Below are 72089 nucleotides of genomic sequence, written 5' to 3' on the forward strand. Positions count from 1 at the left end.
TGAAAACCATAAGACCCGTTTGGGAGGGCTGAGCTGAAGAGTCAGCTAATCTGGTTCAGCTATTTTCTAGTGCTCGGAAAAAGGGTATATCAATTAGCCAATTGGTAAAATCTCTAGTTGGTTATAGTGGAGATCTGCGATCAAATCTCATACGTCTTTGCCCAGATTGGGGTGCGATAGTCTCAAGGGCTATCCTTTGTTTTCTAACCCTTTTATCAAAAATACTGCAGATAAGTCGTTCAAAGAGACTAAAGCATAGACCTTCAATTAATGACTGATTAATAATTGATTTGGGCTCTATGGATTTTTCACCAAATGAAATTGGTGTGGGGCCAACCTCGAAAAGCCAGAACCCATGAAGCTTCAGCCCTCCCAAACGACACTAAATCAAACCCAACCTGATTTTCAAGTCATTTAACACTTAACACAAAGTCAAGTGTGATTTGTGATTTATTTCTTGTGCTTTCCAAGATGACATTGAACAATTGGATTTTGATGTAGCGTAGGAGGTGACATGGCTTCCGGTAGACGATGGATTCGGTTGATTTGTAAAAAGTGAATCAGAGAACCTAGGAATACAAGAGAGCAAGAGATTAGAGATTACGCGTACTTTGCACCCCGGGGGGTGAAGCCTTTATATAATGGAGTCCTCGCGGGCTTCGCAGAGTGGTTCCGAAATTCTTGACTCGATGAGGTCCGTTTCCACGATAATTGGGGATAATACTGCCAACTGATAAGATTCATCACTTCCGCCCGAATCAGATGGGGGAGATAATAGCTGTTACAAGGTGTGATCCTGTGAGGCGCAAAATCTGGTGGCGAGATCTTCAGGGTTGCCAAGCAGTGGTCGGTCAGTATTACCCGAGCTAGTGCCCTTTGGATCCAACCTGATATGAATGCTGAAGTGCCTTAGGACCGAGGTGGTCCTGATGCGATCGTGCAACGAGGTGAATTTGTCCCGAGGTGGACTTGCCCCGGGGTAGTTTGGTTATTCGAGCTCGATCCGTTGCAGACTTGGTGCGTCGGACTGAGCTGTCATCCAGCTAGTTAGGTCGTGTCCATGTGTCCCTCTATTACTAGGTCGGGCCAAACCATCCTACATCAGATTTGGTGCAATGGGTCTCCATGATTAAATGATAATTGGGTTTGGAATTACTTTATGCAGTTGTATAACAAGTCCAAAGTAGCCAGGTGGCTAATTTTGATTAGCTAATCCCTTAATTAAGAGGAATCTTTCAATTGAGAGTAGGAATATCTTACTTACCATATTACTACTACCAAATCCTCTCCTCCTAGCTAGAAGCGTCAGGTTTTTCTTTGTTATCTCAAACATTATATTGGACAGTGCTTATGTCACAGCATGCATTAAGAATGAATAATCTAACAGCATAATGGTTACTTACAATACACAGGTGTAAAGGGTCCCGGAACTGATTAATCTTAAATTAGTTTATCCATTGATGAGCTAACTGATCTAGTTGTCAAAGGAAATGAGGTCATATGAGGGAGAGATGTTGGTGAAAGAAGGAAAAGGGAGGGAACAAAGAGTGGGGGAGTGAGACAAATTGGACGGTGATGAATTAAAGGACCAAAGAAGATTAGTTGGCATTGCGATAATAATAATCAGATATTGACATTGGCACTAAGTAGAGGTGGTGAATGGGGAAGGGAATAGATAAAACTCGTAAGAAGAAGTGATTTGTTACAAATTGAAAGGATTAAATGGGTGAGGAATAGACTAAAATGGACATCGGTGAAATAATAAAAAATGATTTAAGCTTTATAATTTTACAATTGATATGATGTTGAACAGAATATAATGGTGAAACGGTATTCATGTAGTTGACCCCATATATTTGAGATAAGGCTTGGATGATGATGATGGTGATATAAGGATAAAACTCCCACTCCCAGGCTTTCATTATTCTTATTCTTAGGCCCCAAACGATTAAAAGTTATCTCCCCCAATCTTATGTTTTATTATTCTTACTATTACAGTGGAAACATGAGAAACCCGTAACCTTAAACCTTGGAAACATTATCAAAGCAAAACATTTCTTTATTGTCTAATTTAGAAAATAAACAACTTCACTATATATTTTTTTAAAGGTCAGAGATGGGTTTCATTTAGATCTCACAAAGAAAGAAGACTATTGAAGTATAATGTTTACATGTTATGATTCTCTCCTTTTGTTATTAGATGCCCTTATTTTCTATTATATATGGAATAGTATTGTCGGGACTTAATTATTCATGTTTTTCTTTTTCTTTTTTTTTTTAAATTGGTCATGTTAAGAGAATTTTATTAAAATGATTAAAAAGTAATATAGATCAAGAAATAGGAGCACTCATTTATTTTAATAAAAGCCATAGATCCAAGTACTGTTTGGACTCATTGCATTAGAGATGTGGTGGTTAGAATTATGGTGTGGTGTTGTCAATGTAGAACCAAATGTTTGAACCTCATCAAGTTAGTCAAATTTAGTACATTTTTGCTTGGATTTGGACCACTACGCTTCAATCAATGAGCTGGGCAGGTGGCTTTTTCTCTAATCTAAGGTGATTTGAATTGGAATTGGGAGGTAAAAATTGAATCCATGCCATTGGAATGAAAAAGGGTCAAAAGCACAATTTTTTGATTTTTATCATGGTTTTGGCAAGTGTTAAGACTTGTTTTACCTTGTTTTCTTTTTTATTATTATATCAAAGGAGGAATTGAAATCCACAACTTTGTGCATGCATTAACCTCATCTACCCACAATGGCCCATATTTTTCTTTGATCTGCAGCCGTATCAGATGGGGCAGAGCTCTAGAAAAAGTGCACCAATTAGTCACCCCCACCCCCCGCCCCTTAAACCATCTAATCAAGTAGGTAAGTCCTTTGGTTTTTAATTCAAATAAGATGGTTTGATCAGTTGTGATCTCTACTTGGGATCTGTAATCTGTCCTAACCCAACATGACCCCATCACATACCTTTCATTTTCTTTCTTAATTATATCAAACCCTAATTCACCTGAATCAACCTACCCGGATAAAGCCAATGGGTTGCTAAACAAAATCATCTTTCTATCAGTTTCGAGTGATTCAGACGATTTGAGAGAAAACAAAAGCAGTGGGCACCTAAAACTAGATTGGGTTTGGGTCATGACTCATTATGCATCCAAACAGAGTCATGTTTACTGGATATCTGTGACTGTGTTGTTCTCTACCTTTTGACCAATCAGAAGCTTCCATTTGTTTGTTGCCTAGTGAAATGTGCTTTGAGGGTCAATCCCCCGTGCCTCCACTATCAAGTATGGAATCACGGGCTTCCATTCTCCATTCAGAGTCATGGCCAGAAAAATAAAAAGTAGGATAGGGAACGAGACTAATTGGTGGTTGCTTTGGTATTTTCGAAAAAGATGGGGGCAAATTTGGCATCTGAGTTCATGATCTGTAGCACCTCCGTAAAATCTGGGAAAATTTTCTGTTTAGCTTCGTGGGGGACAGCCATCCCAGACCCAGTTATTGCTGGCGACGTGTCCGATATGATTGCAGTGAAACTACTTAAATATCCTCATGGATTTTTGGAATGACGGAGAGAGATGATCGAAGTGTCAAACCAGGCAACAGCCGGTAGGTATACTGTCCACAGATGCCCCTTGCCAGTTTTTTTATACTACTTCTCTCATTGGGCACACATGCACATGCACGATCGCACATGGGAGTTCTAAATGACGAGATTGCCCTTCGTCTTCTTTCAAGATGACCGAATTACCCTTGTATTGATATTCTCATGCATGGGCACCGGGCAGTGTTAGTGTACCGCGTACGTAGGGCCCATGGAATTGAAAGGTAAATCAAATCAAGGCTTTATTTCGAGGAAACAACTGATACAGTGTTTCACTAGGATACATTAGCAGTTTATCACACTGGTCCGTTGCTACTGATTGGGCTCCTTCACTGCATCAAACAGAAAAGCATCTCGTGGGCCCATGTTGACATTAACATCTTGGAAGATGGCCAATGGGGGCCCATCAGTCTAGTCCATTCAATCTGTGGGGCATATCCCTGATGCGAAGAAAGCCCAAATTAATGCCCCCTTAGACATCTAACCACCGAAAGGCCTACACCCCTTTTTCCTCCGACTGAATAAACCATCCTTCGTTTTCTTCCTTTTCTCACCAAATGGTCAGGACACGTACGGTTACATCATAAAAACAATGTGATCATCTGGTCACACGGTCCAGAATCAACATGGATTCCCATAACTCCAATTGATGAAATCATCTCTGATGATCAACCTATAGTCTTGTGCCATCTGTCCCCAATTTCACTGAACAAATTGTATATATTTTACGGGTAATAGAAAATTAGGTACGATGCTGATGTTAATAAAAAGGGCTTGAAGGACATTAAGGGAATTTTGATATATTGAAAGGGAGGGTATTTTTGACATTTTACTTATATAATTATTATTTATGACATCCATAAAAGAAAATTATAAATCACCAAAATAAATAACGGGTTGTACCGGAAATTGGGTGCTTCCGCCCTTCCCCTGGTGAATACGTCTCGTCTCTCTCTGTTTTTTTTTTTTATTATTTTATTATTTTGAAGAAATAGATTAATAAATAAATAAAAAAGAGAGAACCGGTCGACCAAAGCCAAGCAGTTATGAGTTCTGGCGGGACCCACCAATACGAGTATTGACTAGGTAAAGCTTTACATTTTCGAAATTTAAGAGAAAAAAAAACCTGAAATCTTTTTTTATTCTTTTCTTCAAGCAATTTTATATGTTACGAGGGCTACAAAAGTTTATACAGTCGAGCATCATTGACCGCACATATTTTCTCTGCACCATCAATCACTGCCGTTCCTTTTACGGAGCAGATATTCTTGACTGTTGTCCTGCCAGAAAGTAAAAAAAAAAAGTGAAAGTAGGAAGAAATTAATCACTGGGACACGTGTACGTTAGCGATGTAGAGCAGTATTACAGTGTATACGTTTCCATCTTATTAGAAATTAAGAAATCATTTAAAAAAATCAAATTTCTTTTTCTAAAGGTTCTTGTGCTTCTAGCTTTCCTCTCTTCTTCTTTTTTTTTTTCTAATTTTAATTTAGAGTTAGATTTTTGCAAGAAAAAAAAAATCCACTGATAGTTATTTTATGAGCTACATCCCCGCCATAGTCATCAACATCATAGGGTAATGGACGGTTAACTAGAGAAAATAAAAGCTCTTCTTGTTTGTTTCTTCTTTTTCTATTGTTCTTACTTCTTTGGCTCTTGCTCTTTTTTTATTTTTTGATCTCTCGTTTTTCTTTTTCTATCTAAATGGGTTATGGGTGGTGTTGTTTTGATTTTGGGTTGTAAAAATTAAAGCAGAAAAGTCCAGAGTCAACAGGATATATGTAATAATATTCCTCTACCCTTACTCCATTATAAAATTAAATTCATTTTTTTTATATAAAAAGGAGTAGCAAGTTTTTCAATAACATCAAAATAAAGCAATGAAAGCTGAACATTTACTCTTCTATATACAATAGGAACAACAACAAGAAGTCATAGAAACACCTTCCATTTTACCTTCGTTTCTCCACCTTTATTTTGATTCCTTCAAGGGTTCTTTATCTTCCATTGGATTGTACAGATTCCGGGCTAAAATCCCATTTCAGCCTCCCTGTATTTGGTTGATTCTGCTATTTTCTCTTTTTTTTTTTTTTTGAGACTATAAGGAAGAACCTGTTGTGTTTGTTGGGTTTTTGGTTTCCTTCTGAAAACTCTACCTGGGTTTTAGCAGAACAGACATCCACACCCAGTAAATTGATTAAACGGGGTTGAAGAGAACAAACGAAAATTATTCCATTTTTTTTCTTGAATTTTCATCAAGAAGATCAGTGGGCTTCTTTTTCTCTTATTTTTCCCTTTCTTTTCTTTATTTTGAATCTTTGTTTGGTAATTAAGGAGCGAGAAAAGCATGGGCAAGCAAGGGCCTTGCTATCACTGTGGAGTTACAAGTGAGTTTTTATTCGTTTTCCATGGTTTTCTGCTTTGTTGGTGCTGAATATTCAAGAAAAAATTGGCTTCTGTTTTCTTTTTTTTCCTCATTTATGTAAATGGGGATTCTTTATTTAAATCAATTTCTTCTGTCGAGAGAGATGTCCAGACAATAGTGTATTTCAATGATGAAGAGATTACTTGAACAAGGAAAATGAATAAGAATATGTTGTGATGTGTAATTCTTTTTCTCCTCTCTGTCTCGTTTGTGAATTTATTGAATGATACAAGACTACAAAGTGTCCGCCTTTTCTCTTTGAACATTTGTCCTTATATGAATTTTTGTGTATTGAAATAATTTTTCTCTTCTTTTCTTCTTCCATTTTTTGGTTATACATTCGTGTTCATATTCCTTTAAGTATATAACCATTCATTTCCTTGGCGTTTTAACTTCGCAGGCGACACTGAACTGGGTTCTTAGAGAATCTGTGTTTTGGTTATTTTAATACCTTCCTGCCATTTTAGGCAGTTTCTTTATGAAAAAAAGAAGAAAAGGAAATTTTTTATTGAGTCATGCCTCGTTCTAATTCTTTTCCATCTATAATTCTCTATGTTTTGAAGGGCATCTTTTATGGATCGATTAGGATTAATGTACTTGTGCTAAACTCAATGTTTGAAGTCCTTTGCTTCTCATATTTTGATTGTTTTTGTTTTATATGAATAGGTTACTAATAAACATCTACTCTCAGGTTCATCCTAATTGATGTTCTGTTGGTAGTACTGTTTCTGAAACTGTTCCATCTAATTCCTGAAGGGATACTTTTAAATCTCAATAAGTTCTTAAATGTTTCTGAAATCTACTACATTACACCAATGCTTTTCTACACCTAATAAATACTTTTCTTCTGTAGTTTTAGAGCTGAGCATCGGGTGCATTTTGTAGCAGAAAAACTATTTGAGTTTCTCCTTGGAAAAGAATCTTTATTTCTTTACATTGCTGAGGCTTGATGCAAATGTTAAAACTTAAATTTGATTCTCTATTTTAATCAGAATTATGGGAGTGCATACACTAGTGGTAGTTGTTGCATTCTATTCTTGCTTCCTAATTGTTTGATATTAGAAAGGGGACAAGTTTCAAAACTACTGAAATGAGTTTGAAAAGGAGATAGCATGGTTCAGAATTTTCACATTTTTCCATTTATATAGACACTGGGAAACATTGCCCCTGAAAGGAATTGCACCAAAATCATTGAGACAAATGGGAGACTGATATTTATTATGAAAGCTCATTTAGGTTGGGCTCAGCTCGGTTACATATATTCTTCTGCCTCTGTTGAGGTCATTGGCTTGGTATTGCATTTTCCAAGTCATTGGTTAAAAGTTAACATTTCTCTAGTGTCTCCTAGCCCAAACTAAGGATTCTATCACTACCTGCTTCCCAACTTTCTGTTTGTTCATTTTCTTGTAAACTTGCTCTTTGGCTTTTCTTCTCATTTAGTGGATTGTTGTTGCTTGAACTCTATCCCTGAGTCTGTTTGCCTCACTTATATCCTTCATCCACTCCTACATTCTTGTCAACCACACTGCTTTGCATCCGATGTTGCACAGGACAAAACCTACATTAGGGAAGACTTAGAAAATAAATGAATAAAGAATTCATTGATTTTATATATTAAACTTAACCAGAACCTCACAACAATAACAGGAGAGGGGGAAAACAGGACTGCATAAAAGTTAGTAAAGAACAGTTGCATCCAACCTGAGCTGTTGAAATTCTACAGACGTATGTCAGTAGTTGGTGATTCACCAAATAACCAAGGGCACCTACATAATTTCATATTATCCTGGTTAAATCAGCATTTTAAGTTCTTTCCAAGTTCTATCATCTCCATTTAAGGGCCTCTTGCAGTAAGACATCTCAACTTCATTAAATAGGTGGGGTAAGGGAATCTATCTGCTATTTACCTCAATCCTGGATTTACCATGTAGGATGGAATTGGTTCTGCTGGTTAACCTTCCAAAATTTAAACTTGTTATTGACTTTTTGTAACCTAGGGGATATTTGTTACCTTATTCTGAGATTCAGTTTGTTGGTACATGTTTGTACATGGTTACAATAGCCTCAAATCACATATTGATTTGTGTCCTGAATTAATACAACTCCATGTAACAACCATTGCAAGTTGGGCAGAGTTGCAATCATAAATATGATGTTCATGATCACTTTTATAATAGCCTGTGCTATGGCCTGGCTACAACATTGCAAAGGAGTGTATTTTCTGTCTTGTTTGCTATTTATCGTGGTGTACTTGCACATATAACACTGGGATCTTAATTATTCACTGATAACCAATTGACATTCAGAATATTTTCTATGTAGAGAAATGCTTAAGAATCATAGTGCTAATGGTTCTGCTATAGAAGTTTAATAAGTCTTTTAGGCTTTTCATTACAAAAGAGACTTACATGGTCTTGCATTGTAAAAAAATGGCTACATACATGTAGATGGCCGTGTAATCATAAATAAAGATTTTTTTGCATATGGTACTATATGCATGATTAATAGCCTAATAACCTTTATTCATGTCAACTTTTCGTAGAATAACAGGAAACATCAGTTGTATTATTTTGAATTGACCATGGTTGTCAAGATGATGCCCAGGTGTCAACCTAGGCAATAAGTGTGTTTTTGGAGGTTGCCTTGTTCTTTGCCTTGGTGTTTCTACATGGGAGTGTGCCAAACTTATCCACCTAGGTGTATGAAGTATGAACATCATATTTTTGGAAGTTTCCTTCTGCTTGATCATGCATATTGTGCTACATCATATCATTATGTATAAATAAGGACAAAAGTGGTAAAATGGCATTATAAAAGTTAAGTTTTTTTTTTAGTTAAAAGAACCAAAATATGTTTTAACCACAATTGGACTTTAACTAGTAGCGTTCACCATGATATTCCAATCAACATTCACACAAGCATGCATTCTCCAACCTTCTTCCCTTTATTCCTATCATATTCAGCATAACAAGTGCTTTGTAGTTTGTCCCTTTATTTGCCTGCTTTTCTTTCTGATCCTCTAATTGCACATTCTCTTTGTCTCCTCCTTAGGCATTAGTTAATAGATGATTCACCCCCTTGTTCACTTTGACTAGGGAAACAAGCTAACACATAAAAGAAACTAGGAAAATAAGCTAAACTAAGTTCATTTTAATTAAAAACCATTGCCTCGCATGTTTGCTTTATCACCTTCACAACTGTAGATTGTTGCTAACAATTTATATGAGCATGCTCAACTCCTCTTCATTTTCTGTATCTAAAGTTCAATCCATGGTGCGTTTTCAAGTTGTTCTTGCTTATTGATTTGTTTATACATTGGCTGCTGACAAATAAATGATGCTATAGCTAACACATAAAAGAAACTAGGAAAATAAGCTAAACTAAGTTCATTTTAATTAAAAACCATTGCCTCGCATGTTTGCTTTATCACCTTCACAACTGTAGATTGTTGCTAACAATTTATATGAGCATGCTCAACTCCTCTTCATTTTCTGTATCTAAAGTTCAATCCATGGTGCGTTTTCAAGTTGTTCTTGCTTATTGATTTGTTTATACATTGGCTGCTGACAAATAAATGATGCTATAGCTAACACATAAAAGAAACTAGGAAAATAAGCTAAACTAAGTTCATTTTAATTAAAAACCATTGCCTCGCATGTTTGCTTTATCACCTTCACAACTGTAGATTGTTGCTAACAATTTATATGAGCATGCTCAACTCTTCATTTTCTGTATCTAAAGTTCAATCCATGGTGCGTTTTCAAGTTGTTCTTGCTTATTGATTTGTTTATACATTGGCTGCTGGCAAATAAATGATGCTATAGGTACCCCTCTTTGGCGTAATGGGCCACCAGAAAAGCCAATTCTCTGTAACGCATGTGGGTCTCGATGGCGAACCAAGGGAACACTTGCAAACTATACTCCACTACATGCCAGGGTAGAGCCTGATGATTATGACGATTATAGAGCTCCAAAAGTGAAGAGCATACCCATTAAGGCCAAAGATGCAAAATTTCACAAAAGAAGACAAAGTCACGATAATATGGTAGCTGAAAGGGAAGCCCCTGAATGTGACCAAAACTTCCGGAAGGCTATTGAAGAAGATACAAGTAACAGATCAAGTTCAGGATCAGCCATATCTTACTCGGAGAGTTGTGCACAATTTGGTGGCACAGAAGCAAGTGATTTGACAGGTTGAATCAATATCCTTATTTCTTCATGTCTGCGTTTTATATGGATAAAGCACAGGCCATATGAGGGTTGAAATAGTAGTGTGTATGTATTCATTCATACTTTGCATTTTACTTTTTGTAAAGCCTAAAAATAGCACTGGAGTGTAGAATTGAATAGTGGTTCCAAGTTCCAATTTCCATGTCTTGAATAAAATAACAAAATTGGCATGTTATATCTAGATGTTAATACACAGTTAAAATATATGAAATTCTGTTTATTTGTTGTAGCTCCTGTCAAGCAGAACTGTGTTTCTGATTCAGAGTTTACCAAATGTGTTGCCTGCTATTTGGCATCACTTTATTTTCTTTGGTAGTACGTTTTTACCTAATAAGGGAATAACTATCCAAATCATTACTGGAATAATAGGCTGACATGTGTAAAAGATTATTAACAGGTGAAATTGAAGTTTTCATGATCCATTTTCATCGATGTAGTAGCTTGCTATTGTGCTTGATGTGCTCAAGTTCATAAATCCAGTTTATGACATTTTCAGGTCCACCCCAATCCACAGTGTGGGATACACTTGTGCCATCAAGGAAGAGGACTTGTGTCAGTCGCCCAAAGCCATCTTCTGTTGAGAAGCTTACAAAAGATTTATGCTCGATTTTACATGAACAACAGTCATCTTCTTATTTCTCGGGATCTTCAGAAGAGGACTTGCTTTTCGAAAGTGAGACCCCAATGGTCTCTGTTGAGATAGGACATGGAAGTATTCTCATCAAGCACCCGAGTGCAGTTGCTCGAGAGGAAGAATCTGAAGCCAGCTCTCTTTCAGTAGATAACAAATCATGCCTAGTACATGAGGGATACTCGGGTTCTGCATCTGTTCTTGTACATAATGGTAACAAGGGTGTATATTTTCCGAGTCTTGGCAAGGAGAAATTGAAGAAGTCTACAGGACAAGACACACAACGAGATCCGACTAAAAGGTGAGTCACTTGTTTTGAATTCTATTGGGAACTAGTTGTAGTTTCTGTTATCACTTCCTAAGCATGGTTTAGAGAACAGTGGAGAACCCATTACAGGTCTTGGTCCTGCATCCCAGTGTATACCTGGTATGCATGGGCAGAACAAAATTTTACTCAGCACAATAACTCAATCTCTTTCTGTGGGTTAAGCTTCCTATTCTTGATGTCACAGGGATAAGGAGCTCATTGAAAAATCACAAATTCTGCGGCATCACAATTCACTGCTTAGATCCATAAGTCTGGAAGTAAGATTGCACTTCTAACACTTTTTATTTGATTTTACTTGTAAGTTATTCTTCGAATCTTGATTCTGCATCTGAGTTTCAATTATCAGGCTCTCAGTGTGACCCAGTTTTCATAGTTAGGTGGTTAATATTCTGTTTTCCTTAGATTGTTGTGTAGCTTACATGATTGCAGTCCATGTTTGGAGTAGGATGTCATTGACTTCGAGGAGTTTGTGAATCATTTGACACATGAAGACCAGAAGCAATTGATGAAATTTCTACCTTCTATAGATACTGCCAGACTTCCTGACAGGTTAGTATCCTTATTACTCATTTTTCAATGATAACAAGGTTGCAAAAGCATAGATTGGAGAATTGTATAATGTGCACATAGAATTTGTAAACCAGCGGTCATAGTTTTCAAGGTGCCAAGGCGAGGCTAGGCGACAGGGGGGCACCTTGTCGCCTAGTCCCCTAGGCGGGCGCCTAGGCATCACCTAGGCAATGGATTTTTTTAAGTAAAAATCATATATCCTAGGGTAGTTCCCTAGGATATGGTTACAATTTTTTTAAGTAAAATTTAGGGGCTGAACCCCTATTTTGTTATAGGAAAAGAAGAAAAGAAAAGGTGGAAGAAGAAATGTTTGATTAGACAAAATTTAAGTTCTTCCCTTAGTTATTGTTCAGATTTTGAAGTCATTGAGGGTTCAATACAGAAGTTAGCAATGTTTGTGTTGATTAAACCCTTACAAATAAGAAAATAATAAAAAGAAATTAGTTTATAAACACAAAAAATGAATATTTTTCTTTAATAATGTCTATTTTATAATTATAATCTCAAGAAACAAAAAAACAATATAAAAGTATTTTATTACACTATGCAAAACTGCTTGGCGACTAGGCAAGGCGAGCCTCCAAGGGCACCTTGTCGCGTAGGCATCACCTTGACAACTATGCTAGTTGTGCAACCTGTCCTCTTTCTTCCACTTGAAGAGATAATTTTGCCTATTAGCCATGTGTTCAATCTCTGCATTCCATTTCAGCCCTACACCCCACCTTTAATTGGTGATTCCCCAAATCATATTATCTATCAGAAACATAATTTTTTGTTGAAAGTTGTTCATAAAATGCCTTGTTGCAAGCACAACACAGATTTTAGGCTGAAATTGGCCCCATGTATGGAGGACGGCTAGAGGGACACTAACCCTGTTTCCTCTTGGTAGATTCCTAGATTGTTTAGACTAATCTAAAGAATCCAGTTGGAAGATATTAGAGGGGGAAGGCTAAGCTATTCCTGTTGCCATTTCATTTTGTTTATATATATATATATTTATTTATTTCTTTATTTATTTATTTTATTTGCACGTATACCCTGTATGTGTAATGCAGAAGATGATTTCGGGTTTTTGGGTTTCTAATCCATGACAGTGATGCAATATCTTTTTGTCGTATGTGCAGCCTTAAGAGCATGTTTGATAGCCCTCAGTTCAAAGAGAACTTGTCTTCCTTTCAGCAACTTCTTGCGGAAGGAGTCTTTGATCTCTCTTTCCCTGGAGGGACCACTGAAGACTGTAAGACTCTGAAGCGGCTTGTGTTGGTCAATTTGACAAAGTCCAAATGGGTAGAACACTATAATCTGCTTAAGGTAAGAACTAATAACCTAAATTTGGATGTCATAACAATCAAAAACTTGAGTTGATTGGATTTACTGGAAATTAAAAATAGAATTGTATCCAACCTTCTTCTTGGGTAAGTATAACAGTACATGCTCTTGGGAATATAGACACCTTATGAGGGAGGTAAAACAATTGGTTTTACAGAGTTGAAGTTGAGAACAACTTCTTAACTGGACCCTAAGATCGTTTAACGGAATAGCTGATGCTTTGGTAAGGCAAATAATGAGCAGAAATCAACTGTATTGCTGTGTTGATCCCAAGATGGGAATATGTAATAAGCAAAAAGTTGAAATCAGAGGTGAGGGTAGCAGGGAATATAGCCCAAAATAGAGATACTTGGTATATTTCTGATTGTACATCATTCTTCAACTTAAATATCAATAAAGCTTTGATTAGTTATATTGATAAAAAGAAGCAATTTCTTCAACTCTCTGTTTGTATCATGGTTTAAAGTATGGATACACCTCTGTCTATTGGTACTTTCAACAATACTCCCTCCCATTATTTTTTAGTGTTTTTTTGTTTCAAATTTCAGTTTTAAATATAGTTACATATATATAATTTAAAAAATGGGTTCCTGAAAACACCTGTAAACTGGTGCATCAGGAATCAGAAGATATGTTACGATATACCCGATATGGGGCGTATTATTTCGAAAATTTGATCCTTGGTTTGTGTGTTTCAATTAATTTTTTGTTCTCTGTTTCCATGGCTCTAGGATGTGAAACGTAAAAAGGTTACAGAAGGGAAGGGGGCTGCAATAGGAACTGGTGTCCTTGGGTCAAGTGAATTATCAACTGTCAAGAGATCATGTGGTGGACAAAATCAAAACTTTCCAGGTCAGCTGTTTTCTAATGCACCACCATAAAGTGAGTGCTGTTATTGTTACTTTACATTTGTAGAACTCTTAATCATGACATTGGTCACAAAAAAGGCTTTTTGAGCAGAATAAAAAAAGTCCAGTGTTTTTTTCACCTCCTTAGTTTGTATTCTGTAAATAAAAAAGAATTGCTTACCTTTGTTCAAATGTATTTGGGATCCAAACCTCATGGATTCTTTTTCCATTTCAGAGCCTAAGAATATAATAAGTCCCAAAAGAGTCATGAAGGCCAGCTATTTCACAAAGGATTACATTGAAAGTGATGGGTCTTGCTTCAGTCCAAGTAGCTTATTTGCTTTCCCTCCAGATGGGAGTTCCTTCATGTTTGACTCTTTCCAGTTTACTGATGATAGTTCCGACCAAGATCTACTGCTGGATGTGCCGTCCAATGGATCCTTCCCTCAGGCAGAACTACTACCCCCATCTTCAAGTTTTGTCGTGCAACAGGCCAGCACTAGTAGTAGCACAGTATTCCCCCATCTTATTCATCCCTGAGTTTGTCCATACAGAATGGTTTTATCCCTGAGTGGTTATATGGGCATCACTCTTGGAAAGAAGGGAGTCTGCAGTATTTATGGTTTTACATTCTGCAATGCAAAAGAACTGTGTAAATGAGGTTTGGTGTTTTTTTTAATCACTTTTTTTCCGTCTTTCTTTTTCCCTTCCCTTTGCCATATTCAAATAATGCTGACATGTTTGAATATTGGAATATTAAGGGATGGATGTGGATGGCTTTTTTGTATAGGCTGAGTCTGACAAATGATTGTAATATATAGCTCAAACTGCAGAGGAGGTGGCCTTGTCTAGAGCTTTATGGAGAGTTTTGCATGTACTTATTCTAGTTGCTGCTTGCCAAATAAGCTTTGAAATAGCTTATAGTCATCGAGTATACCTTTGGTGCCGCATGTGTTGGCACCTTTGCTTTTGTTAAAATGACTTTGGATGAAGGTCTTTGTGTGCTGAGGAGGTTAATTGAGAAAGGGAATGCAAGTAATGCCTACTTAAAGTCTCCATGACTGATTTTTAGTGACCAATAGCTAAGGAATGTGACAAATTTTGCATGTTAGTTTTCTATTCTCTATAGCCATGTTTGATGCTACTAATGATGCATATTCCTTGGTTTTTCTTAATGTTATTTGTCAGCATGGTCGGAACTTGGTTTTCTTAACCATTTCAAACTGTTGCAAAAGTCATATTCAATCATTACAAAGTAATATTAATTCTTACAAACCCATAAAAGGTGACCAATTTCAAATTTGGGTGGATGGGTCTCTGACAAAGCCAATGGTTTTGGACTGACTACTGGATTTGGGGTTTAGTCCGTTCTGCAACTGTGACTTATCATCAGTTTGAATGGTTGGACCGATTGGGCTAACGATAGGTCAAAGACATTGGAAATAGCCTAATAAGTGTTTAAAAGAATAAAATTCAAAACCAAACCGGAGGCTGAACAAAGGAAAAATGTCGTGTTCTGGTTCGGAAGCATTGGCTAAAACTTGAAGGTTTCAAGACAAGAGCTTCTTGGAATACTTTGCACCATGGATGGATCTTAATGGTGCACGATATGGTGCTCCCTACTGTCCGATGCCGAACTAAGCCGAACTAAGTAGGTCGCCTTGTTGAGCTACAAGAAGGAAGATACCAAAGTGATTGGGTTGCTTTACCTGGGGTGAGCATTCTGATGCTTAAGTCAAAGAATTAATAATGTGATTGCAAGGGTGTAAGAGCTAGAGTGTATGGGAGCTAAATTGTGCGTACCTTTCCTGTGAATGGGGATGCCTTTATATATGTTAGCTTCTGTGAGACTCACAAAGCGTGTCTGAGATCTCCACTTCATCTAGTTTAGAGGTGGTTTCATGCTCAAAGATGAACTTTACGTAAGCAGGTAATGTCTATCCAGTTGCCTCCAAAACGAGTGGGATGATAACCAGCTTCTTCCAACGTGGCGCCATGATCTCAGGGAAGTTAGAAACAACAATTCGGCAATAGATGTCGCTTAGTACGACAAGCAGATCGATAGCTGAACTTGGGTTAGGTCGGCGGAAGAAGGTCGTCTCTTACACAGACTTGACGTTTTCCTGGGCTGGTCACACTTCGGTTTGTCAAGGTGGTGCCGAGGTCGTCAGGGCAGCTGCTAGGTGTTCGAGGCGCTTCCAAAGTTTACTTACGTGGTGTTGAGGTGTCAACTGATTGTTTTGAGGTGCTATGTGTTATCACGTCACTAGAGGGCCAAACCAGCCCTCATCAATTGCCCTCACTCCCAAATCGATGCCGGTTCAGTGAAGGTAGTAGCTCGTACCTAGTCTTTGACTTGTGGTGATTCGCTCGGTTAGTTCACAAATCGTTCGTCTTGTTTGCCCAACTCGGCTCAAGGGCAGGTTAACGCGAAAAATTTGAATTTCAAATTTCAAATTAGGCATGTAAATTTTTAAAATTCAAATTCTCCTGCGAGTGTGAACCCTTCTAGACTGTCGATCTGTCATCATGTCGCCTTGTCCGTCAATTTTCCATGTCCAAGGCTATAAAATAGGGGCGGTCCCATTTGCATTGTTTTGAGATTTCCAGCGAGAGAGTGGGGCAAACAATTGGAGGAGAATTCTACTAAGACTGTTCACAGTTCAGTGGGCAAAATCTTGCTGGGGCCTCACATTGGGGCCCACAGCACGAGATCGGTGAGATTCCCACATTGGGTCAACTTCTTGGCAAGAGTCAGAGGCCAGCTCCCAGTTTGTTCCTAGCAAGCTAAGCAAAGACGAAATTGTTGGTTTAGCGTCTGCATTATACATCCCAAGTGAATTCAACTATGTTCAGCCTGGCTTGAACCAGTTCCCTTGGAGTCATGGCTGAGGCAAAGTTTGTGTCTTCGACGAAGTGTTGGTCGCTGGCATCTGATTTCCTCTTCACCCATTCATTGTTGAGGTGCTTTCTCTCTACAATATTTCTTTGGGGAAACTTCACTCGAATGCCATTCGAACCCTCGTGGGGACAATTTTTACTCAAGATATAGATGTCTTCTCGGAGATGTGTAGTATAAAGAAGGTTCCAAATGAGCCCTACTATTTTTACTTGTCTTTTCGCCGAGGTTATAAGCTTTAGGAGGTTTTCCCATGAAAGTTAGGGATTGGAAGAGTAGGTACTTCTTCATTTCATGGGAGGTCAGTTGGCCTATAGACATCGTCTGGCGACGTAGGGCAAGAAAGATCTCTGAGGTCGAGTTCGATGAAGAGTTGAGTGTTGAAGACCAACACCTCGTATGTTAGTGGTTACTAATAGATAAGTTCTTAGCGGATCCTATGCTCGTTCAGGCCTACCTAAGTCCCATAGGTAGGTCGGCCGAATCGTCTTTTGTTTTTATATTGGAGGTTACCCTCTAGCTCGACTAACTTACTTTTCTTTTGTATGTCTTCTCAGGCTGGCATGTACTAGTTCTCTCCTAGCAATGGCTAAGAGGCCCTCAAAGAAGAAGAGGAGGGCGGCTTCACTCATCAACGGAGGGTTCATCGGCCGATGCCGAGGAGAGGCCTTCCACATGCATGCCAAGGGCGCCAACCTTGAAGGGGGTAGTGACCACATGTCCGTAGAGCCCACTTAGATTGCCACAGATCTGGTCATCCCATCCCCTCAGGTCACTCCAGAAGAATGCGCTATTGGCCCCTATCACTCCAACATACCCCATTTCATCCCTAACATCGACATTTCGATCATTGACCATCTCATTGATCCTCTAGTTGCTCTACAAATGGGAAGAGGAATCCTTCTCGATGAGGACTTACAATTCTACAATGGGCTTGATCCTTCTGATGTTGGCACAAGGATGATTCGGTTTATCCTTCAAGTATGACCTCTATTTCTGATATTTGCTTTTCTTTCCTTCTAGACCTTATTTGTTTATTTTTTCTTTCTTGCAAATGAACATGATGGGCCAGGTCTTGCTAAATCAAATCACCTTGTCCAAGCATGAAAATTGTGAAATGCAGGCGAACATAGAGGCCCTGTAGGCCCAACTAGAAGGAGCTCACCTGAGTGTTGAGGCGGCTCACCGTAGTGTAGAGGAGGACCACCAACGCTTCCTCAAGCTTAGTACCGGCATGCAACACGGGTTGGAGCAGACCAAAGGAATCATTGCTGCCCTGACCGCTGAAGTGCAGACTAAGGGTCGTTAGCTGGAAGAGCGACAAACTAAATATACTAAGGATATTTGTCGTGTCAAGGTCACAGCGGTCAAGCACTTATGCATGTCGCTAGATTATGAGCATGAAAAGGTCAATAACGCCCTTCCTTATATGAAGAGGGGATTCAAGCTACATCGTCGCTTCCTTAAGTCCCTACATCCCAACTTTGATTTTGGTAACCTGTTTATTAGGTTGATACCAGATGAACTAGCCATGTTGGTCAACCAAGAGCCTCTAAGTCTGAACGAGGAAGATGGCGAGGTCAACAATGTGGTAAAGGACGAGGGCATGAATGAGGTTGACGACGATCTACAAGGTGATGAGGATGAGTGATTTCCGGTGGGGAGTTTTTGTTTACTTTCTTCAAGGAATTGTTGTACCTAGAACCCGCATGCTCCTTAATGCTTCTTTTTAAAACCTGTGTGCTCTTAATTGTTTCTTTTTAGAGTCTATGTGCTCTTAGCTTTCTTTGTTTGGCTATATGTCATTCCCCTTTGTTTTTGAATGAAACGATCTTTCCTGTACACTTTGTGCCTTCTTTCTCACTCTTTATTTTTCACTGCTAGAAAATAGATTAAGTATGAAAACACGATCTGGGATTGTCAAAGTGCGCCTATGTCGGGGTCTTGAAACAACTGGACTTGCAATTTTGGCTAAGTCGAAATGTTATCGAGCTATATGTCTGAGTTACCGAGCTACTGACATTTTCCAAGTTCGACATAAGGGGCCTTAGGGATGAAAGCGACTTGACTTCCTCTTGTGTATAGCTTAGCTAAAGTGCTCATAGCGTAGATCGTCTAGACCAGGTTGCCAGGGCGGGCAGTCTCATTTTTATACTTAGTGAAATTTGTAGTCTTTGCGGACGTCGCTCGAAACTTTCAAACTCTTCATACATAATGTCTCCTTAAGTTCTCAATGTTCCATGCATGGGGGTACTTGTCTCCCATCCAATGTTTTGAGCTCATACGTACCCTCACTAATCACCTTGATAACTCTATAAGGGCCTTCCCAATTCGGACCTAACTTTACCACGCCTCGCTTAGGTACCATAACTTTCCTGAGTACCAGGTCGCCAACTCAAAATTGGCACCTCTTAACTCAGATGTTATAATACCAAGCTACTCATTTTTGGTATGCCACAATACGGCCGAATATAGGCTAAGTCATGGAATTCTTCCATCAGGTCGAGGTTCGTTTGCAACTCGTCATTGCTAGCCTCCTCATTGTACATCTCAGACTATAAGGTTGGCACTTCAATCTCAATTAGGATGATAACCTCCATCCCGTACGTTAGGTTAAAAGGAGTCTCGTTAGTTGCCATCTTGATAGTAGTTCGGTAAGCCCAAAGGACACTAGGCAACTCGCCCACCCACAAACCCTTATCGGGAGAGCCAAGCTTTGAGTTCATGGAGTATTGTCTTGTTTGTCATTTCGGCTTGACCATTTGCCTGAAGGTGAGCCAACGTAGTAAAATTTTGATGGATTTCCATCTCGACACACCAATCCTGAAATATTATGTCTTCAAACAATTTCCCCATGTTTGATATCAACACCTTGGGGAGTCCGAATCTATAGACGATAAGGTACCTAGTGGCTCAGCTTCCACCAACTTCATAAAGTAGTCAATTGCAATGACTAAGAACCTCCTTTGTCCGGTCGCAGGTGGAAAGGGACCAAGGATATCTATCCCCCACTATGCAAATGGCCATGGGCTGATAAGGTACCTCAGGTTGACAACAGACTAGTATGGTACGTTAGCATTCTGTTGGCACTTGTCGACTTCTAAACTAATTCCAATGCATTTGCCTTCATCATGGGCCAATAGTAGCCTTGCCGTAGCATTTTTTGGGCAAGTGCCCTACCCCCAAGTGTCCTCCTAGAGACATTCAGGGATCTCGCGTAACACCTAGCTCACTTCAGTTGGGCGCAAACAACGCATGTAGGGGAGTGTGAATGCCAATAATAGCCTTGTCGTAGCGTTCTCTGAGCTGCATTGCACTCTGTAGGTAGGGTCCCAAGGTGCAGATAGTTGACGAGCAGATCCATCTCTCTGTAGGTAGGGTCCCAAGGTGCAGATAGTTGACGAGCAGATCCATCCAACTCGGCTTTGCTGCCAAAATAGGAGCAACCTCTTCTACCACTCTTTCTATGCTAGGTCATGGCAGGTCTTCAATATAGATTGTTTTCTTCGTAGCATCCATCACACCAGCTAGTTTTGAGAGCACATCGGCTTCGGTGTTCTTGGACATCGACACTTGCTACATGTACCAAGAGTGGGAGTTGGGTAGGAGCTCTCTAACCTTGGCCAGGTAGGCCAACATGGAGGGCTCTTGAGTCTCATATTGCCCATTCACTTGGTTCACCATTAGTTGTGAGCCGTTGCACACCATGAGATGTTTCACGCTGACCTCCTTCACCAACGATATCCCGACTATCAGCACCTCATACTTAGCTTAATTTTTCAACGCTCAAATTATGAACCGGAGAACATACTCTAGCTTCACTTTGCTAGGTCCATAGAGTATCATCCTAGCTCTGCTTTCATGCTGGTTGGACAAGCCATCCACATTGAGGATCTAGGGCTCCCCATCCCAAGTCGGGCTGGATTCTGGATTGTTTGATGCCTCTGAAGTGGTCACGAGTTCGGAAAATTCAGGGGTCGGTGCTGAATGTGCACTCGATGACGAAGTTAGCCAGGACCTGTGCTTTGATCGCTCGATGTTGCTCAAACCGGATGTCATAGTCACTGAGCTCAATTGCCCATTTTGTCAGCCTACCCGAGACCTCAGATTTTTGGAGGGCTTGCCTTAGGGGTCAATCGATTAAGACCATGACGGTATGGGCCTGAAAGTAAGGACACAACTTATAAGCTACTAGCACTAGCGAGAATGCCAACTTCTCGATGTTTGGGTACATGGTCTCTACGGCATATAAGACTTTACTCACGTAGTAGAATGGTCGTTGCACTCTGTCCACCTCACGAATTAGAGCCGAGATGACTACCTCATCATTCATAGAGAGGTAGAGTTTGAGTTTGTCCTCGGGTTCCGACCTAGTTAACAAAGGTGGCAAATTGAGGTACCTCTTGAGCTCGTCAAACGCGAGCTGGCACTCTTCAGTCCACTCAAAGTCTTGGTTAATTTTTATGGCCTTGAAGAATGGAAGGCACCGCCCAACCGACTTAAACATAAACTGGTTCAGGGTGGCTATCCAATTTGTTAACCTTTGAACTTCTCTAATTGACCTAGGGGGTCTCATATCTAGGACGACCTCGGTTCACTATGTACTCGAGGAACTTGCCCAATGTGGCTCCAAAGACACACTTGTTAGGGTTGAGCTTCATGTTATATTTTCTTAGAATGCTAAAAATGTTGTTTAGGTCAGAAATCAGAGAGTACGAAAATCGAGTTTTGACAACCATATCATCAACGTAAACTTCAATTTTATTGCCAATTTACTTAAAAACTATTTTATTTACAAGACGCTGGTAGGTCACCCAAGCATTTTTCAATTGCAAATGGCATCACTTTATTGCCAATTAATTCAAGCCAAAGGGCATCACTTTATAACAACAGAAGCTTGTTTCAGTTACAAATGTCATCTTCTCCTAGTTGGTTGGATCCATTTGGATTTGGTTCTAATCGGAATAGACGTCCATAAAGCTTAACAGCTTTAACCTCGAGGTCGCATCTACTAGGCAGTCAATCCTAGGGAGTGGTAAAATCCTTTAGGCAGGCTCAGTTGAGGTTGGTGTAGTCGATGCGCATGCACCACTTGCCCTTGGCTTTCTTCATGAGCACTATGTTGGCTTTCTTCTCATGTCCCCATCTACAAGTTTATCTCGTGGATGTACTACATCAATTCGTTGAAGTAGTGCACATCAATCCCGACAAGAACTTCTGAGGACTCGATTGGCAAGAGAGGCGTGTTCATGTTGGGTAGAGGAAAGTTGGGATTCTGCATGACAGGGACACTTAGTAAGGTCAGGGGCATGGTAAACTACCCAATAGTCACAGAGGGGATCTCAGGGTGCATAGCGGGTTGATCTTGCCCCCCTGTGACCAAGTTGTTGTTAACATGATTGTTGACGAGAGTGTTGCTGGAAGATGCCAATGAAGACGTACTTGGAATGGAAGTGTGAGAGTATGGCTTTTGGGTATAATTTCCCACAGACAACATCAATTGATGGTGCGCGATTTGGTTCTCCCCATTGGCGGAAAGCTCGAGTGCCAAACTGAGTAAGCCGCTTTGCCGAGCTGCAAGAAGGTAGATATCAAAGTGTCCGGGTTGCTTTACCTAGGGTGGACACTCTGATTCTTAAGTCAACAAACTAATAATGTGATTGCAAGAACGCAGGAGCTAGAGTGTATGAGAGCTAAATCGCACATACCTTTTATGTGAATGGGGATGCCTTCATATAGGCTAGCTAGCTGCCGTGAGACACGATGCGCGTCCAAGATCTCCAACCCATTTGGTTCGAAGGCGATTTCACGCCTAAAGATGAACTCTGTGTAAGCAGGTAATGTTTATCCAGTTGCATCCGAAACGGGCGGGGTGATAACCGGCTTCTTCCAACATGGTGTTGTGATCTCGGGGAAGTCAGAAACGACACTCTACCCGTGGAGGAGGTCACTCAGCACGTTAAGTAGGTTGATAGTTGAACTTGAATCAGGTCGGTACGCCGACTTGATGTTTTGCCAATCCAATGGCAGTTTGATCTGCCAAGGTGGTGCCGAGGTGACCAAGGTGGCTGCAAGGTGTCCGAGGTGCTGAGGTGTGAATTGACTGTTATGAGGTGCTACGTGTTATCACGTAAGATGAGGGCAAAATCGCCCCTCAAAAAAACCCTCAAAAAAAGAAAAGAACATTCTTTTTATTTTTCTCTTTACTTGGAGACTAATCCATCTTGTTTCAAGTATTAAGATTATTTAAGACGAGGAGAGGTGGTGGTGGCATGGCCGTTGACATCGCCCAATGGATAGTTATGCGACTATCTTTATTGCTGGTGCCATGGCGGGGGCAGTGATAGTCAAGCTTGAGCAGGTCAAGGAATTCATAGCTCAAAAACGCAGAAAATTTGCAGGCCCAATTAGCCCAGAAGCTGCCGCAGTGCGAACCATCAGAAACTTGCGTAGTTTCTGGTTATTTTATGCTCTCACTGTCTGGGCCATGATCTTTCTGAGCCTCTTGAGAAGACCTTTGGTGTTTGGGACCTTATTGACGGTGGTGGCAATTTCGATACTGGATCAAATCTGGTTCCCTCCGGTGATACAAATTACAAGCTTGACTGATTTTCTGTTGCTTCCTGTCACTACCTCGTTGGTTGCCATCACTGGTTTAATTGAACGCTTAGTGCTTGGCATTGGAATCTTGGTCATAGTGACCATTGTTGAGCTCATCCGCACATATGCTGTGATTCACCTTCTGTTGTCACTTGGCATCGGATTACCTCTAGTTATTTTTCATGCAGTCTTCGGAGTTAGAGATGATGATGAGGATTTCCAGAGTAAAGCTAAATGAATTCAGTCTCAGATTTTCAATTTATGGATATAGGATGATCTAGTGTGCCACTAAGGCCCTCCAACAATGTCATAGTCATCTAATAATCTGTTGGTTTTAAATTTTATTCATGTTGGTTTCCTTTATTGTTAATTATTTACTTTGCACCAGTGCAAATGGATTGAATGCAAATTTTGCACTAACCAATAGATGAATGCAGAAGTTACATCAACTGAGCACAAAAATGCATATTAATTGAACCGGTTTGGATTTACAGTACAAAGAAACAAAACCTTTGCGAGAGTGAAGGACTTTTTTTTCTTAATTTTCAAGGCAAGCAACTTAAAATTATGCTCCTAAAAGCAGCAGATTATCTCAAAGGAAAAGGCAAATAGATGCGAGGGGATTCTCTGCAAGTAAAAACTTTGTACATGCTGTGAAAGCATAGGAATTTTACATGTATAGAAGATATTCTCAATGCGCAGCTGGATACTTTGTGAGCATCAAGGATCAAAATTTTGTCACGTATTCGTCGATATATATCGCATCAGAGCCTTTCCGATATACCCCTACAGGGGGTATTTCAGGTCGGCAAATGGTTCAGAGGGTAGACTGGCTCCTCTGAACCAATTTCAAAAAAAAAAAAAAGCTTTAAAAACAGTATCGATACAGGCCGATAAGCCTTACCAACATATCACCCTATATCGATATTTCGAACCTTGGTGAATTTTGTTTGTAGGAGATTCAGGTTCCAAATCGAATCATGTTTAACTTTACCGGTGGGCTTCTTCCAAAAGCATATTGTAGGAACTTTACTGATGCAAAGTTGAACTGGAATGCATTAATGCACTGCTCCGGCATTTGTATCTCTTCCAAACGCAGCCATAATTACACATTTGGAACATCTCTTGTCATTCATGGGAGGAATCCAGATCTCCTACCAAAAAAAATCCCTCACAATATGTTTCAAAATGATATGTGTTTATACATTATGTGTGGGACCCACCACAAGACTGGAACCCACCATACATGTGATCACATATGAACACATATCATGTTGGAATATGTTGAGAGGGAATTTTGGTGGCTGAAGATCCTGACTCCATACATTTAAAGTTTTAGGAGTACAACTTGGATTGGACCAAATGAGCATTTTACACTGCTTTGGGCTGGGGCCCATGGGCCGGACCCATTCAAATAAAACAGAGTCGCTTTTTCATCTGATTGTGGATTAGTGGTCAACTGTATAGGTCAAATGGGTCAAATGATATTATTAATTAAACAAAAATATAAGAAATACAAAAATTATATAACTTGCAAGTTTCTCGTATAAGTGTAACAAATGAGAAGTATTAATATCAGTGATAGAAACGATTAAAAATACACAAAAAGGGAAAAAAAAAGAATAAACGTCTGAACCATGATCAATTGATCAGATCAAACAGTTCAATGGTTCAACTGGATGGGTCACCGGGTCATTGACGAGATGGAATGGTTCGACCAGAGTCCTGTTTAAAGAACTTAGTTACTACAAAATTGGCATAAAGTCATAAAGAAAAGAAATACCTTTGAGTTAACCATCCCAACACAGGAAAACAGAATAAAGAAATCCAAATACTTTCTTCTCCAACTCATCTTTTGTAAAAGAATCACCTTTCAACGTAGCGCCCCCCTCCTTGCTGCTTAGAATATTGGAATAGTAATATTGGATTCCCTCTCTATCTTTATCTTGTTCCAGCAATAAAAATTCAAAGCCTTCAATATTAAGTTCACTCAACAACAGTACTTGACAGTGTGAGCATTCGATCGAGAATCACGTCATTTGTTAATTGTTCGTGCTTGGTCGACTTAAAGATTGCTAGTAGTTATGGGACAGTCTCAGTCGTCTCAGCTGCAGGGTCTGTAATGGGGGCAGCCATTGGAGTCTGGATCTGCTCCTCACAAAGTATGTCTCACACCGATCTCACAGTGTGTCCTGGCTGCACATCAGGACATCTTCCATACTTGTATTTATAATTCATGAAAGATGTTCCTAATACAGGGTGGGATATGTGGCTGTGAGGAGCAAATTCCAATTCCAGTCATTGTCCGTGCACATATCTAAGTCAGTAGTACGCCTCTCGTGGCCAGAGAATTTGTAGTCCCAACTAGCCCAAAAACCACAGTAGTTCGAATAATCACAAACTTGCATAGTTTCTGGTCAGAATACATTCTCTTCGTCTGGTCTATACTATTTCTGAGCCTCTTGCCAAGACCTTCAGGCCTGTTCTTTTTCTTAGGACCGAATTGGTCCTATCGGTTTTTTGAAAAACAGTAATCGAAACCAGTCAATTAACTGGTTGACCGGTTCGGTTAGTTGGTTTTTTAATTTTTATAATATATTATAAAATATATAATAAAAAGTTATAAATGTATATAAAATATTATATTTTAATTAATAAATAATATATCATATATTATAAATATGTATTTATATATAATGCATATTTATTCATTTATAAAATATATATTATATATATAATACACATAAATATATATAAAATATATAGAATATATGTATACCGGTCAGTTCGGTTAATTGCCGGTTTTAGATTGGTTAACCGTAATCGAAATGGTATCTTTGGTTTTTTAAAAATACTGAACCGACCGATTCAGTTAACCGATTTTTCAATTCGGTTTCGATCGGTTTTTTTGGTCAGTTCGATTTTTCGGTTTTTTTGCTCACCCTTAATTTTGAGAGGGGGGAAAGTTTATTAATAGGATTTTGGTTCCCATTGACCAAGATACCCATGTTGTTTTTTCCTATTATCCATCTCCTAGGTGAATAATTAACTTTCCCACAAAGAGCCAAAAAAAACAAAACTTTCCTACATAAGGAAAAAATACCAATACTAAGACGAGACAAAATTGCCCCTTTTAATAATAGATTTTTATAGATAAAATAATCATTATCTTATTTATCTGAAAGATAAAAGAGCTTGATAAAATACATTTATCTGAATAACCACTTGATAGGGATGACGGTGGTGGCATGTCTCAGGCTGCACCTTGTGGGTCATGTCTCTCCCGGTGGCCACAGTGTTCTCTGAAGCTGCTGCCACTACTGATGAATTGATAGACCAGCTGCTGTTCGCATGACCAGACATGGCATCCTCACCTGTCTCACTGCCTCTTTAGTCATGGTGACTCTGATTGAGCTCATCCTCACACATGTCGCGATTCTTATTATGTTATTTTATTTTTTAGGTAAATAAGAAAATGATCATTTTAATCATAAAAAGCTATTATTAAATTTTGTCTCACCCAAATAAGGTTTTTAAAATCGAACTGGTCAGGGGTCTGGTTCCTGGGTTGAATGGTCCGGCCATTCGAACCGAATGGACAGCCCATTCTAACAACAAAAATAAAAAATTGAAAAAAATAAAAAAATAAAAAATATTCAAACTGTTGGACAGTTCGAATGGTTTGAATAGTTCGACCACCCGGGTCAGCGGTTTACTGACCAGATCAACGGTTTTTGGCAAAATAACAGTTATGGGGTAAAACGGAACCGGTCACCTGACCGGTTCCCGGTTTTTCCAGTCTGACCGTCCAGTCCGGTCTGATTTTAAAAACCATGCATCCAAGTATTGATAACTTCCCACCTATGAGATGATTACCACTTGGATAATTAAATTTTACATGAACCACACATAAATCTGATAAAAGAACATAAATATTTCTCATTGATCAAACTTCTCCCTATAAAAAAAAACCGTTAATAATAAGGTATATGCCTTATATATTGTCATGTTCATACAAACACTCACACTCTATTTTGTGCTTTGCGGACCCCAATCTTCAGCGGTTGAACCGGTCACCTGGACAGTTAATTGGGTTCATGGTTTTAACCTGATTAATTGGACCGACTGCCTTGTTGAACCGGAAATTTTGGCACCCAGCTGATTTTTCATTTTTAGGGTCAATAAATGGTCCGGGGCCTCCAGGCTTTAAATTAAAACATTGTAAGATGACAAGAAAGCCGCCGGATGGAAATTGGAATCCCTACGTGATGTTCAACTTTCAACTTGCCACATTACCGAGAGCTACAAATGGATCGGATCAAATCAGAAAATACCCAGATTCCAACGTGAACCCTTGATTTTTGGATTTAGATCGAATCATATCCATTACATTTAAATAATGTTGAATCTATATCACCAAAAAATTAAAATAATTAAAAATCATTAAAATAGCGTTTGTTATTAATAAAATAATCTACACTTAACTTTCATATTTTATCTTATTAATAACAACTACTTGAGCATCCCCTATGCTATATATCTCTGCTTATTTCTCCCTTCACGTTATAGAGAGGAGTCTAGATAGTCCTGTTTAAAATGCAAGGTTCGAAACTTTGATATGATACATTTGATACGGGGTGTATCGTATCGTATCGAAAGTTAAATGATATGTTTCTATAGGGATCGTATCGGGGTGTGATTTAGTTCAGGGGTAGATCAGCCTTAGACTGATCCCTCTGAACTAGTTTCAATGAAAAAAAAAATAAAGGTGGATGAGCTTTGATATAGGCCAATATGTCGATAGGAGCGTATCGGCTTTTATCAATCAAGGTTCAAAATATTGATAGCCCGATACACCGGTAGGGACGTATCGGGTGTTTCAATACTTATTTTTTTTACTTTCTTAAATATTTTTTTTTCAATACTGGTTCAGGGGAGCCGGTCTTGGACCCCTCCATCCCCTGAACCGGTCAGACCCCCGATACACCCAATGTAGGGGCATATCGGAAGGGTCCTGGAATGATACGTATTACATCTGGTTCAGTTTTGCATTCCATTTATTTGTATTGTAACTATGATATGTACTCTTAAATTTGTATTTTTTTATTTGTATTTACTGATAAATCCAAAAAACTAATACAAAATTTGCACCACCTTCTTGCATCAATTCTCATTGAAATGGGGGCCACATTAATACTAGTGTACAAAACACTAGCATGCTCACTCATGATTTGTTATTTAGCCAAGTTTGATGCTTGTATTTACATCAAATTTGGGCTCCCACAAGATGCTACAGCCACACATTGGAACATCTCCTCATGAATAAGGGCATACAAGTACGAGAGGTGTTCCTAATGCAACGTTGTAGTATCTCATAGGTACTGCAGGTAGCAGATCCAAACTCCCCAGTTAAGAATTGTGTTGGTAAGGTGATTTACAAGTAGGGGTGAATGCGAACTGAGCTTTTCACAAGCTATTCGAGTTTGGCTCATGGAAAACTTAATTCGAATTGGTCTAAACCAAGCTTCAAGTTAAGCTTGAGCCAAAAATACAGGCACATTAGCTAATCAATCCAAGTTCAAGCCTAGTGAAGCTTAATTCGTGAAGTTCATTAGTCTAATTGAACTTATAATTATAATTATATATATTTTATTTTATAAGAAGTTTGGTTCACTATCAAGCTTGAATCAATCTCAAGCCCAAACTCGAACTTCATATTTTTATGTCGAGCTAAACTTGAATATATAGCTAGATATTCAGCCCAACTCGACTCAAATCCACTCACATTGGCAAGTAAATATACATGAACATAACAGACTAGAAGATGGTCATACCAATGTAGGGGGACCTGATATCTGATAGCATATTTGACACATGTGGGAGCTACAGTGCACAAAAGATGTCACAAACACCGGGAAACTTGCTTATAAGAGAACTTATATGAATTAAACACCACCTTTATCTCAAAAGGTTAAGCTTAATATTAATTTGGATTGTAAATCAATCCTTGCACACAAGTCCTTTGCTTGCCTTATTTCTATCTAACTTGAAATTCTCACAAGTGCTTCCCAACACATTTTTTATCTTTAAGAGTTGGATACTTAGGCCTCCATGTCAAGGTTCAAAGTATCGGAAATGCAAGTTGTATCAGAAAGGTAATTTTAAGAGACATATCGAGATATGCTTTGGAAACGTATAGATATAGACAGAAAATCAAGATATGCATGGATACACTAGAAAATAAAAAATAAATCCTTAAAAATATGTACAATAATAAAAATGAGTTTTATGTGAGTATACCTAATTTATTTAAACATAAAAACCATTCTTTAATGATTTATATAAAGTATTGGGATATAATTAGTAACCATTGAAAAATAATAGAAGAACTGAAATGTGTGTATATATACTAATATTTATTAGTTAATATTTTTTTTGAAATCATTTATTAGTTAATATTTATTATATATAGATTTAGATAATATTTATTATGTATACAAGTTAATATATACCTTAATTTTTAATAAATAAATATAACTTGTATTCATCTTATTATTATATAAATATTAATAATCAAATTTATAGCATTTGTTGAGAAACATCCACCAAGGCAAGAAAGATTACCTTAAGTATAAAAAAATATGTCAATTAAGGTTGGCATAATGGTTAATTAATTATTATTATTATAAGCAAATGACTTGGGTTCGAAATTTGTTACCTTTGGTTTGTGATTTTAACAAGTTATTTCACTTAAATAACATTTGATGACATATTAAATGTTGTAATCAAAGGTAATTTAAATGAGCATTTAATTAAATTATATTGGCATTTAGTGACGTCTCAAACTTTAAAACTTAATTAAAATTGATATTAATGAGAGAGAGAAGAGATAATTTAAATTAAAATTTAAAAATAAGAGGGAAATTAAATTTGGCTAATACATAATGCGTATCGGCCCATTTCGGGTATAAAAAATACGAAATCATGTAAACCTCCCTTGTATTGAAAAACCTGCAGTTACATCCCTTTTCTTATTGTCATGGATGGAAAACATTGACAAATGCATTAGTTTTCAAAAGAATTTTTCACTTTTAATTAAAAAAAATCTTCAAGTTAAAGTGAAAAGAATAAAATAATTCTATAAAAATGTTAGGTCTGGTGAAGTTTAGAGGGGAAAATCTGAAATTTTGAATTATATTAAAAGATGCCCTAATAAGTTGTAAGTATAATTTCATAGCTTAGAAATCTTGATTACTTGAACAAATTAAGATGAAAAGGAGGTAAACTGCAGTTTTTTTATTTTATTTTTTGATAAACTATAGGGGTTTTTTGTGAAAGTGAAACCTCAGAGGAGGTGTTTATCATTGTCATAAACCTCATGTTACGCATAATTAATTTCTATCTATCCAACTATTCTGCGCCTCTGTTTTGTGAATTGAGATATCAACATATACCTTTGCAGCTGAAAAGCTTCGATTCAACCGTTAATACAGCAGTAGGACAGTGCAAGGAGGATATATTAGGACACTGATCTCACTGGTTTGATGGTTTGAGAGAACTTGCCAACTCATGACCACTGTAAGCTAATTAAGATAGCTTTAAACTTTACTGATTACATTAAATAGATAAACACTTAGGGGGGTGAGTTGGTGTGGTCCCATTGGCTGGTCTCATCTCTCCTATATTAAATATTTACTTATTAATAAATCAAAGTGAAAATTATAGTCTATCCCACCTCACAAATTTGTATTTATTCTTTTCTTTTATTTTATAAAACCCTCACCTATTCCTCTTTGAATCTGTGAAATTCCTCCATCTGTCAATGACAAATTTGGGAGGTGAGAGAATCAATAATTTACCCTATAATCAAAAAAGAATACAACGGGCTGAACCAAGATCAGGTTCATTTGGTTGGATTCATCTCTATGGCCCGTCCATCGTAATCTCTAAAAACCATGCAATGCAAGATTCAGAGAATGATATGTGAGGGAGATACGAGTCTTCAGCTGCTTTACCGTTGGCACTTAATCCCCTCTTTTAACTTATATTTTCTATGTAGTAAAACAAACGATAGCACAGCCAACTATCACTGCTCTTATGGATAAACACATTCGCTACAAGATGATGATGGTAATAATAACGATGATGATGAGATAAACTTTAATTTTAACTAAAGTACATTTGTTATAAGTAGAACCCGTGCTTATCATGATCAAAGAAGCTGAGGTGAGAGCTAGAGTGTGGAAAGAATCGGCAATTCTGAAGGAATCATTTAACCTATAAGCTTAAGATCTTAGGTAGGGGTGGCCATGAGTCGAGCTCTTCACAAGCTATTTGAGCTAGGCTCGAGCCTAATAGAACTCGGCTCGTGAGTTGAGTTCGAATATATATATATATATATATATATATAATAAAAATATTATAATTATTAAATATCTAAATATCAAATAAAAATATTTTTATATATAATTTTTTATTTTTATAAAACATTTTTTTTCAAATTGAGCTCGAGCATACGAGTTTTTTACTCGAGCCTTGTACAAACTTGACTAGTCGAGCTCAAGCCTCGTATTATTCGACTAGAATCCAGCCCTACTGTTAGGTGAAATTTTTTATTAGGTTTTTATTCTCTAACACACTTTTTCACACAAAAGTCTATTGAGTAAACAGATCCATCTATACTTTGGTTGAAATTTAATTAATTATTATAATGAGGCAACAAGTATTAACCACTAAAATACCATCTGAAATAACCATTCAATCTTAAAGCTCAATTTGGTAAGTGGAAGAGTTTATATATATATATATATATATATATATTTTTTTTTTTTTTTTTTTTTTTTTGTGGGGTGGGGGCATGGTGAAGCAAATTCGCATGCATCAAGAAAAGAATTCCTCCTAACCATGCAAAGCCTAAGAAGGTTGTATGTGTTAAGAAAAAAGAATATTCTAACACTTGCTTCTGGGAGTGTCTTTTTCAGAAAACCAAAGGCGATAAAGTCTTGGAATCTTTGACGAATTTGAAAGAAACGAATCAATTCAAGTAAAAAAGTGGCCAATAAGCAACATCAAACAACGACCCAACAATTCTCTAACAATATTGAATATCGATCTTCGTAGCTATTCAAAGATTCTTGTCCATCTGTACCTGTCAATCTTCCAAACTTCTGCAATCAAAGATGGTTATTAGCTTGGAACTATTTAATACTTGATGAAGCATTGTTCAATCTTTCAACATAACACAGCAGACTTCTTTGTCTTCGTCTCTTCTCCAATCAAATTATATAAGATGGCAATAAGCTACGAAGCCATCCTTGTTGCTTCGGTTGCTGGTGTCCTGGTTGGGACGTTCCTGTATCAAGTGATGGCACGAACATGGGAAACCATTCACCACGCCATGGCTCGAACATGGGCAGTGGTTTATCGGTCCATGTTCTACACTCTCACGGCCAGAGTTGTATTGTTGGTCAGACTGTTTGAAAGGCCTCGAGCGTTGGTGGTGGTGGTGATGATAGTGATAGGGACTTCCAATTGGCTATCAAAGAAACATCGATCTGCAGTGTTGATGAACGCCATTGCTGTGGCCTTGCTGGTGGTGGTGACTGTGGTTGAGCTTCTTCTCACACATGCTCTCAATAGCATCTTTGTGTCACTTGGCATCGGATTGTCCTTAAGCCTAATTCAGGCAATCTTTCTGGGCCCCAATTTGTAATGATGTGAATTGAATATATAGTTTTCATGCCCTTTCACATGGTTTCAAGAGCGTCAATTTTAGGCTTTGGCAATTAGCTCTATCCTTTGCCAACAACTACAACGCCTCTCTCTCTCTCTCTCTCTCTCTCTCTCGCAGGTCAAAGAGAGAGAGAGAGAGAGAAGGGCTTTGGAGTGAAGATAAATCTCAAGGTTCTAAAGGCTTGAGGACCCATAACATATGCTAGTGTGTATTCATCAAAATAAGGGAAAAGCTAGGCTTTTGAAACATTTGTCAAGGCGATTGCCTGTTGAATTTTCTCATTATAAGTTGGGGCAAACTTCAAAGTTAAAACGGTATAATTTGTTCTTCTCTCATGTTTCCTCCACATGGAGGGCTGATGCACCACCACCTAGCTAGACCATTGGCCAGATATATAGAAAACCACATCTATGGTTTTTTTTGGCAATACGTCCTAATCCCCATAGAGGTTTGAATAGCGCAGCACCACTCTAACAAGAGCTCGGATCTCCTACTCACACGACATTACATCTGTACATTTGGAATATCTACCATATTTATATATTACCATTCATGGAGAGGAGACCACATCTCCGCCCCACAATGCCCTACAGCACATCCCCATCATGTATTGGGAATATCTCCCGATGATGTACCAGAACTGATGATGTCATCATCGGGAGATGCTCTCAATACACAATGGGGATGTGCTGTGGGGCATTGTGGGGCAGAGATGTAAACTCCATCGAGAGATGTTTGTTCCATGTACAGCTGTAGTGTCCAGTGGGTAGGTGTGGATAGAATTCTTGTGGGCAAGAGATCCGAATTCCATTAATAAACAAGCTCCCTCCCCAAAATCTGTGGCTTCAGGAATGAAACCCGTGTCTTAGATGGAAAAAACCAGCTAACATACCAACTTACCCACCCCTCAGATGGCAATGTGCTAAAAATTAATATCACATCGATTACCTTTTTCCAGGATAACCATTTATTATTATTTCTATTCTTTCTTTCTATTTTTTTGAATTTTGATCAGCAGATGTATTAAAATTTCAGGATATATAACCATTTAAGAAATGGCTATTAATGTCAAGATGATGCCATGCATTCCAAATCAAAGGTTATTTTTCATAAGTTTTGAGGATGGTGATTTGAACACAGTCCCGTCTGGTAGTTTATAAGTTCTTTTCTCATAAAAGACAACATGCCGGATGTTGGTTATCTAATGTATTTTCATCTTTTACCGTGATCATCAGAATAATAATAATAATGATAATAATAATAATAGTTTTCATCAAGAGGAGAAAGTGCCATGCTTAATTATTACAAAATGGTGAAGAGATTTTTTTTACTTGACAGTTTTGGATTTTCGTAAATAATAGTAAGTGTGCTCATGCTTTGCATCGGCAATTTTGTGATGATGATGATGATGATGATGATAGTAATAATATGTTTTCAAATGTTTTCTACATTTTTTATATTTCTATGTTTGTTTTCTAAATGTTTTCCAATTTTTTTTTGTATTTTTTATACTTTTGTGTATTTTCATCTGTTTAATTTTTATTATTATTTAATTATGACATCAAGGGTTAGCACTTGACACATTTGACCCAAAAGGTTGAATTGTTGATTCTCCACCAACAGTAAAACAATTCAATTTTTAGGTTGAGAGGTGTGGGCCCTGCCCCTTTTAGGTTCAAGAATATGCGGTTGAGTCATCCAGGGTTTACACGAAAAAGTGAAGGATCGGTGGGAAGGAGAGAGCCCTGTAGTGAGATGGAAAGGATTGTTCTTTCATAGGAAGCTAGGCCCTGAAGACTAGGATTAAAGAGTGGAACTTAGAGCAGTTTGGGAGATTAGAAGAAACAAAACAAGAGATTGTGACTAGAATTGAAGAGGTGGATGTCAAAGAGTCTCAGGGTCTATTGGAAGAGGGAGATACGGAGTTAAGGGGTCACTCAAGAGACAATTTGAGGACATTTTGCTAAATGAGGAGATTAGTTGGAGACAAAAATCAAGGATTCAATGGCTTCAAGCAGGAGATAGGAATACAAAGTTTTTTCATGCTATGGCTAGTGCAAGAAGAAGGAAGAACTTTATTTCTAACTTGGAGATAGACCTGTTCATGGGTCGGGCTTGGGCTTGGCTTTGTCAAAATTCTAGTTGGCCCAGCCCGAGATAGTGTAAAATTGGGCCTGAAGCCCAGCCCATGAACAAATTTAGTTGGAGATAGATGGTGAGGTCATATCTCAACAAGGAGCAATTGCAAAGGCCTTTTTGAAACATTTTAAAGCAATTTATAGAAGGTTGTCAGTTGAAAATCTGTGGGTTGATGGTTTGGATTGGCCTAGCCTTTTGGGAAACCAAAAGTTTTGATTGGAAAGACCTTTTGAGAAGGAGGAGATCAAGAAGGCGGTTTTTTCTTTGGATAGAGCCAAAAGTTTTGGTTTCACAATGGCTTTCTATCAAGACTATTGAGAAGTGCTAAAAGATGATCTAATTGGGACTTTCAATGAGTTCTTTGAAAGGGAAATAAAAAATCCAGGTGCAAACTCCACTTTTATTACTTTGATTCTTAAAAAAAGTGGAGCTAGTCACCCAAAAGGCTTTAGACCCATCAGCTTGGTGAATAGATTGTACAAAATTCTAGCAAAGGTCTTGGCTCTAAGAATCCGAGAGGTCCTCCCCTCCCTCATAACTCCCAATCAATGGGCTTTTGTCCAAGATAGGCAAATCACTAATCAAATCTTAATTGCTAACAAGTGTGTTGAGGAAATGAAGAGAGAAAAAATAAAAGGATTAATTCACAAGTTGGACATGGAAAAAACTTATGACCAAGTTGATTGGACTTTCTTAATCGAGATTTTAAGGTAATGTGGGTTTGATAAGAGATGGTGCAAATGGATTTGGGGTGCTTAAGATCTTGTCTCTTTCCAGCTAAACGTGGGTAAGACATGGAGATGCTCTATCCCCCTTTCTTTTCACACTTATAGTTGATGTTCTAAGCAGAATCGTTCTAAGGGCTGATTAGTGAGGGTTGTTGAGAGGGTGGAGAGTAAGAAGAGAGGGTGTACCTATTACCCATTTAACATTTGTAGATGACACCATTCTTTTTTTTTTTGGAGGAACTAAGTTGGATTAGGTAAGGAACATGAAACTTTCAGTGTAACTCTTTGAAAGGATGTCAATTCTTAGGATTAATTTTGAAAAAAGTTGTGTAGTGGCGTCATAACTCTGTATTTTGATGCCTTAAGGGCATCATTTTAGGGGTATTTTAGACCATAGACTAACTAATATGTACTTTTTTTTTATTAAATTCAATGTTGTGACCTCTGAGGGTTCTTGTGGAAATTCTGGGTGAAAACTAGAAAATTTACAGATTTTTATGTAGAGTTTGGGAAGCTGGTGAGAATTCCAGCTGAGAGATGGGGTGTTTTTGTGAAAAACTAAGCACAAGAGGGCACCTCCTATCTGCTAAACCCAGAAAGGTGCCTCTCCTACTATATTAGCATACCCCCCTCTCCTTAGCAAAACCTAAGGCGCCTCCCCACTCGTTCTTTTCACCTCTAACAAACCCTATCCGCCCCTAATTGTTAAATCTTCACCTTTCACTCCTCCCTAACATCTAATCTCAACCATCCAAACCTTAGTAATCTCTCATACCCTTAGATTTTCACCTTGCAATATCCATCCACCATTCTAGGGCGCCATTTCTTTAGCATTCTAACCCTAGGTCGCCACCTAACTTCTAATCCCTACCATTCAGCCTTTAACCACTAGATCTCAGCTCTCTATCTCAACCACTCACCCTAGGGCGCCACCCACTCCTTTCAATCTCTACCTTACAGCCCTAGGCGCCCAAATCATCACCATTCAATCTTGGGAGCTTAAATCCCAGCCCTCCAAACTTATAGGCGCCCTCTCCATTTCACTCTAGCCGTAGGATCCCTCTAGTTTAATCCTAACCCTCCATTCCTAAACCCTAGGGGCGCCCATTTTCTGCATAAACCCACTAGCTGCCCCTCTCTTTCTCTCAAATCCCAGTTTTGTCCACCCTTCTCTATAAAAAAGACCCCAAGGTAGGGGTGCCAATGGTATTCGAAAATCCAATTTCAAATTCAATATTCGATATAATCGAATCAAATTTGGATAATTCGAATATCTAATCGGTCGAGTTCGAATATCCTATTCTTACCGAATAGTTAATTGGATTCGAATTCGAATATGACCCGATTCGATTCGATAAATATCCGAATTCGACCGATTTTTTAATTCTTATATATAATATATAAAATATTTTATATAATATATATATAATAATTAAGTTATATAAATAATTTATATATTTATATAATTTATATCAATAACATATTTATTTTATTTATTTATTAATTATCTAAAATAATTAATTAATCGAATTTGAATCAAATCAAATATTTGAATATTTAATCGGATTCGAATTCGAATATTAATTTTCAATATCCGTCGGATATCGAATTGAATTCGGATATCGGATTCAAATTCGGATATTGCCTGATCCGATTTGAATTTGATCCATTTACACCCCTACCCCAAGGGCCTTGGAAAAGGGGTTGGTTAGCCCAGTACACAAGGCGAAGGCTTTTTGAGGGGTTCAAGGGTTACAAGAAGGAGGACGCCCAGTTCTTGTCAGGAGGGGTTCCTACAAGCAGTTAGTCCAACCGACAACTTCCACCACTGGAGCTGATCCACCATTTTTATTTTGTTTTATTTTCTTTCTTTTTGTTATCAGTTTTTCTAACAATTTAATTTCTATAATTTTTTATTTTTATTTAATTTAATTTCTTTTTTTCTTTGTCTTTTGCAGATTTGAATTTACCCAGTTCAAGGCTAAGGTGTCTCGAGGGGTTCAAAGGTTGAACAGAGGAGGAACGACTTGCAGTTGTCTTCCCAGAAAGCTACCGCCACTGGATCCGAATTTCAGCACATTTTTATTTATTTTCTTGTTAATTTCAGTTTTATTTAATTTCTGAATTTTATTTATTGTCTTTTTCAAATCTAAATATTTAATTTCAGCTTTAATAAATTTTATTTTCTTATTTTCTACAAATCCCAAATCAGTTTTCTTTTTCTTATTTGTTTGGAACAAAATAATAATTTTTAACCTTACTTCCCTAAAGATTCGACCCCTTTCTCAGCACTAAATTGCGTTCTTTATTTAATTTTGAGGATTGGAAAAATATAAATTATTAAACTGGTGTTTTGAGTGTTTGACGACGCATCCCGGGCGCACCACATTTTAGGTGCCGTTGTTGGGGAAGCAACAGACTGAAAATTTTTATTTCTTTGTTTCGGATTTGTTTACATTATTATTTTTTTTTATTTCGTTAGTTTTCTGATCTTTGGAAATAAAACTCTCAGAATTCTTCTTTGTTTTCGCAAGACGTAGCAGTCGAAGGCAGGGCGCCAGAACACTGCCAAACTGTGCAAAAAAAAAAAGGAAAATATTGGGTAACGATTCAGCTATGGTCGTCCCAACTTATTTCTGATTTTTCATTTTATTTTTGAATTTATCTTGGTAGAATAGTGTTTTTGAATCTTTGGTTATTTATTTTTATTTTTATTTCTTAATAGATTCAATTCTATTTTTTTAGGATTATTTTTTTCTTTTGTTTCATCTTTAGATCTAATTAGTTATTTAATTGAGTAGTTAATTATTAATTAGGAAATTATTCAAATTTTCAAATTTGAGTTTAAATTTCAAAATTTTAATTTTAATTTGAATCTGAATTTGAATTTGAATTTAAATGATAAATTTTGAATTTCAAAAAAAATAATATTTTAAAAGATTTTGCATTTGCATTCCAACATTTAGGGTTTGATATATTCTAGAGCATGCATCATATAAGATTATTTAATTGCTGAAATCATCTTGTTAGTTGTTAATGTGTTAGGGTTTTTCATTTCTTTCAATTGCACTCTTTGCTTAATTAATTTGTTTTATTATTTTATTACTGAATTACATATTAGAGATAACTGTTCAGATATTGTAATTAATTGTATATATTTTGTTTATTGTGCTTTTCCGTTAATCCATTTAAGGCCAATCCAATTTAAATAAGATAAGGTGGGGATTTCATCATCCTTCCTTGGCCCAAAAAACCACCAGCCTTTCACGTGCGGTTCACCCTAAACCTTAATTTAAAATTTGGATAGCAAGATCCTTTAGGAGGCCCCACACATTTGGTTCAAAAGTGTGTTGAATTTTAGGAAAGCTTGTAATTACTTTCCATAACCAGCCGTTGGTGTCTGAGGAAAGAGGTTAACCGACTAACCCTAAGCGGGTTTTGTGGTTACTTAATTAGGTCCTTGCGAGAACAGGGGGAGCCTCCCACATCCCCACCTCTTACTTGGATAATCAAAGGAAGTTGTGTAATTACAAGTGAACCTAAGAGAATTCACATTGGTTGAACCACTAGTTTAGGAAACCTTAGTTTAGCCCCTAGGTCGTGTGTCTTACTTGTTTGTGCTTAATCAAAAAATAAATAAATAAATAAAATAAAATGAATTCAATGGGTGGAGTTTGCGGAATGAGAAACTACTTCCAACCTAAGCCACTAATAGATTGGAACCATGTGTCTCAACAACTGGATAAGATTAATGGGATAGCCCAAAAGCTTGATCAATTCTTCACCTATAACCAGCAACCGGGCCCATCTACACCTTATCCTGAAGTTTGTTCCATTTGTGCCAGCCTGACCCACCAAGTTGATGATTGTCCAACGGTGGCCCAGTTTCCACTGTTTACCCAAGAACAAGTTCAGGCAGCCTAGAGTTTCTCGAGGCCTAATAATGACCAATTTTCAAATATTTACAACTCTGAGTGGAGAAATCACCCTAACTTTTCTTGGAGGACACATCAACTTAACACACAGTCCCAATAGTACCATCCATCTAACTCCATGGCCCAGCAATTTCAGAGGCCACAAGTGCAAAGCCAATTCCAACAGACTTACCCTAAGAACCAGTCGATCCAACTTTATCAGGTTTACCCACAACCGCCTTAGACCAATATAGTTGATGACAAATACGTGTAGCTTCAGCAGCTAATTCTAACTTAGTAGCAATCCATCGCTAGATTAGAGAGCCAAATAGGACAGCTAGCCGAAGCTAATGTGAGGAGAGAAGTATGACAACTACTAAGTCAACCGGTTGCCAATCCTAAAAATCAGCCACCGGGTTTTCCTCCCCAATAGGTTCAACAACCTCCTAAGAACCCTCAGTTTGAAAATGCCAAGGCTATTACGACCTTAAGGAGTGGGAGGATTTTAGAGGACCCGTATGAGAAAAAGAAATTTGAAAACATCAATGAAGAAGAAAATGAGCAAGAAGACCATAAGTTGGGGGGGGGGGGGGGGGTAAGAAAAAGGAAAGGAAATTTTAGAAGAAGAACCTATAGTGAACCGACCTGTAGTTTCCATTCCAACCGCACTCACACCCAGGCCATTGCGAAAGACGAAAGAGACTCGCAACGAGGAGATCAGGGAGTTATTCAAGCAAGTCCATATTAACATCCCTCTCCTCGACGCGATACATGTCCCGGCCTACACCAAGTTCTTGAAAGAGTTGTATACTTAAAAGAGGGAGCCACGATCGTCTCCACAAAAAGCGATGCTCTCGGCAGATGTTAGTACGGTTCTCCTAAACCAACTCCCCCGTAAAATGAAAGACCCTGGTGCTCCTCTAATAAGTTGTGTCATCTCTGGAATCACTTTCGATCGGGCTCTATTGGATCTTGGGGCCAATGTAAATCTGCTCCCCATTATTATTTATGAAAAGTTCAAGATCAGCGAGTTAAAACCTAATCCGGTAATTCTACAACTCGCTAATTGGTCAATTAAGTCTCCTCGAGGTGTTATTGAGGACGTCCTTGTCAGAGTAGAGGATTGTTACTTTTCTATAGATTTTATCGTCCTAAACATGACCCCAACCGAGGAACTGAACAATAACCCTATAACCTTAGGACGTCTGTTTCTAGCAACTACCAATGCATACATCAACTGTAAATTAGTAGAAATGGACATTTCATTTGAGGAGTAGAAAGTCAGATTAAATGTATTTAGCACCACTAAGTATCCAAACTTAGGGGAAGATGAGTTCAAGGTAGATGTAGTGGACAACCTCGTAGATGCCTTGTCTACCATTTGGTTAGCCCAATCTAAGCCTTGTTTGTGCAAAGAAGAAAGCGAGTCTGGAAGTGTAGATATGAGAAGTGAGTGAATGCGTCTGGCTGAAGACGTTAAACTTAGCGTTGGTTGGGAGGCAACCCAACAAAGTTTTATTTTAGTTGTCTTATTAGAGTTTGTCTTTTTGAATAAGTTTCAGAATTCAGTTAGCAAATCTTGAACCCCTATTGAATCCTTACCTCTTGATTGCTCCCTTTGGCCCAAGTCTCTTTTGCATCATTCTACTCATGCCATTAGGGACAATGGCATTTAAGTTGGGGGTAAGGAAAGAGAGAAAATTTTGAAAAATTGAGAGATTTTTTTTTAATTGAGAAGCTAAGCCTTTAAATATGTAGAATTAAAATTTCACTAAAAATTTTAAATTTTTTTTCCATTAAAAGAGATTCCCAAACAGAAAAAGTTGAGGAAACTAATAAAAGAATATTGAATTTTGTAGAGAATGGTAGCAAGTGACAGGAGTTAAATTGGTCTTGTTTGAATGTCGTCGAAACCGTTTAGAAATTGAAAATACTTTCAAATTTGCCCCTATAAAGATAAGAATAGAAAGATTGAGAAATCAAACGAAAAAATCTTCAAATTAATAGAGATAGTGAACTACCCCGAACAGTGCTGAATTTTACAAACAGCAAAAAAAAAGATAATAAAATGTCAATGGACACCCTAGACTTAGTAACCGGGTTTCTTCACCTAAGTTAAGTGTCCAGATTCGCGTCAAACGGGAAAGGTAATGCCAAAGACACTTACCCAACACTTAGTAATTAGGTCTCTTCACCTAAGTCAAGTATCGAGATTTGCGTCAAACGGTGGAAGGTAGTAATAAAAAATGTGTGTGCATATCAAATTTAGGAGTAAAAATTCACTATCGAAAATGATAAGAAAAATACCCGCCTGATTTCAAAAATCAATCTTACCTTATCGAGACAGTCTGCAAATGGAAGGGTATATAAGATTTTTAAGCCAAGTTTCTGTAATATTCAAATCAGAACAGTTTTACCCCTTAAACCCAATACTAATCTATACAAAGTTTGAGAATTCTGGAATTAGGATACTTGGCATATTTTGTCAAGGATGATCTTGCAATGGGAATGATTTCTTTACTCAATGTAATTTTAAGGCCGCATTGCTAAGGGACTAACAATGGTTAAGTTGGGGGTGTGATAACTCTATATTTTGATGCCTTAAGGGCATCATTTTAGGGGTATTTTAGACCTTAGACTGACTAATTTGTATCATTTTTTCTGATTAAATTCAATGTTGTGACCTCTAAGGTCCCTGTGCAAATTCTAGGTGAAAACTAGAAAATTTACAGAGTTTTCTGTAGATTTTGGGAAGCTGGTGAGAAATCCAGCTAAGAGAGGGGGTGTTTTGTGAAAAACTAAGCACAAGAGGACGCCTCCTATCTGCTAAACCTAGAAAGGCGCCCCTCCTACTATATTAGCATACTCCCCTCTCCTTAGCAATTCCTAGGGCGCCTCCCCACACATTCTATTCACCTCTAACAAATCCTAACCGCCCCTAACTGTTAAATCTTCACCTTCCACTCCTCCCTAACATATAATCTCAACCATCCAAGCCTTAGAATCCTCTCATACCCTTAGATCTTCACCTTGCTATCTCCACCCTCCATTCTACAGCGCCATCTCTTTAGCATTCTAACCCTAAGGCGCCTCCTAACTCCTAATCCCTACCATTCAGCCTTTAGCCACTAGATCCCAGCCCTCTATTTCACTCTCTATCTCAGCAACTCACCCTAGGGCGCCACCCACTCCTTTTAATCTCTATCTTTCAGCCCTAGGCGCCCAAATCACCAACATTCAATCCTAGGAGCTTAAATCCCAGCCCTCCATACTTATAGGCGCCCTCTCCTTTTCACTCTAGCCGTAGGATCCCTCTAGTTTAAGCCTAACCCTCCACTTCCTAAACCCTAGGGGCGCCCATTTTCTACATAAACCCACTAACCGCCCCTCTCTTTCTCTCTAATCCCAGTTTTGTCCACCCTTCTCTATTAAAAAGACCTTAAGGGCCCTGGAGAAGGGGTTGGTTAGACCAGTTCACAAGGCCAAGGCTTCTTGAGGGGTTCAAGGTTACAGGAAGGAGGACGCCCAGTTCTTGTTAGGAGGGGTTCCTGCAAGCAATTCGTCCAACCTGCAACTGCCGCCACTAGAGCTGATCCACCATTTTTATTTTGTTTTATTTTCTTTCTTTTTGTTATTCGGTTTTTCTAGCAATTTAATTTCTGTAATTTTCAATTTTGGCTTGATTTAATTTATATTTTTCATTGTCTTTTGCATATCTAAATTCATTCAATTCAAGGCTAAGGTGTCTCGAGGGATTCGAGGGCTGAACGGAGGAGGAACGACTTGCTGATTGTCTTCCCGGAAAGCTACCGCCACTGGATCCGAATTTCAACATATTTTTATTTATTTTCTTGTTAATTTTAGTTTTATTTAATTTCTGAATTTTATTTCTTATCTTTTTCAATTCTGAATATTTAATTTCAGCTTTAGTAAATTTTATTTTCTTATTTTCCACAAATCTCAAATCTGTTTTCTTTTTCTTATTTGTTTGGAACAAGATAATAATTTTTAACCTTGCTTCCCTAAGGATTCGACCCCTTCCTCACCACTAAACTACGTTCTTTATTTAGTTTTGAGGATTGGAAAAATATAAATTATTAAACTGGTGTCCCGATTGTTTGACGATGCATCCCGAGCTCCCCACGGGGGTCAATATGGGGGAAGGGGAATTGGCAAAATGTGCAAAGATTATAGATTATAGTGTTGGATCATGGCCTTTGACCTATCTAAGTTTTCCCCTTGGAGCTAACCCAAAAGAAGTTGGTTTCTGGAATCCAATCTTAGAAAAGTTCTCCCAAGATTACAATGATAAGCTCAACAATAGCCAACTTACCTGTCTACCATTTGTCAATTTTCAAGGCTCCAGTTAGTGTGTCCAAAAGCCTAGAGAAGATGATGAGGGATTTTTTGTGGGAAACAGGGGAGGAAAAGAGAAATCATTGGATAAGTTCGGAGGTTGTGTGTTGGAGCAAAAAAGGAGGGTTAAGTTTAGGCAATATACAAAAAAGGAATTTAGCATTACTTCGGAAGTGGTTATGGAGATTGCCTAAGGATAGGGACAAATTGTGGGCTAAGGTGATAGTGAGCATTCATGGGCTCTTAGACAATGGATGGGATGCTAGTCTACTGAAGGCAACCCGAAAGACACCTTGGAAGGCTATCGATGCAATTTTACCTACATTCATCCCCTACATCAGGTACAATCTATGTAATGGCAATGACATAAAATTTTGGGAACATATATGGATAGGCACCTACACTTTAAAGGATCAATTTCCTTCACTATATGCCCTCTCAAGCCTTAAAAATGAGTCAATTTCCAAATTCTGAGTTCAATCTTCTTCAAATAATGGGGTTAATTGGGATTTTAAGCTTTCGAAGGGGTATCAAAGATTTAGAATTTCAGAATGTAATTACCCTATTACAACTGTTGGAGGGAGTCTTTCTTGAGCCAGCTTAACTTGATAGTCAAATCTGGACATGTATTGCCTCTAGCTCCTTTTCTTGTGCTTCTTTCCCCAAAACTTTGTTACAGCCCTCCCCTAGCACTCTGCATTCTTTTCCTGTGAAAGAGGTATGGTGCAGACCTGTCCCGCCAAGGATTGCGGCTTTTTGTTGGGAAGTTGTACATGGAAAGATTAACACACTTAATCTTCTTCAAAAAAAGCAGCCCAATTTGTGTCTATCCCCTCATTGGTGTGTCTTTTGTAAGGCTGATGGTGAGAGTTTATATCACTTATTTGTCTCTTGTTCTTTTACTACTTTGGTTTGGAAATGGTGCTTCTCCTTGTTTGTGTGCAGGTGGATCCCTCTTGTGAGTGTACAAAGCATGTTTGATGCAATAGCGTTTTCATAGACAAAAAAGAAGGGAAAACTATGAGTTGTATAAGAGCTGCTACCTTGTGGACAATTTGGGAAGAGAGGAACTCAAGAACCTTCCTGGATAAAGCAAGAAGTAAAGAAGAAGTTTTTTAAGCAATCAAATTTAAAGTGGTGCACTGGATGAAGTCCCTGAAAGGTTTCTCTAGTGTTTCAGCAACTGATATATTGAGGAACTGGATGGCAGTGGCAGATTCTTCTACTGTTATGGCCGTCACAATTCATCATTGGAGCCCACCGGACAGGGGCTTTATTAAATTAAATTTCAATTGTAGTAGCATAGGAAATCCAGGTCCCTCCGGCATTGGAGGTGTATTTAGAGATAAAAGGGGCAGAATTATTGCACTATATTCTGGGCCAGTAGGGGAAGGAGACTCATTGAGGGCAAAAGTCATGGTTGTAATGGAAGGCATACAAAGGGCAAAAACTTTGCACATTAACAAATTAAGCGTGGAGGGAGACTCAAAATTGGTGATCAACTGGCTATGATGATGGAATGAAAATGTGGATGTACAAGAATGAAAGGAAGAAATTTAGATGGTTAACTAGAGAAGTGGAAGTAAGGACAGGGTGGGTCAAGTCAAGTGGAGTGCAAATGCCATAGCTGATTCATTAGCTAAGGGATGGAGAGAGATTCATTGTTTTGGGCACAACTGTAAGGGTTTTGTGGGGAGAGAGAAGAGTTTTTATCTCTTGTGAACTTAAACTTTTTTAACATTCTGTACTTACCACTTTCTTCTCAGATTAATATAATTGATGTTATTGATCAAAAAATTATGCATTAATACGAGTTACATTTTGTGCCCTCACAATTAAAGACGGAGTTCCACTCTCATTCACACTTTTAATAGTAGTATAGATTTATTAATGTCATATCCTTGCTAAATTATGAATATTTAATTAAATTGTTTCTTACTACTTAAACCCATGTCCTTTTTGTCCTTCAAGCCCATTCAACTTGTAATAGATCAACCAATTCAATGCACTACTTTCTCAGTACAGTTTTCTTTTTTGTTAAAAAAGAAATAAAAAAGAAAAAGCTTAGAATTTTGAAACACTTCCAGAATGGGGCATTAACCTACTTTTCCCATATATATTATGGCATTCTTTTCAACACTCAATTGAAATAGAAATATAGAGTATAGACTAAAAATGTAATGAGCATTTTAGTCATTTTAAATAATAATTTGCGATTATTCAATTAAAGAAGTGGTATCATAGATCTTTTCATTTTTTCACCCAGGGGAAATATTAGTAAATATACAAAAAGTAGGGGAGGGTTTTAGTAATTATCAAATGATTGGGGTCTTTTTGGCTTGTAGTCGGATTAGGAATTCCTCATAATCAGAATAGGAATCAGAATGGTCTATTCCTCCTACCTATTTGGTTCAAACAGAAATTAGAATCAATATTAGAATGGATTCTCATTCCCAAGGGAGGAATGCCATTCCACCAGGAATAGAAATAGGTTCTATCCAACCAAACGGTTGAACCATTAAGATTCTATTCCAAATCCCTATTCCCATTAACCAAATTGGCCCTATTAAATTTTCCTTTTATTTATGCACTTTAATTTTCTGTTATAAATTTCACTCTTTAATTGTTTATATGCGTGCACCTGTGCCCCAAACCCAATAACTTGAGCCCTTTAAAATTCTAGAAGTCTTCCTACTTGGATTTTGCATCAAGAAAAGGATTTGTCCTACCCATGCATCCAACAAATTAACGCTTGGGGAAAACAAAGAATAATATTCAGAACACTTTATTTTTTCTAGTTCAGGATTTTAAACAAACAAATGCAAGGCATCGAAGTAGACTCTTCACTCTCAAGAATTCTGGAATAAAACACTTGTCCAAGCGAGAGATCTTGGTTGGGTACCTGCTTTCTGGCCTTAACTCGGATATACAGACCTAGAACGCTTCTTCATTTGCACCAGTCGTACCATCCATCCCTATAAAAGATGAGGAATCCATCATATATTGCACCAATCCAGTCTTCACCCTCCGATATTCCTCTCTTCAAGAGAGACCCACCATCTTCAATCAACCGAAGATGGTTAGTTACGTAGCCATACTCGCAGCTTCCATGGCTGGCGTCCTTGTAGGTGCAGGCATCAATCGCGCCATGTCCAAAACCTGCATAGAATTTGCGATCCCCACAAGCGCAGAGGTGGCGGCAGTGCGATTCATCAGGAACACTCGTTGTTCATGGTTTCGTTATGCTTTTACGATCTGGGCTATACTATTCCTGAGCCTTCTAAGAGGGCCTTTTCTCTTATGGAGCTTAATGTCCATGACTGTGGGTGTCTGCATCAGGGCGATGACGTTCTTACGCAATGGGAAGGAGATGGCGGAGTTCAACTCAATGGAGATATTCTTGACCATGTCTGCATCCTTTCTGGTCGTCATCACCGTCGTTGAGCTCTTGTTCACCAGTGCTGCCGTTCACCTCCTTGTCTCACTCGGCGTCGGCTTGCCTCTAGTTCTTGCTCATGCTGTCTTTCGAGTAAGGGATTGATTTCAGGATTAATCAAGTGAATTCAGTTTGTCTCATTGTCTGGATCAATTTCCAAGGCTTTAAGCTTGGCTTCCCGTCCAGGCCATAAGTCAATAATATTTTCATGGTAATATCATATTATATCAATGATAATATGTTTTAATCTTTGTATCTAAATTGAGTTATAAGGCATTTAAAGAAAAACAGTAAAGATTTTTCATCTTTGGCATCGGTGCTGTATGTGTGGGTTGGAGTTCTGACAAAAGGGTGGGAAATGTTGCTGTCAATTAAGATGTTTTTAGGGGTAAGAATAATACTTTATGTTTGGTATCACTGTACTTTATATATATTTTTAGCACTGGCACTCATTATAAGAATTTCACGTCACTGCTACATTATGTTTTCGTTGCCAGCAATGAGTTCTAAATTGAGAAAACATTAAATTCAGTGTTGCTCCAAATCACACTTTCTTGATTTTCAAGACCTGTGTTAAAATACCGTTTTTTATGAAAAAACGATTTTAAACATGTTATCATTTTCTGAAACACCAATTTTTCCAACATAACGTTAATGTATCACCGTTTTCTGGAGCAATGGCATCAATGCCAAACACTGCCACAATATCTATATTCACAGTCAAGGCTGGATCTGATGCAGATTGGGCTTGGATGGACCAAAACCCAGACCCAGAAATTTCTAAATCAGACTAAATTTTCTCGCAACACTTCAGCAGGATTGTCTCTGTTAGGATGCAACTTGGGCAGGCTGTGCTGGATTTAAGGTCAATCCAGGCCTAACACTAATACTTGGATTTAAAGCCCAGGCCCAGGCTAAACCCAGGGTCAAGCATGATCTAGTCAATTCAAGCCCAGCCTGAACTAAAATTCTGCATAGGTTGGGTTTAAGCTTGGCCCGGGCTCGTATGAGTCAGTTAGCTCTGATGGGCCTATTAGATCAAATATATTAAAAAAAAAAATACATTGAACTATCAATTAGAAAATTTGTATATTTTGTGTATATTGTACCAGGTCGAATCCTATTTGGTTTATTTAAGGGTTAGGCCCAGTTCCAGCTCAAAAAATGAAAAACGCTTAAGATTTTGGGTTAGGCCCAGACCATCCAAAATTTTGGATCAGTTCAGGCCCGAGTTGGGCTCGTGTAAAATTGCAGGTTGCAACTCTTAGTCTACGTTATAACCTTATCCCATATCCAATTCTCCAATAGAAAAAGGATGGAATGGAGGAGAGACGAAATAGATTTGGTCCTCACAAAAGTTGTACTCACATTATTCTCACAGCCCTTTTTTAACCATACATTAAGAACATCTCCCAATGAATAAAAGGAGACAAGTATAGAGATATTTCCAATGCACGGTTGAAAGTGTTATAAGAACGGTGTGAACACAATTTTGTGAGGACTGGATCTGTCCTCAGAAAAGATTTGCATTTGGTTTGTGGACAAGACCAGAATCAAAATCAGAATTGGAATTAGAATCATCTGTTCTCAACACCTATTTGGTTTCCGTCAAGAATCAGAATCAAATTTCGATTGTTGCTGTTTGGTTCAACTAGAAGTTAGAATCGGATCGAATCAGCCAAAATTTTCAATTCACCGGCTGAAATGAAACTTTCAGCCATATCCATCTACAGGAAAAGAACACCCAAAACTACCATAAGAGACATTGTGCCTTTTGAGGTGACTACTGCGTCCAGGCCAATGTGCACCAGTTCTAAAATGGAGAATGGAGTTATTGTAAACTCAAAAAAAAACCAGTTCTACGAGGAGCAGCTAAATCCCAGATTTAATGGGATTGTACCATGAAAACTCGATGCCGACTATTTAGAGATCCCTAAACCTTAAAAATTGTATTGGAAAAGAAAGAAATATCCAATGCTTCCAAAACAGAGACAGAAAATTTTGGGAAGAATAAAGCAGAGCAAAATTCAAATCCTTCTACTTATAGCCCGGGATTCTTCAAGCTTGACTTGACTCAACTAGATTTGAACTATGGAAACGTGGAACTTCTCCGGATCAGTTACGCACTTGAAGAATTCAGCAGGCAGATTGGAATCTTGGGAGAGAGGCAGAGGAGAGAAAGATGAGAAAAAGAGAGAGAGAGTGTGTGTATGTGCATTTTTGTATCTATGTCGGTGTTAACAGAGATCAGAATTTTGTCCAAAAAAACACCTCTGAACTAGGCGTTTGTCATTTGTCAAAAAAAAAGTAAATAGTGGAATGGGAATGGCATTCCGGGGGAGGGGTCAGGAATGGCCATTCCCCATATAAGGGAATTACATTCCGCCCATTCATTCCCATTCCGGTCAACCAAACATCGGAACGGAATGGCCCATTCCGATTCCGATTCCAGAGTCCTATTCCCTCGAACCAAACGGACTTTAAGGCACTATGAATAGCATGAAATGGTCAAATACACTGACTTGTCGTTGTTTTCTTTTTAATTCTTGGTGATTAGTAATTGAATGACTAAATATCCAACCCAGTTAATTGACTTGACTCAAGGAAACCAGCAATCCTATAAAGTAGAAACGTCTACAAAAGACTTGACCAAGCAACCGGGCCGCCGCCAATGAGGACTTCCAGTCTTCCACCTTCAAAGTTCGTCTCTCTGGCTCAGCTGCTCAACAACTGGAATATCAACCCCCTCTCGATCGGCTCTCCCCTCCCAATTAGTTAAATGTGACCAAGGATGAATTCTTCTTCTTGCAATTGCACTGAGACTCTGAGAGAGGAGACAGCTGGCTCTTTAGTTCCTTGTAGTCTCGTCCATGGCTAACTATGGAACCATCCATAGGCTATCCAAAACTTCTTCCTCCATAGATCATGCTCAAGTGAAGGTAGATGATTTGAGTCACAAGGCCCCAAAAGAACTTGTGCTTCTCCGGTACATGGCCATCCCCTCTAGCCCAGAGGCAGCAGCAGTTCGAATCATCAGAAACTTAGGCTACTTCTGGGTTTATTACACTCTCATCACCTGGGTCATACTCTTTGTGAGCCTAGTGCCAAGACGTCGACTGTCTTTGATCTTCCTGGTGGTGATGACAGTAGTGACATGCTTCTACCTTCTCTTGTTGCGAGCATTCCCCAGTTCAATAATCCTGCACAATAAGTTCATTGACAGGCGACTGGTTTTGGCCTTAATAGCCATCATCACCGTGGTTGAGCTTATCCTTACACGCGCTGCCATTCACCTTCTTGTGTCTCTTGCCATCGGAATTCCCATTATTCTTGTTCATGCAGTATTACGGGTTGGTGATGATCTTTTTGTGAGTGAAGAGGCTTCTGCAGGAGGGGAGTTGGTTCCGCTGCTGTCCAGGACAGCTCCTCCTGATCATGACTGTGATTTGCCAGCTTAGTTCAGTCTGAAAAGAAAAGTACTACAGTGGTTCTAATTTTAGATTGGGGAGTCTTATTATATGCATGAAAAGAAATATATATATTCACAATCAATGATCAGTTTGAAATATATAATGGAGAAGATCATTAAAGTGTAGTCTGAATTGTGAAATATGCTGTGTATTACAAAATTGTTTTTTATTTTTATTTCTTCTCATGTTTCATTCTCAAAAGAAAATGGAATTTCTGAATCTAAGTTCTCTGGTTATACATGAATTCTTTCCCCTTCTGTTACTCGGGCTCTTCTGTTTGCAGTGCAAAATCTGGATGGAATACAAAATTCATCGCACCCGGTTTGGTTTTGCATCCATTTGTTTCTAATTGTGATTTGCACTCCTATCTCATACAAAAACTTGTACTTTTGTCTCATTTGCACTCATTGGTACCTTAGTGCAAATTTTATATCTCTAAAACTTGTGTAAAATTTGCACTACCTTCCTCTTATCTCACTTCTCTCTCATATAGAGATGGCAACTTCATCTGTTCCCAAGGGGCCCATCTCACCCTTCCCCGATTGGGGCGGATTTTTTTTACCATTTTTTGGTGTTCAGGGAAAATCCGAAACTCTAGGATCGGGGACAGGGCAGGGATGGTATTTGTTCACCTCACCCCGATTATATATATAAAACAGTTCTAGGTATGCTTAAAAAATAAAAATAAATTAATTAATAAGTATACAAGTGAAAATGACAGGAGCAAGATGGGCCAAAGTCGGGGATCCCCTGTTCCTCGGGGATAAGGATGGGGTTAAGATTTTTAGCCCCGCCAAGGTTTGGAGCTGGGAATTTGAATTCTGGGTTGGATACGGAGCGGGCAAAACCCGGCCCTGCTCCGCCCATTGCCATTCCTACTCATAAAGTGGGGGCTACATCATCTTGCCACCAAGGCCACTTCCAAACCAATTAAATAATCTTGCACCCACCTTTATTGTTCGTGGAAATCACATCATTAATTTTACTTCTCACATTCAAAATAAGACAGTCAAATCTAAAGCAAAAGTAAACCAAAATTTACACTCAATCTATTTGTCTTATTATGCATTTACACCAATTCAAATGAAATTTGCACTACAAACTGTCTGAGCCTCAATGAAAAACAGATTTCGGATTAGCTGAACACTTTGGCTGTTCAGCTGCCTGTGAAACCAATGATGTGGTTCCACGCAAGTAATAAATTCATGGGCCCCAATGTGAAAAGTGTGGGCCCCATGTATTTTATTACTGGCGTGGAACCATATCATTGATTCCATAGCCCACTAAACAGCCAAAGCATTCAGCTAAACCTTGCTCTGAAAAATCAAGATTCATTAAACTTAAGTTGATTTCTACATACATTTACACCCCTAGTAACCATGGGCAGGGAACCTCCTTGAGACCCTATTACAATAAAACATGGAACACTGGCGTTTCCTTTTACAATTCATAACACTGGTATATAATGTCCATGTCTAACAAGCACAATTCCATGTCCTCTATTGTTGCAGTTATTCTCCAAATAAGCATATCTAATTAATCTATATAGGGCAAAGCCCTCGGACAAGAGAGAATCTTCTTCAAACACATGACTGGTCTCCCACTTAGAAAAAGAGGTAAATGAATTTTACTTGAATCAAAAAATTGCCTCACTTTTTTTTAAGGCCCAATTTGTTTTTCGGTAAGTTATTTACATGGGTAAATACACTTACCTAGGTAAGTGTTTCCCATCCAGGTAAGTGCATTTACCCATGTTCTTTTATTTCCCATGTAAATCAGGCCATGACCATTTTAGTCATAAAAATCCATTATTATAAGGGGCATTTTTGTCCCATTCAAGTGTTGGCAACTTCTCCCAAGGTGGGAAAGTTATTTACCCACCCAGGAGATGAGTATCACTTACCTGGGTAAGTAATACCCAGGAAAATAAACTTACCCTGGTCTGCACATAAATCTGAAAAAAGAACATGGGATTCTTGGTCAATGAGAATCAAAATCCCATTAATCAACTTTCCCCCCTCTCAAAATCCAGAAAAAGAATGCCCCCTAAGAGAATAGCAAAATAGGATTCATGTAGCCAACCCATATAGTTGGGACGACAATACCACTATGGTAGTAGTGGTGGTGGTGGTGATGAAGATGGCCTACAAAAAGTGGTTAGATAAATCTAATCTAGTGTTTAACATTGACTTAATTTACTCCTATTTTTCCATGCAGAATGAGCTATTTGATCATAAATCTAATCTAAGGGCGTTCTTTTTTTTGGATTTTGAGAGTGGGAAAGTTGGTCAGTGGGATTTTGATTCCCATAAACCAAGAAACCCATTTTTTTTTTCAAATTTATGTGGGGACAAATGAAAGTTTATTTTCCTGGTGGGTAAATAACTTTCCCACCAGGGGAAAATTTGTCAACACTTAAATGGAACAAAAATGCCTCTTTTAATAATGAATTTTTATGGCTATAATGGTCATTGCCTCATTTACATGGGAAATAAAAGAACATGGGCAAATGCACTTACCCGGATAAGTCTTTCTTGGGAAACACTTACCCGGGTAAGTGCATTTACTCGAGTAAGTAACTTACCAAAAACAAACAGGGCCTAACTATCTTAAAGATCAAATCTATACTATTTTAAAAAGCACGAATAGCCTCAAGTATATTTCTAGAATTTTCTGATGACAACATTTACCCCTCTATATTTAAATTTAGGGGGTGCTCTTTTTTTGGATTTTGAGAGGGGGAAAAGTTGGTCAATGGGATTTTGGTTCCCATTACCAAGAATCCCATGTTCTTTTTTCAGCTTTATGTGAAGACTAGGGAAAGTTTATTTTCCTGGGTACCACTTACCTAGGAAAGTGATACCCATCTCCTAAATGGGTAAATAACTTTCCCATATAGGGGGAAAGTTGCCAACACTTGAATGGGACAAAAATGGCCCTTTTAATAATGAATTTCTATGGCTAAAATGGTCATTTCCTTATTTACTTGGGAAATAAAAGAACATAGGTAAATGTACTTACCTAGGTAAGTGTTTTCCAGGAAAAACTTACCCAAGTAATTGCATTTACCCAGGTAAGTAACTTACCGAAAAGTGAGCGAGGCCTTATTGATAAAAAATGAGGGCAAATAGGATAATTTGTAATTGATATTAAATGAGTTACTTTTGGTCAAATGGGCCAATCCATGTTGTCATAATTAAGGTAGTGTTTGGTAGTGTGTAAATATCGTGGACGGGACCATTTTGGTCCTATCCACAATAAGATATGTGTGGGCAGTCCCTACCCACAAAATAACGTGGACAAGGATGGGCCATACCCCAATTTATCGTCCATAGTATTTTCTCATTGATGGTTCACACTATGGTGTGGACAATTTGTGGGAAGGTTTTAATGTAACACACTTGCGCTACATTGGTCCAATTACTCTCATTTTATTTAATCTTTTAATATTTTATCAGTAAAATAATAATTTTAATGTTAATTATAACACAAGTCTGACGATTCTCCTTCTCAACTTTTTTTTGTTATTTAAATATTAAAATTTTAATATTTTTATCAATAAAATAATATTTAAAATGTTATTTTTTTATTTTTTAATATTTAAAATAATTTTTTAATTATTTAAAAATTGTAATTGTTGTCTACATATTGATGCCTTTTTCAATTTATTTACCATATAAAATGCAAAAATTAAACATTTATGATTAACTATGTAGACTTTCCATAAAATGTATATGAGATACATGGAATCAAAAAGTGCGGTGTGGAGTACTCCACACCACACCTACAAAACGCCACCGTGGGTGTGGACTGTCCCAATCCACACAATCTATCCATAATTCAGAACAGCTATAGATTGTGGCGTGGTGTGGATTGGTCCCTACCACAGGGTGTGGTGTGGACCAGTCCACGTTCACCAACTTCCCATCCACACTACAAAACACTACCTAAATGATAAAATTCAATAATAGATAAAATGCAAAAAAAATATTGGAATTAAAAAAAAATTGGAAACATTTTAACATCATATATTCAACATATTAAACAATAAGAAGTATCATAAATAATAAATGTTTTTATTAATGATGGAAATGGAATGTAAAATTTAAAACCAATTGGAAATAAAACAATTTTCTCATTAAATCGCGTATCTAAGGTATATTCTCTCATTAAATCATATATTTAAGATACATTTTTCTTATCATTAAATTAAAATAATTAAATCTACAATATTAATTTTAATAGTATAAAAATAAATATTTTGAAAAATAATTTAATAACAAAACTGTTTTCTTCCCTCCCAATGATGGGTAAGCAATTCAAGTATTCAATCATTTGGGGTCAAATGGGTTAATAAATAATGTTGTAATTAAATAATAAAATAAATAAAATATATAATACAAAGAAAGAATTGGACATACCTCTAATATTGTGTATTCATTATACTAAACAAAAATAAGTATGAAATATAAAAAGTATTTTTATTAATGATGAAAATGGATTGCCAAATTTAGAATCAACATAGAAATAAAATGATGTCATAATCAAATAATATTTAAAAAAAAACAGAAAATACAAAGAATCACTAAAATAAAAAATATGGATAAATTTGGCCACCAATTTAATGTTACATGTTTATAAAAAAATAAATTATTGGGTATATCCCTAATATTGTGCAATCATTATATTGAATTAAAATAAGCATTATACATGTAGGAATTAATTTTATCAATGATGAAGATGTAATACAAAAATTAATGTCAACTTAGAAATCAAACTATTTTTCTTTTCGGGTGGTGGGTTAGTGATTTTGGTCAAATAGATTAATCAATGATATGATAGTTAAATAATAAATCTAAAAAACTAAAAAGTATAAATAATCAAAATAATATATAAAATATATATATAAATATATTAAATATGTCAAACAAAAATCAAGTGTGTTAAGTAATTATTTATATAATATAGATGAAATATATAATTTAAAACTTATCAAAAAGCAAAGCTATTTTATTATTTAGATGATGGGTCAATGATCCGACTTTTTAAAGAAACTCATGATGTCATAATTGAATAATAAATATTTTAAAAAAGATAGAAAACAAAAAATGAAATGATACAGAATTTTATCAAATACATTTGGGAACATTTCTAATGCTGTATATTCATCATATTAAATAAAAATAATTATTAAAATAAAAAATGTTTTTATTCATTTCAAAAATAAAATACAAAATTTAATAATAATAATAATAATAATAGTAAATGTTTTTATAATTTAAAATTTCCACATATAAATACACGTACTTAATTACTAGTAAAAATAAAAATAAAAAATCATCATAAACGATTGAAGACTTGACTTTGTTGGATGGTGGGTCTCAAACAATATAGGTATTGAGTACGGAACGTTAACTAGTTTAGGGGTGGAAGGGAAGTAAGCAACATGGTTAATTTAGTTGGTCGAATGGTATTAAAATGAAGGTGGCATGACCGCGTGGGAACAATTTCAAATCTCACACAACATGCTTCATTCATGGAGCTCATAATTTGCAAACAATATTCCTGAACCCTGAATGGAATTATTCAGTCAATACAGAAGAGTCGTAGCAACAACCTTAACACTTTTACGTCAAGAGAAGAACTTTCTCCCTCAACTTTTTCCCTCTCTTATTTTCTTTCGGTCAAACATAATCTTCTCTTTCCATTTCGGTATCAAAAGAGACATCGATACTTAAAAAGATACGCTTTTATAGTTTTATAGTTTTTTTTTTTCAAAATTTGGGTTTTTGGGAAATATTTAAGCATATTTTTTATTAAAAAGAGAGGGGTCTGATGTATCGGAACCCTAAAGATACGATACAGTAAGTTTTATATGAGGCATTTTGGATTGAAATTTTGATGGGTAAATTTGAATTTTGATATTAATTTAAGTTCAAATTAGGGAAGATGTTAGAAATATTGAATTGACCATTGGAGAGAGGACCTTGAGGATCCTTCACCTCCCCTCTTTCCTCTTTCTCTCTCTATATATATAGATATAGATATGAAATAAGTAATTTATATGTATAGACAGCTAGCCAAAGGCATTCTTCCTCTCTGTTCAATCGATTAATGGCATCTCCCACAGCTGTAGCTCAAGTGAATGCAGAGTCGACACACGGCAAACACAAGGCAGTAGCAGTTGGAATCATCAAATTTTTGGTCCATTTCAGGGTTTATTTCTCAGTCATTCAATGGATGATACTCTTGGTAAGCCTCCTGCTCAGACGTCAACCGTCTTCCATCTTGTTTCCGATGAGCATAACAGTGGTGGGATGCTTCTACGTCTTCTTACTACGAGCAATTATACCCAGAGCGATCCTCCGTAATAAATTCATCAAACGCCAAAGTTTGAACCTGACGGCTATATTCACCGTGGTTCATCTGTTCATCTTTACGCGTGACCTTACCACGCTTGCCATCAACATATATGGTATGGTTAATATGTTCATATGGACAATGGATGATCTTTTTCTCAGTGAAGAGGCTTCTGGCTTCTGCGTATGCCGGAGGGAAGGTGGTTGTGGTTCTTCTGGTGTTGATGTTGAAGGCAGATCCCATGATCACTTTGATTAGTTCTATCTGCAACTTCACGACGGTGGTTGTAATTTCAGCTAATTATTTTCTTTATTATAATTCAACTTGAAATTGAAATATATATAGATCATTGAGTTTTGGTTTGAATTCTGGAATTAACGTGTTGTTGTATTTGTACTAGCGCAATATATGTTTGATTTATTGTCTCTGTTGTTTCATTCTTAACAAACAAAATTAATAATTAATGAACCATGATTTACTTGGAGGCAGGTAAGTGAAAACCAAAGGCATCAACGTGATGGGTTTCTGATCTTTATGCTTAGGAATCAAATAAATCAGATTTTTTCTTGAAACCAAATAACAAGTAGATGGAATTGATTTTATATTTATAAGAATCAAACTCTATAACTCAATTGAGAAGTGAAAATAAGATGGTTTAAACAAAATCATGCTTTTGAAACCATCATATGTTTTTTGAAACAAAAAACAAAATTTCATTCTTTCAACTCTTGAAAACACCAAAAAAAATATATATACACAACCAATAACATGTTTTCTGTACTTTTGTTTTGAGGAACAAACAATTTTCAAACCAATATGTTTTGATATATTTTAAGAGTGAATAGTCAACAAGAAAAACAATTCAAACTATCAAAACTCACAACTTATCATGTTGTTGAAATGGTGTGTCCATTGTAATGAAGCCCACCAATTAGTGTTGTAATCAAGTTGGATTTGGTAGGACCTAGTTAAATGCAAGTTCAATATGGATATTAAAAACAGACCAAATCTAAATTTGATCCAAAATCTGGTTAGATCTAGGGGTCTCAAATCGGATTCAAATCTTCTCTAATTTTGGATTTAATCTAAATTTGTGAAAAAATATAAATTATAAATAAGAGGAGATTTTATTGTTCAGTCCACCCCAACAAATTTTACCTCCACTGCACAGTTGGGGTAGGTGCCAGGTTTGAATTAATGCCAATACACGGGCATGTATTAGTGTTATAAGTGGGGTATTTAAAATTTTAATTTGTTGTAGATCTGCAATGGAATTTAGAATTTTGAAGTGGAATATAGTATAGTTTTTACTAAATAAGTTGATGACTATATAAAACAATTTCATTTTACTGCTGTATATAAAATAAATTTTAGGGATAATGATGGTTCAGCCCAGTGTCAGAATTTGTAGGCTCAAAGTACATTTGGGATAGGTGCCAAGTCAGAATTGATGCCAATTCACAAGCAGGTAGGGATGTATAGAGTGTGGGTTTTTGACCTTTTAAATGTTTATTGACAGAGGTAGTAGGTCTTACATCACATGCACCCTGCTCTGCCCCACTTCAAATTCCTTTGTTAGAAAAAAAAAAATAGGAAGAGATATTTATGATTTGTTTTCAATTTTTTTTTTTTTTTTTTTGGTTTTCACCTTTTTGTAATGTATTGTCCCAAACCCTTTCGGCCATCACCTATACTACAATGATAAAATATTCTCAATGTACGGTTAGATGTACATATAAGGAGTCCGGATTTCCTGCACTTGGTTATGTGTGTGTTATGGTGCACTTCGAATTACATTAAAACACGTTAGACTTTGCATGGTATCCTAGGTCACTTGTGCGAGTCATTTAACGAGACCATTTGCATTTTTTTAATATCTCAATTTTTTTCAAATTAAAAATTTAAAAGAAATAATAAAAATAGATACTTTGACCGCCCAGCTCGACAGGTAGTAAAAAATATAGAGAAATTGTTCAGACCTAGCCCTTCAATGGAGCAGATGCCATTAACGAACGATTGCAGGGGAAAAAATTCTGGTGTTGAATTGTTTATACTGAAGTGCTAGAAAGATATTAAACATGGCATTTGATAAATCTGAAATTTCATATCTGAAAAGTTAGAAAGATATTAAACGTGTCTAAAATCTGAAAAGAGGCATAGATGTTTTTCTACTTTTTAGAAGATCTGAATGCATAAGTTCGTTTGTGTTGGATCAACCCATTACCATCTGAAATTTACTGATTTTACTATTTTACCCCTAAAATATACTATTTGGAAATGTTGAATTCAATTTGCATCATCTCATAAAAAATAATTCTCAACCTCAAAATAATATTGAAATAATACAAATAATAAATAATAAATTAATAATTAATAAATGAAATGATTAAAATTAAAAAAAAGAAATAATGATTATAAAAATATTAAAATAATTAATAATTTATGCAAATAAAAATTTAAATAATTTTTAAAATTAATAAAATAGTTAAAAATTACTATTTAATAAAAAAATTATTTATTAATAAATAATACAAGTAAATTTAATAAAAATATTAAAATAATTAATAATTAATAAAAATATTATTATTATTCACTAAACCACCGCTACTGCATGTTGCAGCGGCAGTGGTGGTGGTGGGAAGACAGGGGAGGGAGAGAGAGAGAGAAAGAGAGAGCGAGAGAGAGAAGGCAGGGAGAGAGAGAGAGAGAGCCGCCGCTGCAAGTGGCGGTGGTGGGAAGACAGGGAAGGGAGGGAGGGAGAGAGAGAGCTGCCGCTACAAGTTGCAGCGGCGGTGGTGGGAATACAGGGTGAAGAGAGAGAGACTTGACAGGGCGGAGAGAGAGAGAGACCGAGAGAGAGAGCATTGAGAAGCACGTGGTGTTGCATGCCTCAGTCCCCGCCGCTCTCTTTTACAAACCTGAAACAAAAACTAAACTGAAAAGACTCCATTTCTTCCTCATCGTCATTCACACCTCTCTGATTCTCTTCCTCCTCTCTTTCTATCTCCGAAACAAGAGAACATCCATTCATTGCAGAAAAGTCTCTCTCTCAATCTCCTCTAAGACATTTTTTTCCCTTTTTCTTTTTGCTTGTTTACTTCTCTGTTATTTCTCTGCAACTTAGCCAGCACTCATACTCGGCACAATGTATCTTGCGCCTGCTCGTTCTCTCTTTCCTTGCAGTAATTTGATGCTTTGGCTCAGCCTTTTTTTACTAGGTTCAGCATACGGTTGCTTCTCTTTCCTTTCATTTGGTCATTCTATTCAATTATAACATATCAATGCTATAATGAACGGCCGATTTCTCTACTTCGGCCCCCAAGAGAACTAATCTTCTGCTATTGGTCTCTTCTTAAGTTCTGAATTCGGGAACCCGTTTGGAGGTTTTGCTTTATGGGTTTATGGTTTTCCCTTCTTGTTGAACCTTTGCACCTCCTCCCTAAATCTCTAAACTTTCAACCTGTTCATCGAGGTTTCGGTTAATGGACATTGTTTCTCTATTTTTCTGCATTAAGACCACTCGTTCGATGTGGATTTCTCTCTAGAGTTCTATATTCTGAAGCAGAGCATGTGCATTCTCAAATGGGGGAGCTTCAATCCTGTGCGAGCTTAGTTAATGCTTCTGCATTATGTGCTAGAAGTCGAGGGTGCTCTTTAGAATTTTCTGTTCCTTCGGCTCCGTTGAGCTGTGAAGAACTAGAAGTGAAAAGAGAGGGTGTCAATATCGCAGAGATTTTGGCCGAATTGCAGAGGGAGCGGAAGAAGAATGCAGAGCTTATGGAGAAGATATCCTTATTGGAAGCTCAAATACATGAGAGAGACAAAAGGCCTCTCTCCTCATTCCTGGACATGTACGATTTGATTATCAGAGATCCATTTCTGAATTTCTTCTGCTATTTTGCATCTTGCCCGGTGCATTTCTTTTTCTCTAAAATGCCGTACATTAGAATTCATTTCTACGATAATTTCAGTTTGTGTTTGTATGTGTTCAACTATTGATGGATCATTCAACCATTACTACTGTCGTTTGTTTTTGGACTCTAACACACACACACACAGAGAAAGAGAGGTCCGACATATTGTTTCAAGGGTAATTTGTGTTATTTCTGAAATATTGTAAGGATATTTTGGACTATGCATCGGTTCAAAACGTGTCAAGAGCCGGTGCAAGGTCTATTATTTTCAGATCAGACCAATTTTATGAGAAAATCAAATAAGGGTGAAATCTAAAAAATAGCATTTTCAGATTCAGACCTCTGAAAAGTAGAATCAAACGACACCTAAGTCAATGCTCTTGTTCTGCAAATGAGCACTGAAGCAACAAGCCGCAAATCTTGTTGTTTTGATGACTTTATAGGGTATATTCTATCCAATTGATTGAGGTAAAGATTCAGAAATCTTCAAGTTGAGATAAGTTGAAAAGCAAAATTAGTAGACGTTAATTACTCTGTAACATGCTTCCTAATTTGTGAAGTCTCCATTGTCTTTTTGTTCATGATTTTTTTCTCAATACCATTATTAGAAAATAAAGTTGACATTTTATAAATTTGACTTAAAAGGGGGATCATTACCGAATCCAGTTCATAATGGGTTGCAAGTGTTTTGAAAAAAGCAAAGTACTCAAGTGAATAAGAAACGATGGGCACCTGAAACAATTTCTTGCAAATGACTTCCACCCTTATTTGATCTGCAATCGTTTATTAATGCATCGGCACAAGGTTAGAGCTGGTTTGATTTGCAACAGTTTTCTTTGTTTTCGTTTTTCAGTACTCATCGGTCAAGATTTCATATGCTTCACTAATCCCTCGATAGTTTTCTATAGCAATGTCTTCATCTGTGGAAGATCGGCATTCATGGAGTGATAGATTTGTGCCCATTGACAATAAACTTTTCTATTTTCTTCATCCCATGTTTCATGAGATATGTAGAATGTATATCTCTCTCTATTTGGAGTTCTGGTTTTTCTTTCATTCTCTGCTAAACGAAGAAGAAGGGATTAGGGTTTTACAGACAATATTAAAGTTTGTCATAGAATAGTCTTGCGGTTGCGAAAAGTTTTCACCCTTTTTTTTTTATTTTTTAAGTATTATTAAAAAATCCAATAGAGACAAACGGGCCGTTTAAATGACTCACATATTTCCTTCATCCCAGGTGCAGGAAATCCCAACTCACATATAAGGTAGGTTTACGGCATGTTTTATGGAAAACCCACCCAAACTTGTGAATTGGGGTAGTGCATAATTTGGAACTGGTTTGGTTGGGTCCAGAATTTGTAGAATTTAAAATGGGCCAATAGAGCCTAATTAGAATTGGTGAAGCCCATGTAGGAACAGAGCTCCCTAGTTGACATAATAAAGGGCTACAACGTGGAGAGGAGAGGACAAAACTCAAAAAGCACCAAACAGCCATGGCCCTGTTCCAAAGATTCTCCGGTCAAACAAAGGACCATTGCTACACTCATTATCTTCACTTCACTTGACTGTCTTTTGTCTGTCTAACCCCAAAAATCTAATTCCAACCAAAACTTTTTGTGTAAACTTTGTGCGCATGCTATCTGCGATTTTTGTTGAATTCGGGCCCACGTATCTGTCCTTCTTGTTCTTGTAAGGGAGATCAGATTAACGCCCCACTGCACCTCCCATCCGTATATTGGGAATATCTCGCCGTAACAAGTACAGGACATGTTTACGATGTATGTTGATATGTGCATCTGAGGCGTCAATCTGATAATCAAAAGGAGAGCGCGGTTTAGGTCAGTATAAGTCTGTGTTTACATTGTTCTAACTGCCTCTTGCAATTTTTCATCGAAAACATCTATCTATAAAATAAAGCATATAAATACAGAAATATTTCCAATACAAGTCTGTAAAATCATTCAATTTGTACAGTCTGAAGCTAAAATCTTAAAAGGATGATGATTCAGCAGTTACTCACTAGTCAACAGTTGGATTCACTTAGCGTCTGTTTGGCATCAGTGCCATTGCTCCAGAAAATGGTGATACATCAATGTCACCTTAAAAAAAACAGTGCTCCAAGAAATACATGTTTATTTGGAACTGTTTTTCTATAAAAAAAATAGTACTTCAAGCCATGTCTTAGAAATTGAAAAGGTATAGTTTGGAGCAATGTCAAATTTGATGTTTTCTCATATTGCAGCTTGTTGCTGCCAACGATGACGCAATATGGTGGTGATATAGACTTCGTACCAGTACTGAAAATAGACATTGAGCAATGGTATCAAATAGAAAGTGTTCTTGCTCTAAGAAACGCCCTACCTGATAGTAACATTTCTAAACAGAAAAAAAGACTATTTTCTAAAAAAAAATGATGCTTCCTTCCAACCCAGACATCAACAGCCCCGTTTATCCAGCATCGTTCCCAAATATATACTTTGTGGCCATTCATTGTGATTGTTCTCACAATATGATTACCTTGCCAGCTGTGGGGCCGGCTGGCTCTAGTGGGATTGGAGTTTGGTTATCAATTCCCCTTAAGGCACGTGATTTGCACGTACACTACAAAAATGATGAATCGAATGCCGGTATAAAAGAAAATTAAAATAAAATGAATTACATTTTTCACGTGGTGGTGGTGCGGACGTGAAGCCAAGGCATGCATTTACAAAGAGTATATTGCTGAAAGTCTGAAACCTTCCCTCAAGTTTGATAAAATTGTAAAAACCTCTCCTTTTAAGGAGGGTAGTTTAATTAGATATGAAATCTCGACTAAATTTGGGTCTTTTACTGGGACACCCCTATAAGATTTTATAGATCTATTTTAATCTTCTTTATGATTTTGATTTTACAAAAACACCCTATGATTTTTAACTTAGCTATTTACTTAATTCACCTGTCATTAATAAATAATAACTGTTTGTTTTGTAATGTGAAAATAGTAAGATGATCAATTAAATTGAGTGAAAAATGTTCAACGGCATGGGTTCATGATTACTTATTTCAAAAGTATTCCTTACTAAGGTTTAAAATATTGATATAGGGCGATATGTTGATAGGGTGTATCGGCCTATATTAGTACTGTTTTTTTATTATTATTTTTTAATCTGGTTTAAAGGGACCGGTTTAAGGCCGGTCTATCTCCTAAACTACTTGTCGACCTGAAACACTTCCTATAGGGGCATATCAGAAAGGCGCCGATACGAACTAATATGTGACGAATTTTTAAACCTTACTCCTTAAACTTCTTTATATAAAAAACAAGATTGATCAAATAGAGCCAAATAGAATAATTGTTCATATCTTACTAGGGCCAAAAATGATATTCTCAAATGGATATTAGGGTTAAAACTGTCATTTTCACTTTAAGGTTGGATGGCAAAGTATAGAGGTGTTTTAAGAAATCACAAACTATAAATTTTACTGATTTAGTAAATCCATAAAACTATCTAGGGTGGTTTAGTAAATCACGCTTCTATCAATTAAATGACCAATAGGCACCCATTGATTTGGGCACCCCTAGTTTCCAATGGCGGGGTAGACGAGCCTTTGATAAACTTATAAAAGGACCCCTATAATTACAAAAGTACACGTCATCTTTTCAAGAAAATCATCCAGACGGGGCTCATTTGGGTTTTCAACATTTAATCTCTTCCATGGTTATTAATGTAAAGGCATTAGGCATCATCATCTCATTCATCAATTTGCAGTTCAGTTCAGCCTTATCTTCTGCACCGCTGCAGGATCTCACCTCGATCGTTCCAAGTGCGCCCACGCCTCCTTCTTCTTAATCTTTCTGTGCTCGGTCCATCACTCCATCCCCAATTTCAGAGATCGATCTCTATTCTCTTATTATCTGAAAGAAGAATTCTTTTCATCAGTTGCCGCTGCCTCCATGACTTGTGCCGGAGCTAAAGCTAAAGCAGGCCCAGCTCGCAACCGATGCGGGCGGCTCCACCACCACCACTTCGGCTTCGGCTTGCCGTCTAGCCTGGACAAAGCGGCTGTTCGGATCATCAACAACCTGCGCCGCTTCTGGATGTACTACGCTCTCACTGTGTGGGCGATACTGTTGGCGAGCTTCCTGCCGAGACGCCGAGTTGCATTGGTCTTTCTGCTGGTGATGACGGCCCTCGCCGGCCTCTACTTGCTCCTGCTGCTGGCCTTACGCATTTCAGAGGTGATGACATCTCCCAAGGCCGAGCCCAAATCTCCGGCAGTCATTCAAGTCATCTTTGTCCCGGTCCTCGCCCTCATTGCCATGGTTCTGGTCCTAACGCAGGCCATGGTCTACATGCTTCTGGCCTCTCTACTCATCTTGACCACGGCTGAGCTCTTCCTCACACACGCCGTCCTTCACTTCTTTGCCTCCCTTGCCGTCGGGTTGCCATTAATTCTTGCTCATGCGGCTTTACTAGTGAGGGACGGTGATCTCCGGCGAGGCCGCGAGGGTGAGCACTGACCACTGAGCAGTACTTCCGGGAGCTGTGGAACCGGGAAATATCGGTTCCCCTTTTATTATATAAACGATGGAGTGAATTAGGAAAAGAATTAATGCCTAGAGTTGGCTTGTGTAAATAGTTTCGAAACCTGTAAGAGATTAGTATACGATCGATTTGCAATTTTGCATGGTTCTAAGTTCTAACAAATTAATGCATATCTTTTTCTTCTATTCTCGATTCAGTGACAGACAGAAATATGGATCCATGAGGTTTCTTTTCAGCACAAACTGTGATAGATTCAAGCCATAAACAAAATATCTCCACTAATGGCAACTGTCATGTCTTGGGTCTGCAGGGTCCTAGCTTAACTCCCAACCATAGCGCAGTATAGCTCAACCATGGGTCGAGTCTCTCCTAGTTTAGAGTCGCTCTGTCCCATCCATCTCGTCAACAGACACTCTCAACTTCTTAACAGTTTCCAAGCAATAGTTGGAATTTTTCCAACAAAAAAAAAAAACAAAACAGAAAAGAAAGCAGTAGTTTAATTGAAGTTGGTAAATGAAGAAGCTGCTAAGAAGGATCCTTAGGTTTTATTTTATCTTTTTCCGGAAATCAAAGTCAAAATTTAGGCTGACCACTCACCAGAAACAAATAAAAGTAGTTGTCTTTTGATGGGTAATTCAGCCTAATTATTCCTTGATCAATAAGTTAATTAAAGTTATCCTGATCTATGGTCTACTGCACTCTTTGGAGTAAAAAAAAAATGTCTAGTAAGTGATGATTCAATGGGCCGATTATTAAAAAGAACTAAACTGTACGTATGACCGTATTTGGTTTGATAGAAAACAAGAGAGAGGCAGCAAGTTGAAGGAAAGTTCTTAAGAAATTTCAACTTTCTGTTTCTCTCAGTCCAACCAAACAATCAAACAAAGGAAAACAAATTAAGCACATAGAACTACTGGATCATCTTCTGACTTCTTCCTCCTTCCCGTTCAGTATACTCTATAGATCTGCCATTTAGGACTCTGGCTAAATCCTATCATTCCCAAAAAGCTCAGTTTTATTTCAGTTTTCAACATTCAAGGAGAGTGGAAGGAAAAAAAAAATATAGTCTACAGGAAAGTGCTTTCTTTAGTTTGACTGAGAAGGGAAATGAAAATAGCAAATATACTTGTACACATAAAGACAAACTGTAGAAGGCAAGGAAAATGATAAAGAATGAGATGAAAGATATTTTTACTTTCTTCTTTACATCCAGTTTGACAAAGTCGGGATTCAAAGAAACCCTTGAAAAAACTTGGTTGCTGCACCCTGCAAATGACCAAAAAACCCCCCAAAAAATTTTGGTAGGCATCATAAGACAAAGTACTTTCGAATGGAGGGGAAAAAGCTTTGCAGATGCTTTTATGTTATTTGGGCACATTCCCTCTTTGAAAGTTTGTAATTCCCATTTTTAGCATTAATTATGAGGTGTCAAATTTACTGGATCTGGTCCCATCCGATCCAGTCCAATGTGAATTCATTATAAATGAATCAGGTGGTCCAATGAATGTTTGGGATAATTTGGATTGGTCCAATTTAATGTTTGGATAGTTCAATCTGTTTAAATTTATTTTGATTTAGATTGATTTCAACCCAAACTCAATCCATTGACATATATTCTTATCTTATATCAATAAATTAGATATTGACTTAATCCAACTCAATCAAATATAAATTTGTTACAGACGGATCAGATCCAATTTAATCTAATAAAAATTTTGGACTGGATTGATCCAATCCAATATATCTTGTTATTCCGTTCAATCCAAAACCGGCCCATTAACACCTTAGTTGTAATCATAATTCAATTTCAAGGGACGTAATTAACTTATCTTTTAAGAAGGCATGAACTCAAAATTACCATCTCACTTCGTCTGGTGTCAAATTAGGTTCCGAAATGGAGTTATAATTGTAAGCCTTTGAATGGGTCAAATCTTTCGTCAATGAATTGGATTAAACAGTAAACATACTTTGGTCTAACCCAATCAAATCGGGTTCAGTGCAGCGTTATTCGGGTGTACAGTCGGGTCCTAATTGACCCGTGTCAAGTTAATTTGGGCTGAGTTTCAGTTTTGCTAACCTTGACCCGTTGGGTCTTTGTAGCCTTGATACATACATAAAGGGCCATGTCTTGTTACCCTTTAATGAGTATTGCGGGTCTTCTTAAGATTGAGATTATGGCCTCATTAAACATGTCGTTCTGTATGGTTCATCGGTTATTTACATGCCTGATAAACCAAGATTTGGTCCTTTACCATTTGATTTACAGTAGATTTAGGCGTCAAAAGCTAATACACCGAAAAAGTACAAAAATCTCAAAACGGTCAATTTTTAGGAAGCTTCAAATTGTGTTTTTCCTATTCATCTTCGTGTGGAAAGACACAGCTTAACCAAACGGACTTCAAGTTGCTCATATCTTCATGCAAAAGCTCAATGCATCATTTAACTGTCAGAACTACTAGAAGATCTTTCCAAAAAAAAATTCGAGACGATCCTCTAATTTTTTAAGCTAAAACTTAAAGTCATATAACACATATTTATTAAAAAATATACATGAAAATTCCTTAAGCCCATAGGATCAAGATGGGTCTAATGTTCATTATGTTGGGTGGAAAATGGTTCAATAATTCCAATTCACAAAGTCAAATCGGGACAGAATTGAGGCAAAACCGTCCTGAATCTGATACATTGATACTTAATTGATAGGGTCATATGCTCATACTAAGACTTGGCAAAAAGTTGACCCAACCCGAAAAAATAGGGTTAGGGTCTCATATTTAACTACCTGAATTTGAGAATGACCCAACCTGATCCAACCCAGAAAAAACTGGGTTGGGTTAGGTTGAGTCATGGGTCAACCCATTAATCCTATTGTTAGGTCTAATTGGGAATATTTATGCATTGTTAGAAGTATTTTCTCTTTAATTTTTACTATTTAGTCTTTACTCTTTATTGTTGACTCTTTGAATTGTTAAATGTTCAAGTTTTTTCATTTTATATTTGGAATTTTAAGGTTAATTCCTCTAATTTTGGCATTTTTCATGTATTTATTCTTTATTTTTTAAATATTAATTATTTTTTTGGGATGACCCGAATTGACCCATGGGTCCACCCTAACCCAAACATTTAGGGTTAGGATCTAGCATTTGGCAACCCAACCCGAAATCCGAAATCAACCCAAAATGTCTTGACCCAACCCAATCCCAACCCACCCAACCCAATTGCCAAGTCTACTGATACTGATCTTTTTTTTTTCTTCTTTTTATCATTATATTATTTTTCTTTTTTTGGCATGGGGTTACGCAACCAGGGGTAGCCCATCCTCTATCCCCTTACCCCCAACTTTGATGGCAGTAATATTTGATCCCACGTCTCTATTAATAGTCAGAGATCCTACCAATTGACCCATTATATTAATCAATATTCATTGTTTTAAGGGTCTGTTTGATTCACAATCAACAAAATCCATCATCTAAATCAGAATCAGATGAAATGGATCAATTTTCATTCCCAAGGGAGGGAATGACCTTCCCTCAAATGGGGGAATGTCATTCCATCAGCAATGGGAATGGGACCAATTCCACCCAACCAAATAGTTGGAATCTCTGATTGCATACCTCTATTCCCATGAACAAAATGAACCCTAAGTACAAATTTACATTGAAAATTGATGTAAACTCAGTCACAGTTTTACATCGATTTTATCGATGTAATTAATTGATGTAAACTCACTCAGAGTTTTACATCGATTTTATCGATGTAATTTTTTACACGCTTTAACTATACCTATTTCACTTTAATGATTCACTATATTTAAATCGATCAATTCATTTTTCAATCAATGTACTCTTACATCCTAAGAACTTTACACCAAAAATAAACACAGTCTAAGTACATTTTGTTAATCGAGAAAATACACTTTGTAAAAGATGAACAAATGAAAAGAAAGAAGACTTTAATGTACTTTAATGTCATTAGTTGAGATCTGGATTTAACATACAGCCAAAATTAGTGAGGAACTGTAGTTGAACCCACTTATTTAATAAGCATTTTTCAATTATTGAATTATATATAATTTTTCAAAATGTTACTAATGCTCAGTTTGGAAGGAGTATAAATACAAATATGTATGATGCAAATACATATAAAATAATATAAAATACAAGGTTTTATACTCTATAAATTTGTAGGCTTGGTTTGGAAAGAATACAAATACAAATATATAAAAACTAATATAAAAAGACAAGGTTTTTCACTCTATATATTTGTATCAGGGTGATCAACTTACATAATTGAATCTGGTTCAGATTTTATAATTTACATATGATTAATGGAATGTGATTTAACCCATCTATTCCAACTAATAAATTCAATATTTTATATTCTATAAATTTATCATATTCATAAGTTAAAAGTTTGCCCCAATGATAAAAGCTATTGAATATTAAACATTAAATGGACAATAAAAATGGATGATATATTAAACATAAGACCTACATTATATACAAATGAAAAAAATTGCCACACTTTTGAGTGTCATCAAAATCCAAACTCCATGTTGGAAGGTACTTGTATATTTAATCCCAATGTTTGAAATAATCACAGTGTTTTCAAACCTCTGTTGACTCAGACAGTTGGACCGCTCAACTTGGGAACTGATGTGGCGTAATTCGGCTATTCCCAGCTGAAAATGATCTGGTTGCCAGCAACGACGAGAACTGGGTAACCTGCAAAAGATGAGGCAGATATCCCGGGGTGGATTACCCGACAAGGACACTCCAATGGCTAAGTTAGCACACAGTAACAGTAGTAGAGAGATTGAAGATGATAATAGTGAGTTTGAGAGTTAGAGAGCAAAGATTACGCATAAAAAACATACCTTCGCCCCTGGGGGTGAAGTCTTTATATACTGGAGTCCTCGTGGGTCAATGGAGCGGTTCCTGGATCCTCGCTGTGATGGGATCCACTTGCGTGTTAGGTGGGTAAAATGCCACCAACCGGTAAGGTTGCCCGCTCCCGTCTGAATCGGGGAGTGGGTGAGCTAATATAGCCATTACAAGATACATCCCATAAGACGTGGAACATGGTGGTGAGATCCTTGGGATTGCCATGCGGTGGTCAGCCTGAATGCGAGGCGAGATGCCTGTAAGGTACCGGGCTGCCTGGTGGCGAGCTTCCTAAGCTCGTGCTCTTTAGGTCTGACCAGATATGAATGTCGAAGTGCCCTTGGACCGAGGTGGTCTTGGTGTGATCTTGCACCAAGGTATACTCGTACTGAGGTAGTCTTGACCGAGGTGGTTCATCTGTACGGGTTCGATCTGTAGTGAACTTGGTTCTGTTATCCTAGTCGTGATCTGGTATTGAGACGATCTTAGTTCAGGATATCCTTAGTTTGGGGTATCAGGGTACCCGAGGTCGCTTTGTAGAAAACTGATCATGCTGAGTTGTCACTTGTGTCAAGTCACGTCCATGTTCCGATCTGATCATGTTGAGTTGTCACTTATGTCGAGTCACGTCCATGTGTCTCCCTGTTACGAGATCGAGCCAAATTTCCCTTCATCAATTGCCCCCCACTCCCCAAGCTAGGGGTCTTGACCTGGTGTGGGGAGTTCACGATGTGACAAGTGGATTTGGCTCAAATTGTAGGCTGCTCTGCCAAATAGGTCACGTGCGGTTCACGCGCGGACGTCATGCGATCTATAGATTCTGCGGACGTTAAGAAATGCGCTAAACTATTTTCGACCTCGAGGGTCGTGTAGCCGGTTTTCTTAGGAGCCATTAGATTGCTTTGATCTCAACTATTGCTTTTTCGGTGCAGTGGCTATAAATAGGGAGACCCAAGACTCATTTTCTTTGCCACAAGCTTACCAGCCTTCGATTTGAGGTCGCGCTTAGCTTCTTTAGCTCGGGTTTTCTAGTTGCTGCTTTTTCCTAGTTCAGTCGTCCTCCCTTGGTGAGTCTTCCTTAGCTTCTTCCTTTAACTTTTGGTTCAGTTCCTTTTTCATTTTTTTTTTAGTTCATCTCGTCAATGTCTTCCTTTAGTT

General features: G+C 37.5%; 2 protein-coding genes across 2 annotated transcripts; both read left to right on the forward strand.

Moving 5' to 3' along the window:
• The first annotated feature begins 5174 nt into the window (after positions 1–5174).
• LOC148880571 (GATA transcription factor 26-like) lies at positions 5175–15029 on the forward strand. The gene is made up of 8 exons (XM_088962530.1): positions 5175–5999; positions 9862–10230; positions 10764–11199; positions 11411–11483; positions 11672–11775; positions 12921–13107; positions 13857–13977; positions 14209–15029. The coding sequence occupies exons 1-8, from the start codon at positions 5960–5962 to the stop codon at positions 14511–14513; spliced, it is 1635 nt and encodes a 544-aa protein (XP_088818656.1). The 5' UTR covers positions 5175–5959; the 3' UTR covers positions 14514–15029.
• A 35619-nt stretch (positions 15030–50648) lies between these two features.
• Positions 50649–51236, forward strand: LOC148880572 (PRA1 family protein F3-like). Its single transcript, XM_088976665.1, has one exon. The coding sequence runs from the start codon at positions 50649–50651 to the stop codon at positions 51234–51236; it is 588 nt and encodes a 195-aa protein (XP_088832791.1).
• Positions 51237–72089: the final 20853 nt, after the last annotated feature.

Source organism: Nelumbo lutea, chromosome 1 (assembly GCF_056320005.1).
Source record: "Nelumbo lutea isolate HS-2025 chromosome 1, American lotus-T2T, whole genome shotgun sequence".
In the NCBI taxonomy this organism is placed as follows: Eukaryota; Viridiplantae; Streptophyta; class Magnoliopsida; order Proteales; family Nelumbonaceae; genus Nelumbo; species Nelumbo lutea.

Bases quoted from the DNA above. Each gene is read 5' to 3' on its own strand.
- LOC148880572 (XM_088976665.1), top strand. From the start codon at position 50,649: ATGGCTAACTATGGAACCATCCATAGGCTATCCAAAACTTCTTCCTCC.
- LOC148880571 (XM_088962530.1), top strand. From the start codon at position 5,960: ATGGGCAAGCAAGGGCCTTGCTATCACTGTGGAGTTACAA. The intron at 6,000-9,861 runs GTGAGTTTTTAT...ATGATGCTATAG, and splicing joins CTATCACTGTGGAGTTACAA to GTACCCCTCTTTGGCGTAAT. The intron at 11,484-11,671 runs GTAAGATTGCAC...TGTTTGGAGTAG, and splicing joins TTAGATCCATAAGTCTGGAA to GATGTCATTGACTTCGAGGA.